The sequence below is a fragment of the Rosa chinensis genome, chromosome 5, assembly GCF_002994745.2.
Source record: "Rosa chinensis cultivar Old Blush chromosome 5, RchiOBHm-V2, whole genome shotgun sequence".
In the NCBI taxonomy this organism is placed as follows: Eukaryota; Viridiplantae; Streptophyta; class Magnoliopsida; order Rosales; family Rosaceae; genus Rosa; species Rosa chinensis.
Genome location: NC_037092.1, coordinates 74,180,250 through 74,252,338, shown reverse-complemented (window position 1 = coordinate 74,252,338; position 72,089 = coordinate 74,180,250). Strand labels below are relative to the sequence as shown.

Genomic DNA, 72,089 nt, shown 5'->3' with positions numbered 1-72,089 from the left:
GCAGCGTCCAAGTTTCTTGTGTGGTTCATAATTAGTGTCACTAGTATGTTTCTCACAAGGAACTGCAGACCTGCACAGCATAATGTTGCTGCAGACTTATTGCTCACAGGTTTGACTACTGCTGTTCTTCATGTAAATGTCACTCAGCTTCCCTGTAGATGGCTAATTAATAAGCCCAAAATAGAATTCCTTGCAACCATTTGTGCTACATATATGGGCAAAATCTTGAAATATTAGTAGGTGTTCGAGAACATTGACCATGAAAATGTTTTCAAACACCAAATTTCATGTGAAGCATTGCTTGCCATATATCGAGACAATGTCTTTATACGATTACTAATTGTATGCATCTATTAATATATGGTCATCTGCAGCAGCCTAGCCTAGAGTCGCCAACATTTTCGATGAAATGTTCACCCTGGGGATCATTGATGAAGAAACTTTTAGGGTACTTCTGATATGAGATTGAGCATAATATTCATCCTCTTCTATCGTGCTAAACCGACCAAAATCAAAGATGCATCTTCTACCAGTTCCTTCTCGAAAAAGATCCAATCACTTGAATTTGAAGCCTGAAAGCACTCTTTTAGAAGCCACCTATGTACATATTAGTCCTTAACTCCTTATTATCCTCTAGAGGATAGCTAGATGCATAGCTTCAAAAATCATCACTAAACATACTATTTGAAGTGATTACGAAACTCGATCAATTTATATAACTATTTTTTCAAATATTTGCAACAGTGACTTAACCTTCTTAACCATTTACAGGAATTTAACCCCCTAAATAACCAACCCTTTTGGCTTCTCTAAGATCAAAAAGAGAAGTTCAGTACTTCTGAGACTCAAGTTTTGGCTTTCTTGGAGCAAAAATAAGATAAATAATTTCTCAGATAAATGGCAGTAGAACAGAATGAGTTACTGTACACATTCAATTGATTCAAATGTTAGATATTGTAATACAAATGTGAAGCGGAAATTTGAACTTGATCTGGTATGGGGCACCAAATTAGCCTACATAGATATAGTTTGGCTTTGGAAGAACCTGATTCGTTTCTTTCATAAAATCTTAGTATTGCATTTCTAACAAAATATCAAATATGACGAGAATGGGACTGAAAAGCGAAAACAACCTACTTAAATATGCCTGCACAAACATCTATTTTCTTCAACCAAACACATCTAAACTAACAACACCTAATAACATTGCAACACTCATCAGTGCACCATCAACATCGTCGGCTAACTCTCCAGGAAATCATACTGGACTTTCCGGTGTCTCAGTTCACCTAGTTACATCAATTTCAGTATAGCATCAGATACATTTACCGTTACAGTCAAAAATTCAGACCAAAACGAGAAAAAACTAGCAGGTAAAGGTAAGAAGACGATTCTTTTATTGATTGTGTAGTTGTAAAGGTTTACTTCCGGTAAAATTGTCTGAAATAATATAATGGGGCTGTTATGATTTAAACTGGATTTGGTAGGGTGCGCCAAACCTTGCTGTAGTGCAACACAAGGATGACACGCGTGAGCCCCAATAGCAAGCTATTGTGGTGGACTCACCCCTTCAAAAAATTAATTTAATATCGTGTGAACCATTGATCCACGTATCAGATATTAAACTGATAAGAACAGATACTACACTTGATCTTAGCCAAAAGGCCGAGAAAGGTATGCTTTGTTTAGTCTAGCTCTTCTCTTTTATATGGCTATACACTTCTGTTCTTCTTGTCAGAAAGGATGTGGTATACTTATTCATCTTTTATAATTGCAAAGGGGCTAAGCATTTTACTGATGAATTTGTGGTTGCTTACACTGACACTAACCCAAGTCCTGGCATTAAACTTCACTTGTACTCTACCCCATATTAGATCGTTATACAAATAAAATCCAGGGCAATCGGCCATCTCTGCCTTCTGCAAAGAACAACGTAAATTGGAGATTTGGGCCAATGAGAGTCCCACTTATATGACAAAAAATTAAGACATGGAGTGCAGCTTTTGTTTCAGGCGTCTCAAGTTAGCAGAACAGTAGTGACTCTCAAGGTACTGAAGATGGCTGGTCTCCGAAAGCCATTGCGCAATTTCATCTAACTTTGGTAGCGATATCTCTGTTGCCAGAGTAGGAATCAGCCAATTAAGGCAGCAACAAAGTTTGAGTTTCAACCATCAAATTAGCATGTACACTCAAATTCACATCTTCACTCCAACATACTGCAACAACTTCCGGTGCATCAAGGACAATCTCAACTCATGGAAATAAACTCTATAGCTTGCAATTATACTTGAAATTATTTAGTACAGGAATCACACTTCTACGAGTTCTTTTTAAAAGATATTCTATAATTTAAGGGATTCCAGCAACTAATTTTTTTCCATCCTTGGTATTTTTCTACGATTGAATATTTGAATATTCTGCATTTAAAACTGTTGCTTGAACTGAGTCCGTAGTTAACTAATTGACTATGAACAACTTTCTATCCACAAACATAGCAGATAAAAAACTGAAATGTTAAATCAGAGTGGATATAATACAACAGTTGATTTGCAACGCTTTAAACAGAGAAAACAGTACAAAATGTGTTCTTCCACTCTTCTTCTGACAACCTCATAGGTTTCTTTAGTTCCACCTTCATCTTCATCGATCTTTATCTGATTGATTTGCAGCTACAGCTGATTCAGATTGGTAGCTTCACAGCCGATCCATTCACAATCATAGACTCATATTGCTTGTCGCGTAGAGGATACAACATTCTGATAGTTGGCTTCAAGTGCTACTGTCTCATTTAAAAAATTTTACTCTCTTAATTAGAAAAATCATAGCAACTACAGTGGGATATTTAAGTTTATAATCTGGTAATCAAATTTGAATCACAATCCTAAGCCACATCCACTTGCAGGTCTAAAAGGCATCACAAGGTAACAATCTTCTGTGGATAATTTTCTTAACAAGAGGCTTGCAGGTAATAATCAGTTGAAACTAAATTTTTAGGGGCACCCACAAAGATGCACCCTTACAAAAATAGGCGTATGCCACTTAAAGAGCCGCGCACACGGTATTCTTTAGTAAAAGGCGAAAGAATAGTTCGCTCTGTGCTCAACGCATGGCTCCGTAAATTGAACATTGCTGAGCTGCTTTATTTTATATCCCTCACTGTAGCCAGCGCTTTCTCTATCCTTCGATGTTGGATGCTTTGCGCCTATTACACATCAAGTCAACTTGCATAAAAAAACCATACGGGGTTTCAGAACATCCATTACAAATCCAAATAGCCTCATAATGATTTAATTTGTTACAAATCCAGTGCACTTCTGCAATTTAATTTAAAAGAGGAAGAGGATTCAAAGAAAAAAAAAACTCACTAAAAGTACTAAAATTCTTCGTAATGCCTTGTTAATTTCATCATTTAGGCCTTGATGCTCAACTCTGGATATGTCCATTGCTCGTATTAGACTATACCAAGATATGAGGTTTCACTTAATCAGTCCAACTTATAGTCCATCGCTATCAATTTTACTAATACAGGCGTATGAAATTTTAGTTTGGATATTGATAGAGTCATAGATCCAAGCTAGCTATTATTAAATAGAAATAACTCCTATCTATCTTCAACTAAGAGATGAGTACACAGACAGACCCCGCGCCATTACAACGAAGCTGCACGTCCGACTTTTGTGCAGTAAGTTACTGCACATTTAGCAACTGATATTCTTCATGAAAAATTGTCACTCATTATCAACTATTAAATTTTAATGGATTTACAAATTCACTGCTACCATTACCTTTGTGCTAGTTCAAGTAACAGAAGGGACAATATTCTGATCTATTATAGATGTCATAAAATCTGAAGCATTTCTTGCCATACATCAAAGACCTTATGTCCCATTGATTTTGTTGTATTCAAACCGGATCCAATTTATGTTTATGTTATGGTACTTGCGAAAGCTAGCCCACTGTGATGAACATCATGATGTTAGACATGCATATGGCCATTATAAGAAACTACATGAAGTTATAGCAGCAGTTTTCTCTTGGCATAGTTTTGCACGTCATACTGAGAAAGCTATATATCAGAACCATGGTCTAGTGTGACAACATGTCAACTATTACACAAAAGAACGTTATAGTGCATAAAACAACGATGAACACCTACTCAGTCATATGCAAACCAGAATCGCAACCTGACCCAAAGGGTGAGACCAAAACTGGTGCCTAAATCAAAGGCATTGTCCAGTGGAAACACAATCATCAATGAACCTAAAGAAAATCAGAAATAATGCTGATGTTGCTGGACAAACTAAAATGGATTCCATCAATTCAAGTTTAACAGCTGGAGAAGGCTAGAGAAGAGTTCTGCTAATAGTCGTAGATTTCGGATTTTCGGTCAAGTTTCTTCATTCACCAAGGAATCACAATATTTTTAACACCAAAATTAAAAAGTATCCTAAAAAATAATAAAATAGCATTCCGAAAGGCAAAAAAGTAGAAATTGGACTAGAATTGGTGGGGGTTGCGCGAACGCAGGCCCCCTTGCAACAAATTATGACGTTGGCTCTCCCACGTATGGGAGACCATAGATGGGCACCCCTCCCAAGTGCAATGGTGGTCACCAATCTAGGCCATGGGCCTTCTTGATCGCCCAGAAACCCCGTCCAGGTAAGTATGTTTCAGCTGCATAGGTCCAGCTATTTTATACCCATTCTTGCCTCCCCACTTTCCTCATGTTTGCTATGTGGTACAGAACTAATACATATCAATTACCAAAGACTACAAAACTGCTTGAAAAACCAAGTGGTACACAGTACACTATGTATCAACTATGTCTTCTATTGTCACAATATTTGTTGGTTTCATGCCTAAATTTCTTTACACGGTCTGGATTTGACAGTTCTATTGTTCCAACACCACCTTCTTAGGGTTAAAAACAGAGACATGAAAACCGAGCCTAATGAATGAGATTACATAGCTAGAGATGCATGAACACATGTAATTGGGTTAATATTGGTGCCTCAGTAAGACCTCATATAGGTCTTGTGTTATCAAGATTGACTTATTTGTACTCCACAACATTAGAAAACGCAGTATGCTTTGTGTTGGAATTAATGCTTTCCTGGCCCAACTAGGATACTCCAACTCAGTTCGCTAAGCTGTGGTTTCGATTATATTTTGTTCAAATACAAAGTAGAAGCTATCAAAGTCCTAACACTTTGTAGTGTGCTCTTTCAAATCAATATTCTACGACATTGTCGATAATTTTAGTACATCAATCTCAGTGAGCTTGTTTCTAAATCGCATGATATAGATTGAATTGTAATGAAAGCGACAACTTAAGGGCCTAAGGCAATGTCCTAGGAAGACATTGAATTATTGATAAACAACTGGACTCTTGATGTAGATTGAAACAATAAACAAAACGAAGAGCTTTGTGCATCTCTTTTGTAAACAGAAGGTGAGCGGCCAACCTCTCTCCAGCAGACTTTGATCGAAGTTGCTAATGTATAGATGTGGAAAGGTCTCGTTCTAATAATAGCTTGTATAATTCAAATGGAATCATACAAATATGTATGTACATCAAAGTTTTTGCATATTGATGCTAAGAGAACATATCTATTAGCTATGAAGTTCATATTTGGTATAGTACCTAGTTCAATTTTCAATTTTGTTGTTCGCAGATTAAACACTAGGTGGCGAGTTAACAGTTACTCAATGTCTTTTCCACTGCTATAGTGCTATGGCACTCAAGAGCTCCTCTATATCTTTGGCGCAGACATGAAGCCTCTCTAGCTTCTATTTTGTTTTCACGCTGCAATACTCATTCAATGGAGATACATATTGAAATTGGACAATTGGTGAATCGTGCTTGTTTGGCTCCAAAACCAGTATGGGGGCAAACTGTCTCTTTTGAGCGTATGAGCAGGCGTGCTAGCACCGTGGGGTGCAGTCGTCGGAGAATCCCTTGACCTGACTTCTTGATCAAACGTTGTGGACGAGAAGAGCACCAACCTCGTCACCAGGTTCTTCTCTATGCCTTTCGGAAAAGGACTTCTTGCCTTACGGATAAGGACTTTGGTTGTGATCTCTTTGAGACACCGAATCGATACTCAACGTTGTGGGTTGAGTAGAGCAATCATTGGGAAGTTTGGAGAAAGCACGGGTTTTGCTAAAGCGTGACTTTAGCTTCGCTGAGTCGCGAGGGTGTTACCCTTGCTTCGATGGGTTGCAGGTAGGTTTGCTCCGGAGAGGCTTTGATAATCTGTATAATTAGTTGATTGAAGAGTTGTCCCTAATTCGTCCTTGAAACATGGTATTTATACCTAGGGCTTCGACAGTTCCTTACCATAGAAGGATTATTGATTGAAGTTTCCTATTCAATCTCCGCTACTTGATTCCAATAAGGGCTCGTTTTCCTTATGGATCACGGAATGGGCGAAGCTATAGCCGAAACCCAAGTAGGCTTATTTTTGGGCAGCAGGTATCGGCCCGTTGTGCTAAATCCCCTAAGGGATCTTGCCAAAAATACTTTTGGGCTCAAACATTGCCCCCCCCTCAGGCCCCAAAATCAGGCCCGCGAGAAGTAACTGGTTGAAGGGGACTTAAACGACACGCCTGACGATCGAAACGAGGCCATTAATGAGGATCGCGTCCATTCGCTTTGTAAAACTTCTTCTCGTCATATCGTTTCCCTCACAAAACCTCTTATTTAAATCCCGCAGCCACTTCAGACCTGTCACATCAGAAACCCTTCCGGTCTCTTGAACCCCGAAAACTCCTTATTCCATACACCTCCCTACAGAAACCAAGAAATGGCTCCCCCAAAGAAGATGATCATCGATCAGGAAGAGGAACTTAACGAGAAAGTCGCCCATACTTGGGGAACTAGCGTAGGTGCCCGCTGTTTCATCCACATCATCCAAAGACCCCTGCTCCTCAGACTTCCAAACCACCATGCCGGACTAGGACCTTCACCGCAAGATTCCATCCCGGACGACGCACTCGCCCTCTACGGCCTGCCCGTCCGACGACCCATTCCGGTCCTCAGAAGAACGACTGGAGATTTCACTAGCTGGGGCGCGCATCAGCACAGAGCCAAAATAGGGTATTGGCCCGCCACCATTACCGCGGCAGAACTCTGAAAGCGAGATCTGGCTCGTTGGGACGCGGCAAGTATTACTCAGACTATTGATCTCTTCTTTAGCCTTCCGCGCGGTGGCAATCGTTCACCACTGGCCGCCTTCCTTTGTTTCTGGACTACCACCACCAACACTTTCGATTTTCGATTCGGCCAAATGGGCATCACTCTGCTGGACATCCTCACGATTACTGGGCTACCCATTGACGACGAGCCCTACGTACATGGCCAATTTGACTCCGTCACCTTCACTCTAACAATGGCACAAACCGGCTGCAGTTCTCATAGCAGCTCCTACCCAAGGTGGCTGTCTCATTACTGTAGAGAACACAACGCGACCGGAGGTATTTCCTTCCTAGAGTACTGGCTGTGCAAGTTCATCATCTGCACCTCTGCCAACAAGCCCACTGGACCTTGGACTTCTCTCGCGACGGCCCTCTACAACGGCCACCGCGTAGGGCTCAAACAACTGGTTTTGGGCGCCCTCTACCGCATTTTATACCAGGCCACTATGCATCCTTTCGAAACCAATATCTCAGGCCCCTTCTGGATTCTTGATTTCTGGATCCAAATTTACTTCCCATTCCTCCGCTGCGATGACATTCCACCGCTACCACCAGCTGACACTCTTCGTGGCCGATGGCTCTGCCGCGAGGCAAGGTACACATCCCCGCCCTACTCTGAGTGTTTAACATAGTGCCATTCCCCCTCTTTGACGCTTGGAACTACAACACCTCCTGGCGCAGAATTGGTCCCCCAACTGGGCCTCCGCCAGCCCAAAGTATGCTTGCATTGGTTGATCTCCCTCAATGGGCCAACAACCTTGCTCCTGTTGATGGGACCTCCGAAGATTACGATCAATGGTGGGAAGAAGTTTCTGTCAACTACTGGAGACAACGGGATGATGAACTCTTCGCAACCATCTTCCAAGATCTGCTGTATCCCTATGACGCTGATACCTAACTACTTGCTCGCTTCCCTGAAGCTGAGGCGCGACCTCCAGTACCCGAGCCGGCTCCGCGACCCACGGGAGCCCCGCGTCCTGCTCAAGCTGGCATTGTTATCCGCGAGCCACCACAAGAGGTAACTTGCCCTTTGAATGTTTTTATTTCTTCTTTCGCCTTAGCTTCACTCTTTTCCCCCTTACTCAAACTTTAATGTAGCAGGGACGTGCTCGGCCCTCTGGCGACCGCACAGTAGATGTTCCTCCAGCCACTGGTCAGGTTGCCAAACAGAAAGTTGTAGCCAGAAAGCCTGAAATTGGAGACTCTTCTTCTGATGATGAAGACCCACAAAGTGTAAGGACTTCCCTCCCAGAGTCTGAGATTGCAACATTTTATCTACAGTCTAACTTAACCCCCTTTTGACCCCGACAGCTTGCTGCTGCTTTGGCCCGCAAACGCAATCGCGCTGATCCCCGGACCGACCAGTGGGAAGAAGGTGAACCACTCTCATTTCGATTGGTACTTCATACTAACGCGAGCACTGAAATTTTCATTCCATCATTATATCTGAGTCCCTAACGTCCCTCTCTTGCAGGTCAGTCGCAGGCCCTTAAGGCTGATGGGTGAAGGGGTCGTCCACTGCTGGCGACGCAGCATCTCCTTCTCAAGCCCAAGTGCGGCCTGATTCAACCAATAATCCACTTCCTGTCAACACCGCGAATGATTCGCAGCTGCCTCAAGTACCGGTGCAGATTTTGGATGACAGCTCACCTGAGGTTGAAGAAAGAGCGCCACCTATAGAAACCTCTCGCGAGCAGCCAACTGCAAACCCCGTCTAGGAGAAAATTACCCCTGACTCGGCCAGTCTTCTCGAGGTTGCCCAAGAACAAATGGCAATCGATGCTTCTCACGAGTCACCTGTTGACGAGGTATTTTTCCTTGTAAATATTTCCACTCTGGTTCCCACCTCAACCTTCTTACATTCTAACAACTCTTGTCAGGCCCCGAATGTCGCTCCTAATGAGGAAATGGCAGTAGCTGTCGAGGAAATTGCTATCGAGAACCCTGCTGAACCAGATGGTGGAAACCCGGCTGACCAGGAACCTGCCCCCATGCCCCCAAGTGCCTGAAGAGGAGGTAGAGATATTTCATGAATCGGTACCGAAGGCAGCTCCTGTCGCGGAACCACTTGAGGCTCCTGTTGCTGTGGATCCCAACCTACCACCTATGCCTCCTTCGAGACTAGAAAGGTTGGCTCGCATACTTGAAGTAGTCTCACCTGAAGTGGTAGATGATGTTAGGGAAGGCCTCCGTCGCCTCCTCGGTCCTGACATCCTGACACCCGGCGCGCCCACGAGAGTCTTGGAGTACTTGAGGGTGCTTTTTCATGAAGGAGCCGTTACTGAAGCTCAATTCATTGAGATTGACCAGTTGCTGCAGGATCTTACCGAATGGCTGAATGAGAAGGCGGCCGCGACCGAGAAAGCTAGGCAGACCCAGGCACATTATCAGGCCCTGACCCACCAGATGGACACCTCCCGCGACTCCTTGGGTGATCGGGCTAATCTCGTCCGGGAGCTAACACTCGCGAGAGACCATCTCCGGACCCAAATTCAAGATCTTCAGGCCCAATTGACTACTGTTATGGCCATGCTTTCCCTTGAGGAACCTCAACTGGAACAACCCCTAGTCGCTTTTGAGGCACTTTCACAGGAAGTGGCCCAAGCCCGTGTGGCAGCCCAACAGGCTGCCCAAGCTGCTGCCGATGAGAGTTTTGGCCTGGACGAGCACTTTCTCCGCCTAACTTATGCAGGCCGAAAACTTTAGGCCTCTAGTATTAGGCCCATTATTTTTGTATGAACAATATTACTATTATTATCAATTATCTTTTAGCCCACTTCGTTGGCCCAAATGTCTGTTTTCTTTTCGTAGATAGCAAAACGATAACTATTTTGCCTTAACTGTTTTAAAACGGTTTTCAAAAGGATAATCTCGAAAAGGGGCAATTACCTCTTTGGAAACTACTCTGTTGTCCACGCGTATTCGGTTTTGTTCATTTCCAAGATCACATCATTGAATTCCCTTGATGACCCCATTGATGGCGTTGAATCTTCTTCAACTGCCAAGACCGAAGGGTTGGGGCCACTAAAGTTGGCCCCCTATAAATACTTGTATCGTAAGAGTGCAAATACACGCAAACATGATTCCTCCAGAAATTGTCTTGCATTCCATACTTCTCTTCCTCCTATTCCTGAAATCATCTCCTCTTCTTGCCTTTAGCCCCTATATCCTAGGCTTTATGGCTTAATCTCATTTCCTGGGTAGGCCTTATGGCCTAATCTCAGGTCCAGCCGCATGTCTTTAGCTCCAAAAAATCTGGACGGGATCCACCGGTTCCAGTTAGGCTGAAGAACACACGGCGCTCCTAACGCGGGGTACCACATTCCAGGGAGTCTCTCTCTCTATGTTCCCTCGAGTGGAGCAAAACAAAGAAGGGTGGAAGGCCACTCTGGGCCCTACGCTCTTCTTCGACGCCCTACCTCAAGGGTTTGAAGGACAGGCTTCTGTTTTTCCCCTTGAGGGAGTTGAGGCGACTGGGCCGCGCTCTGCTCTGATGACCACCTCCATCCCGGAGGATAACTCATTGGAAGGGTTGCGATGGATTATTTCCTTCCCTCCTCTTCCAATACCAATGGTAGCAGCGTCGACTCAGATCAGAGGAGGGTGAAGAGAGAAAGAGGAAGAGCGATCATTTCACTGACCCTTCCGGAGACAAAGACTCAGAAATCCAGAAATTTTTAGAAGATGTGAAACCCTTACGATATTCAGCCACTGTTGGCTTTGTAATTTGCATATATGTTTGTATTGCTTTTGGCCGCAAAGCCACTTTATGAATTCAAGCATATTTCTTTTTCTCTATTTCAATATCCTTCTATATAATATGGCCTCTGGTATAGGCCTTGCTACATACTTCTAACACTTATTGTCAAAAGAAAAATGTAAAAATTAATCAATCCTTGTAAAACATTACAACGAAGAAAGGGAGACATAAGGCCGCTACAACAAGCCCTTGATGTGTAGAGTGTTGCCCCCTAGTCTTAGTAGGTGAAGCGAAGACAGGAGAATGAGGCCACTGAAAAGGCCGAAAAAGAAGGGAGGATGCAAACCATAGAAGACTATGGTTGCCCCTCTTGGCCCCCAGTAATAGGTGGAGTTGATGGATCTTCGAATTCCCAAACACTGGGGTAATATTTGTTCAAGAACCTGTCATTTATGGGGTTGCGGTGGAGTTCGCCATCCAAATCTTTCAGGTGAAACGCCCCGCGCTCCAAAATTCTGTGAATGACAAAAGGTCCTTCCCAAAGCGGAGTCCACTTACCGCGGCCAGTCAGCTTCTCGCCGAAAGGCAAAATTGCTTTCCAAACTAGTTCACCCTCTTTGTAACTGCGGCCACGCGTCCTCTTATCGTAGGCACGAGAGATGCATTGCTTTTCCATCACTAAGCTATCCAACGCCTCTAAACGCTTATCGCTAAGGTCTTCATGCTCTTGCCACATAGCCTGGACATAGTCTTCACCGATCAGGTGATGCTGATCTTGGACACGCAGGGATTGAACATTCACTTCCAAAGGGATAACCGCATCGTGGCCAAACATTAATGCATAAGGGGTGGTGGCAGTAGGGTTCCACTTAGAAGTACGATAAGCCCATAACGTCTCATATAATGTGTCGTGCCACTGGCGAGGATTCTCCAAGAGCAACTTTTTCAATAGAGTAATGATGATCTTGTTGCTGGCCTCCGCTTGACCATTGGATTGAGCATAAGAAGGCGTGCTATGGATAAACTGGATGCCATAATCATTGACAAGCTTCTCGACATCACCACCCATGAATGCTGCCCCCCTGTCAGACACCAAAACCTCTGGGATCACAAACCTGCAAATAATATTGCGAAAGATGAATTGGCGAATGGTGGCACCGGAGGCTTCCTTCAAAGGTTCAGCTTCCACCCACTTAGTGAAGAAATCAGTAGCGACGATGATGAACTTATGCTGGAGTGAAGAATGTGGGTGAATCATGCTAATCAAGTCCAAAGCCCAACCTCGCGCAGGCCAAGGTTTAATGATGGGTTGCATGGGAATATTAGGAATGTGCTGGAATGGTCCATGAGCCTGGCAATCCTGGCAGCCTTTTGCGAACGCGATACAATCCTTCAAAATGTTGGGCCAATAATACCCATGTCTCCTGATGAGCCAGCGCATCTTTGGACCCGCCTGATGAGCGCCACACACGCCTTCATGCACTTCTCGCATTAATCTTTTCACTTCGCGGCCATAGACACACCTGAAATCGATGCCATCCTCGCCACGTCGGCGCAGCTCGTCACCTCTAAGGAAGTAATTTAATGCCAGAAAACGGGTTTTCCTGTCTGCAGTGGGATCTGGCTGCGTGAGGTAAGTGATTAAGGGGATACGCCAATCCACATCAACAGGATCGAGAGCCGCCACTGTGGGCTCGTCTGGTGGGTCAGGTCGTGCAAGCCACGAAGGTAGCATGCGTCGCTCAACCTTGAGAATTCGCTCGAGAACCCCATACTTCAAAGTAACGCCGGTAGCCAACTTGGCGAGTTCATTGGCTGCGAAGTTGCTCTCGCGAGGAATATACTCCAAATCCACATCTTCAAATTGTGCCAGAAGTTCAAGGGCGCGATCCAAATATGGTGCAAGCAAGTAGCTGGAGCATCTGTACTTCGCGCGAAGCTGATTGATCACGAGTAAAGAATCACCGCGTACCTGGATGTCTCTGACTTCCAGTTCGAGTAATATCTCTAGGCTAATAATAAGGGCCTCATATTCTGCCTGGTTGTTGGTGCACCGGAACTCTAGCTGGAAGGAATAAGAGAAACGATCACCAGCCGGATTTTCCAAGACGACCCCTGCTCCGGCCAGTGTCTCCGTTCTCGAGCCATCATAGTGTACTCAGGTAAGCATGCCAGATTCGGGCGAGCTACAGTTTCAGTAGCAACTTCTAAGTCTCTTACCGCAGGAACGTCTAGCATGGGGTGATGCGCCAGAAAGTCCGCTATGGCTTGTCCTTTCACTGCTTTCTGAGGGACATATTGTAGCGAAAATTCTGACAGAGCAAGCACCCATTTGCCGATGCGTCCCCTTAGGATAGGTCGCGACAGCATATATTTTACCAGATCGGTCTGAGCGATGATGCAAGTAGTAAAGGATAACATGTAAAGCCGCAGCTTGCAAGCGGAGAAGTATAGAGTGAGGTACAACTTTTCCATGGGAGTGTACCTAGTTTCGCAGTCTGTGAGGGTCCTACTAAGGTAAAAGATAGCATGTTCGACTCCTGCTTCATCATCCTATGAGGAGGCTGCCAATGGAAGCCTCTTCCATTGAAATATATAATTTTAATGGAAAACCAGCTCTAGGGGGAACTAGCACCGGCGGACTTGCCAGATAGGCCTTGATCTTTTCAAAAGCCTCTTGATGTTGAAGTTCCCATACAAACTCGTTATGTCCCTGCAACTTCAGTATTGGAGAAAAGGGCTAGATTTTACCTACAGAATTAGAGATGAATCGTCGCAGAAAATTGATCTTACCCAACAGTCGCTGTAGCTCCTTCTTCGTTCGCGGGGGGAGAGGCGTTGATGACCGCGTTTGCATTATCTTCTGGAACCTCGATTCCTCTCTGATGGACTATAAACCCCAGAAAGTCACCTGCCTGAACTCCGAAAACGCATTCAGCGGGATTCATCTTGAGCTTGTGTAGCCGCATGCGCTCAAAAACCTTTCTGAGATCCACGATATGGTCCCCTCGCTTCTTAGACTTCACGACCACTTCATCAATATAAACCTCCAAAATCTTCCCCAATATGTCATGGAAGATCAGGTTCATGGCTCTCTGATATGTGGCCCCTGCATTCTTCAGACCAAAAGGTATGACCACATACTCGAAAACTCCTGCGAAGCCTGGGCAGCGAAAGGCGGTCTTATGTCTGTCTTCTTCTGCGACTGGAATATGGTGGTACCCTGCAGTTCCATCCATGAAGGATAACAATTCATGCCCTGCTACTGCGCCTACCAACATATCCGCGACCGGCATGGGATAAACATCTTTAGGTGTAGCCACATTAAGGTCTCTGTAATCCACACAGACTTGCATCTTGCCATTCTTCTTTCGGACAGGTACTATGTTAGATAGCCACTTATTGTACTTGGCCACCCTGATGATGCCTCATTTATGCATCTTCTCGACTTCTTCTTTAACTAAAACATGGGTCTCTGAATTCATTCTTCGCTGCTCTTGCTTCACAGGCCTCTTTTCAGGGAGTGTTGGCAGCTGATGGCATACCAAGTCCGGTGACAGGCCTGGCATGTCTTCGTATTTTTCCACAAAGCAGTCCTTGAATTCCAGCAATAAGTCGATGAGCCTCTCCTTCTCGCTAGGCTCTAAGTATGCATTGATAGCCACTTCCATGGGCTCGTCTTTTGTTCCAAGATTGACCTTCTCAGTAGGGTCCCTGACCTTGGGAGGTGTGTTGTGTCGTCCAACGCCGTCGGGGCGAGCTGAATGTCTTCCTCTTCCTCCTCATGGTCAGAGAGTTCCTCGTTAACCATTTCCAAGGTCTCGATTCGATCATAGGCCTCTTTTTCCACCATATACGAGGATAATCTCTCTTACAAAGAGTGAAAGGCCTCTATCCCTTCCTCTGGAAGGTCGTAATCCATTAATTATTTAAAGGCTTGGGCACAGCGTGGCCAGGCCTTTCCAGGCCTTCCTTCGCGAGCGTAAGCCCCCACTGTGCCAATTCAGAGCCCGTCACCCCTGTGGGGAAGCCTTTGTCATCGTTGCCACTGACCTGTAATGGAGTGATTGGCTCCAAGTAGTACCTGGAATCTACGTAATTCGCAGAAACAGAGAATGGGTGAGGATTAGCCTTAATCACTTCAGCCTTGTTCGTAGCCCTCTTCCACATAATCAATTCCTGGAGAAGAGTTGACGGAACACAATAACTCTTGAGGATCCAGTCTCTGCCTAGAATGGAGCTATATGCTGCGTCGCAGTCTGTAACAAAGAAAGCATATACCCCCTCCGCGGGGCTGACCTTGATACTCAGGAATAATAAGCCCAAAGTCTTTGTTACAGTCCCTGCGAAGTTCTTAAGTGTGAGGAATGTAGACTGAATCCTCTCTTTCTTAATTCCCAGCAAGTGCATAGTCCTTGTAGTAATGACATTAACTGCCGCTCCAGTGTCGACCATGATCTTGCTAACTTTGGTGTCGCCAATTTCTGCTGTGATATATAGAGGTCTCATGTGCTGGACCATAGCAGGTGTTCGTCTTGTAAAGCTCATGAGGGACTCTATGGGATCGGCATCCTTTGTTTTCATGAGCGCAGCCTCTTCCACAGGTATCGCGGCTGCTGAGGTAATCTGCAAAGGCTGTTCGCTGCCTCCTTCAGCTTCCACACACTCCTGCGCGGCAACCGGTAACGCATACCTCGCGGGAAGGACATAAATCATGTTGCAGGAGGTATCTAGCACTTCTGTGTCGTCCAGGTTGAGTTTGGGTTCATCAGCTGGTATGTCAGTGTTGAATTGTTTTACCAACGAGGCAACTAATGACTCATCTACAAGCCCTTTTACCTAGCACTGCTTGTGCTCCTGAGTCGTGGAAATCTGCTTTGGTGAGTCTGACCTGTGTTCCTCCGTTGGGTTCGCCTTTGGGGGCGCGACTACCAGACTTTGAACCTTTTTAGGTCTCCAATGTAAGGCATCAACAGTGTTGTCCTTGCCCCCCAGTCTCCCAAAAACTGAGGGTTTGGCTTCTGGCTCCTCCCGAAACAACCTGCGCCTGACATGGGGCCGCCTAGTAGGCGAGCTTTCCTTCCTGGTTGGCAAAGGTGTTCTTTCTTTTTTGATCCTACAGAAAACACTAGGCTTAGTAACCCCTGACTCCGAGCGTGCATGCTTCTGAAAATGGCTGGGAGCCACCAATGGCTTAGTGGCTAGCGCTTCCATCTCCTTCTGGTATTGCTCAGGTGATTTGACCAGTTGCGAAGGTTTAATCAGGCCTTGATCGAGAGCTTCTAGTGTCCGCTTAGCCTCTCCGAACCTTCGCTGCAGCTTCCTTTTCTTTGAAGGGTTAATCTCCACTGCTTTCCCCTTCTCACTGGTGTACCATTTGCCTTCTTTGATGGAAGACGTTGAAGAAGTTGGAATGTACGGTTTGGTCAAGACATCTTTGTGCTCATTCCTTGCCCTGTCATCTTGCTTCTGTTCTGCTGCAGCTGCTTTCAGTTTCTTGAACAAGTTGGAGTGCCTTGGGGATGACGGTGACTCTATCTTGTCTCTTGCTCTTGGGCTTGACGGTTGATAGTTTCGCAACGGTGAGACCCACTTGATTGGAGGGAAAGAGCCGAACCGAAATGTCCGCTCGACTTCTTCATGCGACACTTGGATGCCACATTCTTCCTTGCATAGCGAGCAAAGAACCACTGGTGAGGTTTCGCTGACCGGTTTAGCTTTCTCCTTTGCAGGGGTCTCGTCCCCTTCTGTCCTCTCTTCTCGGTCCTTTGTTGTCAGATCCAAGGTTGGCTTTCTTTGGTTCTTCCTGGTCTAGATCACATCAACCATGTTGATCTCTGTGTCCGGGAAAGGGTTCAGGTCTACTAGTGCTGCTGCGGTCGTCGGAGCTTCCACCTGTAAACTACCATTATTGAGCCATACCTGAATTTGGTCCTTTAATGCCACACAGTCAGCCGTGTTATGGTTCCACAGATTGTGGAACTTGCAGTACTTCTTTCCTTTTAGCTGATCTGGACGAGGAAAAGGTCCGAAGTCTGTCTTCACCATCTTCGCGGCGATCATTTCATCTAAAATCTCATGTGCCTTATTGGCATCATATGTATACGTCGCGAACTCAGGTTTGGTGAAGGCCACAGACTTAAGTTTGACAGGTTCCTTAGATATCTTCAATTGCTTGAGGGTTGAGCTCTTCCTCCCTGTCAGTTCAAATGCGGAGATCTCATTATCCTCTTCATCTTCTCCTTCCTGGCAAACTTCTTCCCCCTGATGATGGTAGTAAGGATCATAGGAAGTTGGCTGGAAGTGCAAAGCAGCCACTGTACGATGCTTTCCTGGTAGATACGTCCCTTTGGATGCATTTTTCCTAGCATCGGTCTCTCTGATGAGATGCTCAAAGCTACCGACCTCTGTGATAAGCTCTCCCATTGACTGGATCATGCTGCCATGTTGCTTCTTTCGTTGGCGAGGCCCCAATCCTTTGATCACTAATTTAACCAACTCTCTTTCAGGCAATATCATGCTCAGTCTAGCCTTCTAGATCTGGAAGCATTGGAGATAAGAGACAACAGACTCGGTGGGCTGTTAGGCCATCTAGGTGAGAGAGGCCAAGTCAACCTCAGGCTCAATAGCTCCAAAAGTCTCTCGAAAGAGCTTCTCCATGGCTGGCCAATCAATCACTGACCCTGGCCGCAGTTTAGAAAACCATCTAAAAGCCGCGCCAGATAGAGAAGTGCCAAAGATCCGGCACTTGAGGATGTCATCATTCTGGTACTGGCCGCACTGCACCTTAAACCTGGCCAGATGGGTTATCGCGTCCTCATTATCCTCTCCTGAAAAGGTAGAGAATATAATATTTTGTAGCCTCTGGGAAAAGGCGTGTAACGCCCCAAGCTGCACCCCACCAGCTTAAGCACGTCACAGTGCCGCGAGATTCTAAAACATAAACCGAACGCTCGATTTACATTCTAGAGAACCGCTAGGCATTTTGTTTGAAAAGCTTTCGTAGAAACACAGCGGAAGCTACAAATACTTTTGAGGTGAAAAAAATTTCGTTTCAATCAGCTAAAGCTTGAAATTAGTGTTCACACAAAGGGTACGCACTTCAAAGAACAAGAGTGTGACTGGATTTGACACTCAGTTGACTGTTTACAGGTCTCGGAATACGAAGTTCAAGAAATAAAAAGGTAATTTACCGAATTTGTTCTGCACACCCAGCTCCATCCGCTATTGTCCCGTTACCAGTGCACAGTACCTGCATCCAAACTGTTGTAGGGGTGAGCTTTCGTCCTCGCTGCTCTACAGGAACTCTACCACTACTAGGTTTGAAACCAGTAAATATATATTTGGGATCCCAGTATGAAAATAAGCTTAAACCAAACATTTTAAGGAATGACAAACTTAAAAAAAACTCGATGCATGATTAGAAAACTACGTGCGCTTTACCTGATGGCCTGGTTCCATAGAACCAATATCTGACCTTACCAGTCACAGAGCGCCAACTTATCACACTAGCTACACACACGGAACCGGGTCGTCATTGCGACTGCACATCATCCGACCGGTGTAGCTAACCCTCCGGAGGTTTAGGGGTGGCTAATCCCCAAGGAAGTCATCGACCACCTTTCCGCTCTCACCCACCGCCATCAACAATCTTATACGCACGTTAACTTAAAAACATATTAAATTTGAACTAACAACATACTTTCATCATGCATCACGTATATAAACAAATATGGAAAACCACTAGCCAATAGAGAGTCCCGAGTCCCCTACCTGGATTCCGAAGTAGTTTAATTCACGTTGTCCGAGATTCACGAATCTGCCGTTCCTCGGGTAACTGGAGTCCTAGATTCCAATATAATAATCGTTAATAATCCATTAATCAACTATTAAACGATTATCTAATCGTCCGTCCAACTTCTCCTAGTTTGACCAGGATTGACCAAAGTTTGACCGAAATTGACCAATCACATCTAGCTTTATAGTGTTTCAATTACTGGACTTCTTATACCGTTTGCTCGATTTACACATATCTGTACCATTCCGTAAATCTGACAGAACACCAAATTTTCAACTTTTCGTAAACATTTCCAATTCACTTAATAATCACACCTCATAGTAATTCCGCTCGAATTTGCTATGGACACCCATCATTAAATCAAGCCATTTTTTACCATTTTCACATGTCCCATATACTCAATTCAAGATCACAATTGCGTTTCAGCATTATAATTATTCAGCTTGTTCAATCAATATCAACCATAATGAATCATATTTCAATGGAATCAATTATCTGCATATCCAGAATAATCAACCACACAACTTCAAGCTTCCAATCACCATTCACAAAACCAAATTCACAACCAGAATTTGACAGGAGAACGATTCTGTTTCGGAATTCCAAATTTACCTTTGAGAATCAAAGAATCGTTAACAGAGGCCATCTTGAGCATGCCTATACGTGCAGCTACCTAGCTCAGTAAACGTCAGGCAGAGCCCACTCAATTTCTCCCTTCAGTTTGAAGTGCAGTAAGGACCAAAGTATCACCGAACACCAATTCAAGGAGCCAAGCTTCCCCGGACCTCAACTGGTTTTCCAAAACGCTAGAAACGAAACTAGAAGCCTGGAATCGCCGCCATGGACGGCGGTCCGTCAATACCCGAAATCACCCAAAACACAAATTCATCAAAACTTAATCGAATTCGAGAACCACTTATACCAGCACGTAGAGCGTAAGGAGAGGGTTAGTTTTCCTACCTCACACAGCCCCGAAGATCACCGGAAATTGCAGAAGCATCGCCAGAAAGTTCAAACCTTTCAAGCTTCGAATCTTTCTCCACAGTTCGTGCATGGATGATCCGTGGCCAGAGGCACGTCGGCGTCGTCGAGACGAAGCGAACGCCAGTAGTCCGTCGCGAGATATGGTCGAACGGAGGAGTTCCGACCGGGTCTTGTTCTCGGGGTAGTCGGGTCGCGTCGCGGGTCAGAGGGAGCTTGATGCTTCTGGAACAATCTGATGCGTTGGTCTGATGGAAGGTCTATATAGAGTCCCCTTAAAAAATCTTGGACGGTCCAGATTAAGCGGTGGGTAAATGAATGGATCAGATTGAACCAGATAATTCCATTTCCCTTAAATAATTATTTATAATCCCAAAACTTCCAAAATTCGTATAAATTAGCTCGGGTATCCGGAAAATTCCCCGAAAATTTCTACGAGCTCGTCGTGTCGTGTACTTTATTATCCAACTCCTAGATTGAGGATTGCACTTTATGAAAATTTCCTCGAGCATCTTGACATTTATCGGGATCGTTGAATAATTTCTCGTACGATCTCCGCTAGGCTCGACATATTTTTCCGGGGCTCACAAGGCGCCAGCATTATATGCGGCGGGAAAGGTCCCTCATAAACCCCATCTAGGTGGGCCCTAGGATTAGTCAACCTGATCATCTCCTCTACCTCTTCACGTCTCACATAGCCCGGAAGAAAGGGAGGTATCGCCACATTCTGGCGAGTATTCTGCAGAGGTGTAACCTGGCTAGTGGCTACGGTGCCTTCCCCTAGGCGAATTTACCGGGGATTAGTGGATGGCAGCAACGTCATAGCGGGTACGACCACATCTTTTACCAAGGCCGTTATTTTGATCGGAGTGCCAGTCTGGTCAATTCCATAATAATTCCCTGGAAGCTCTTCACTGTCGCATTGCGTAAATGCAGCAGGATCAGGGGGAGTGCTTTCCCCTATCTTCTGAGTCTTACTCTTTCGCGCAGGAGTTGGAGTGGCCTTACTACCCCCAATTACCAAGGCTTTGTCCTTGCTTTTTGTTGTTGAGGCAGAGGCGGCTGCAGCTGGGGTAATGGTATTACAGCTAGTCTTCTCCCGAGCATTAGGAGGTATGTATTTGCCAGTAGCTGAAGGTTGTCCAAGTGAGCCCAGAATGGCATTAGGATCCCCTAACGCTTTGTTCAGCACTTCCTTAGCCTGGTCCAACTCAGCTCTCTGCATGGCGACTTGGGTCGTGAGATTGGATCCTTCGTTGCGAAGCACTGCCAATTCTGACGCAGTATGCTTAGCTTGGTTCGCGATGTCAGTAGAGATACGCTTGCTCTAAGCGGCCTGGCCAGTCATCATATCCACAAGCTCCTTTTGGTTTTCCTGGCTTTTCTTGTACGTATCTTGCCACTATCCCAGTGTCTGTCGCGAACTTGCTTCAAGATTTCACAGTGATATCGAAACCTCGTCGAGCCTTCGGCGCTCTTCCGCGAGGGCCTTCTCCATCCTCTCATTATATGCAGCGTTATTCTGTTGAAAGATGGCGAGCCGCTCCTCAATGCTCGCATTCTCTGGGGCGATAATGGCAATAAAGGAATCAATTGTCCCCTCACTCGTGGCCACTTGAGCAGTGTTGGCCGCGGTGCCAGCCTCATTATGATGGACAGGAGGATTATTGTCGCCCTCAGTAGCGGGCTGCAGAGTTTCACCCTGTCCTGTTGACATGTCTAGTGGTGGTGGGTCGAGTGAGAACTTCTGTGTTACTTGTTCTTCGGAAAGACCATGACAGTCGGCACGAGAGTGCGGTCTGTAACTGGAGGTCTTGTGGTTTGGGCAGTTAACATAAACCTTTTGGTAAGGGTTTGCATTTGATTTCCCAATGGTTGCGGTCACAAAGAAACGATATGCATCCCACTGGGCGTGCCAAAATGTTTGGCTCCAAAACCAGTATGGGTGTAAACTGTCTCTTTTGAGCGTGTGCGCAGGCGTGCCAGCACCATAGGGTGCAGTCGTCGGAGAATCCCTTGACCTGACTTCTTGATCAAACACCGTGGACGAAAAGAGCACCAACCTCGTCACCAGGTTCTTCTCTATGCCTTTCGGAAAAGGACTTCTTGCTCTCTACTCAGTGTTGACAGGCATCTTTTATCTTGGGCGCAGCTTCTACATCAGATGATTACCACTCCTGTGTTATCTGGTTTCTGCCATTATGACAATTACGTACCTTGTAGTTGGTGCTGTTAATCAAGTAGTATTTAATTAGATGTATACCTTTGCACTTTTTTCCCTTGCCTTTCCTCTGCACAATATGGCTCAATTGAGAGCATTGCTGACCTTCTTTGAGATGAAAACTCAGTAAACTGTAACACAACATATTCATAGCAGACTTACTCATCTAAAAAACAGTTTTAAGAAATTATGAGATATAACGTATTTATACTTGTCTTTTAAAGTTCCTAAAAAATTGTCTTTAAAATTGTCCAGTACGTAAGCAACTCTAATATTCATGAATTTCAATTTTTTTTAATTCTTTTTGTTTATTTAGAGGCCAAAAATAAGAATCCAGACAAAAATTGGTTGGGTGGTAATGACTATCAAATAAAAGAGTTTGACTAAAATATTGCAAACCAAAATTACAAAAAGTATGATGTTTGTTACTAAAGGGATAGATGTTTGAGATGTGCAAATTAACCCATTGTAAACCTTGTATGAAAAACGAGATAATTTTGTGTAAAGTAGTCGTGTCATGCACAATGAGAGTGCGACATATCATATTCAAATATCCAAAAAACACTTCTATTGCATGGAGGAATACTAGATGTATCCCTATACATGGCTACATCCATATCTTGCTAAGTACTCACCGGCTTGTGGCATGGTGGCCGCACTAAAAACCTATTTATGAAAAACACATAGAAATCAGAAAAAGAATTAAGTGGGGCAATACTGAGGGTAAATTTTGGAGAGATAAAGTAAAATAGATAAAATATAAATAAAATAAGTGTAATGATTCCTTTACAATTTTCAAAAGCAATACAGTTATATATGGAATTCAAATCTGAATCCAAATAAGAGTATGAAAACTACTAAGGCACATAGAATGAGGACAACTGATTTTCAAAATAATCATTCTAGAATCCTCTAATACGTCTATAAAATAACTCACTCTGTAGACAATTACAAAGCAATACATGTCCGGCCCATTTAAATCAAATCTAAACCAGATAAGATTATCAAAACTATTAACGCACATAGAATGATGACCACTGGTTTTCAAAATAGTCATTCTAGAATCCTCTAATACGTCTATAAAATAACTCACTATGTGGACAATTATAAAGCAATGTATGTCTAGTTTCTTAATAGCTTTTCATTTCCTTAGAGAAATTGTTGAATCATATCGAGTGAAAATAAAATACAAGATGAAGCATGAAGATGGTGATAGTTCTAACAAGCATATATATGAAACATGAAGATGGTGATAGTTCTAACAAGCATATATATGCGTGCGATATCAAAACAACGAATCAATGATTTACCAAAGGTACTTTTCAGAAGCAATATTTTCTCATACAATTTTTATATATTTGTAATTGTGCGTGGACTTAGCGTCGACAGTGGTCTGATTAGTAACCGAAAAAGATCAATAAGGAATGAATTACAAAATTTAAACTTGATTTGTGGGGGCTGCGCGTACGCAAACCCCCCTGCAACAAATTATGACGTAAACTCTACCTCTTGGGGAGATCTTAAGCGAGCACCCCTCCAGAGTGCAATGGAGGTCACTAGCCTAGGCCATGAGCCTTCATGATCACCCATTGACCCCGTCCAGGTAAGTATGTTTTAATGTTGCTCCACCATCCATATTTATTTCTCCGACCCTTGTCTACTTTACTCATTCTCCGATGTGGTTTAACTTGCTAGATTTGATTTTCAACATATGAATTATACCCTAATAACCCTATAATCTTCTCAAGTCCTATTTGTAATAAGCTCCAAAGCTGAGTGCTAACTAAGAAAGGCTTGTGCTTCTAATCCTTTCTAAACCCTCCAAGATGAACTTAATGGGATGGCAGAATTCTACTACAAAAGAACTACTTTGCTCTTCTCTTTCTCGGTCTAATATTTTTTTTTTTTTCAAAGTGGTGAGTTTTTTTTCGTTTAAGAGAATAATGGTGTTTGTACGCCTCAAATAGTTTATTTTACAGTTTGATTAATTCTAGCCACTATTATATGTGACTCATTACCACTTAATGTGGCACATATTACATGAACTTTTAAAAGGATCGAAGTTAAACGATTGAAGCTCAATCAAATGTTCTAACAGTTGAGGGGAAAATATGAGACACTATACATGCCGCCATTTACACCAGCTAGTGTATGAACTCTCTTACTTGCTTCGCATCCTCTGCATACACAGAAGACTAATGTGCATCCTGGTGGACTCAACTACATGTTTTTTTTGTGTGAAGAAAATAAGGGAATAAATATTAGCTCCTTGCAGACAATTACTGTTAACACGAGGGCCACCCTCAATCCTAAAGAAGAATGGTTTACCACTAAGAGTTATGGAAGAGACCGGTCCTCTCATCATACACCATCTAGGAACTACCTCAACGGAACCGGATCAGAAAGATCATGTTATCATGAGAAGCACCATACTTTGCTTAGCTACAAAATTACCTTCAAGAAAAGCATGGGAGACATGCATGTAGTTTTGCGTGTATATAGTTGGGTCATCTGCCCGTGAACGCTACACAGCAAGAGATGAATGACAGACCTCTAGTCAAATTTGAACCTGAATTGGTAGGGTGCGCCAAACCTTGTAATAGTGCAACACAAGGATGACACATGCAAGCCCCAATAGCAAGCTATTGTGATGGACTTGCCCCTTAAAAAAATTAATTTAATATCGTGTGAATCATTGATTCACGTATCAGATATTAAACTGATAAGAACAGATACTACACTTGATCTTAGCCAAAAGGCCGAGAAAGGTATGAGTGTTAGAGTCTAGCGCCTCCTTATTTATACACCTCTTCAGATGCTTTTTTTACCTCATGTTAGGGGTGTGGGACAACAACCGCTTATAATTAGCATAAACTAATGTCCGCCACCTGAGTATATCATATGTTCAAACTTATCTCCATCATCAGTATATAAATTGAGGGACTACCATAATCAATTGGCTACTATCATAACTCAATTGGCTCTATCGTACCTGATTATTGCTTCGTAATATCCATGCATGGCTTGGTATCAGATACTACATGAAGGAATACAACAAGAAAATCATGAATAATGATTTTGCATGATAGATTTTATGGTTATGCTCTTTCGCTTTTCATGATGAATAATCCCACACAATTTTTTTTTTTTAAATTAAGAATAAGGGATTAGGCGATATTAGCTCCTTAGAGACAAACAATGTGAGGAACATGTCCCACCCTCAAGCCCGAAGGTGAAGGGTCTGCACCACTCTGATAACCCACCGCCTATCCCCCTATTCGATTTATTAAAAATAAAGAAAAAGTTACCGAGTAAACAAAACTGCCAAAGGAAGATGAAAGAAAGGAAACTCTCCCTCCTCTTGTACAAGCTCAAAAGAAAACAACAAAATTTCCCATGCAGCTCCATGATGTGGAGCTTGTAGCTTAGACTTGTGCATAGCTTCTAGGAAATAAAAACCTCTTCACAAGGCCTGAGCAATAACAGCATTCCAACAGAATCCTCTTGGCACTCATATAAACTTCCTTCATTCTCATTCCACTTGCAGACGTTTTTCTTTTTGAAACCAGCAATAGCTTAAAAAACCCCTTCATAACAATAAAAAAGGAAAACATGGACATCAACTGGTACGAAGGTGAGTGAAACCTAACCCATCCATATTAAGGTGCCGAGTGATCATAGAGGGCGGATTTTGATACCAAGCCAACAAATTTGAAGCCGAGCCTAAATTGGCCAAGCTATTTGCAACTGAATTTCATTCTCTAAGAATGTGTGAACAGCAAAAATGCATTGCTCGAATACGGCTTAAGCATGTTGGCCAAGCAATCCGAAGAGGCCATGGTGGAATAAAGGAAGGAAAAGTAATGCATGCATGAATAAATCCCACACATGAATTTAGTAATTTACCAATGTTTCTGAGAAGCGCCGATCGAGTTAGCATTTCTTCTTTTCAATGAAATACTAATTTTTGAACACCCTACATGCACTGCTGCACGTACATACAGCACTTTGGAATTTTTCAATGGCAGTAACTAGTAACGAAACCTTAATTATATTTAGCAAACTCGTACGTCGAACACTGGATAACTTCAGCAAGAAATCCTACTTAATCAGCAATTCAGCTTGAGGTTTTCTTGAGATGGTATTGATTCGATCAGAGAAAATGAAGCCGGTACCGATCGAGCTGTTGGGAGGAAGGGCTGCGGCTCCCACAGCTGCAAAGTTAATACCATGCATGTTTGAAGTGGACTTCAATGGCCTTCATATATGTACAGGTCCTGAAACGAAAGCCTCAGTCTTGAGCTGCCAAGTTCTGAAGAGGTGTTTTTAGAGAAAGAGCCAAGACCGCATTCAGTTTTTATTAATTGTATTAAGGGTGCATACAAAGACACATAGAATTCACATACCTGTAGCAAGCTCTGACGGATACAAGTTCCTGCGGAGTTTTCATTTTTCCTCTTAATTCTAAAGTATATGGTCAAAAATAGTGTTAGTTATTCATTACTAACAACAAATTATTTATATTTACAAAGCCACAGTGAGAAAAAATTTCATTTTAGTAATCATAATAACTCTCTCAGACGTATTATGCATTTCATTTTGTTCTACAAAACATGCTCTTTTAGATCGTTCGTTCTGTTTTTAAACAGATTCTGCTCCAAAAATTACTACTTCATTCTAATCATAGAATAAAAGATTCTTACATTAGATAAATGACTTCCTAGATTTGGAAGACAAAGGGAAAAAAGACTTGATTTTGTCCAAACTTCTCTTTGGATCGTGCTAACAAGCTCAAAGTGATCTTTGGATCAGCCTATATCAACAGACGTGGATTTCCTTCCACTTGATGTATAGCTAATATCAACAAATCTCAAACTTCTCTCTGCCTCTGTATATAGTCTCTTTATATAGCTCTACATCAACGTACAGATCTCAAGCTTCTCTTTGATCAGCCTCTATAACCTCTGCCACCGGACCCGTCAGCCTCTATACTGACAAACTCTACATTGAGATCTACATTGTTTGATTTTAAGTTTGATACATCACATATCACATCAACAGAACTTCAGGATCTACGTTGTTTTGTTACAAGTTCGATACATCACAGGACTACCATTATTGCATTGTCATCTTAAGAGAAACATTTAAACATTTGATACTAGAATTGTAGGGCTTTACCCCGAAGGGAGCCCTTCCAGAAATTCTCGAGGGCACAAGGCTGAACCCAGGCCCAGGAGGGGGTTTGGAAATAGTTTTCAACCAGCAATAGACGCGCCTCGGTTAGAACCTCATTAGCTGCGTCATTGCCCCAAGCGCAAAGATGCTTTACTCATTAGGTTAGTTCTCCTTTTATAGTTACATGACCAAATAAGCGCAGCCTCTTCTCAGTGTGGGACTTAGTCAATTGTAATAGATAGTTAGGCTATATCTATGCACTTTGGTATCCTTTCTTTTTGAGTTTTTGGTCTTTATCTGTTGAGTGATACTTGATTTCAAACCGCCAAATGTGAAGTAGCATCAACTAGAAATAAAACTGTATACTAGATTTCTAACATACAATTTCTTTCTTCTTGAAGTCCAGGTAACTTAATAGGTTCATCGGGTTATCTAAATTTCTTTTGAGCTTCAAATAGGCTTTTTTTATTCTTCTTACGCATTTCATCAGCATGCAATGTTTTACTCTTCATGAGGTTCATGAATTTTGAGTATTTTTTTCTTTCTAAACACTACTTTAATTATTTCAAAACTAAATCTTGACTTGAAATGTTTTGCTCTTCATGAGGTTCATGAATTTTTTGTTATTTTGTTTCAAAACAGTACTTTAATTATTTCAAAACTAAATTTTGAGGGGCACCTGCAGAGGTGCACCCTTCCAAAAATAGGCGTATGCCACTTAAAGCGCCGCGCACACGGTATTCTTTAGTAAAAGGCGAAAGAATAGTTCGCTCTGTGCTCAACGCATGGCTCCGTGAGTTACACAATGCTGAGCTGCTTTATTTTATAGCCCCTGACACTAGAACATCTCATTCTCTCATAAGGTATGGGACTCATAGCCTGTCACATATTATAATTCACATCCATATGAGAGATCCAAATGGACTTAATAAAAGAACCAAGTAACAGCACTATAATGATTTCCTTTAGTCCTCCACGCTTCCAGGACTTCCTCTAGCCAACCTAAACTCCTAATTATGTCGAAAAAATGAGAAAATTAAGAGTGCATTTGATGCCCGCCCCTATTAAATTGAAACTGCAGCGTCCAAGTTTCTTGTGTGGTTCATAATTAGTGTCACTAGTATGTTTCTCACAAGGAACTGCAGACCTGCACAGCATAATGTTGCTGCAGACTTATTGCTCACAGGTTTGACTACTGCTGTTCTTCATGTAAATGTCACTCAGCTTCCCTGTAGATGGCTAATTAATAAGCCCAAAATAGAATTCCTTGCAACCATTTGTGCTACATATATGGGCAAAATCTTGAAATATTAGTAGGTGTTCGAGAACATTGACCATGAAAATGTTTTCAAACACCAAATTTCATGTGAAGCATTGCTTGCCATATATCGAGACAATGTCTTTATACGATTACTAATTGTATGCATCTATTAATATATGGTCATCTGCAGCAGCCTAGCCTAGAGTCGCCAACATTTTCGATGAAATGTTCACCCTGGGGATCATTGATGAAGAAACTTTTAGGGTACTTCTGATATGAGATTGAGCATAATATTCATCCTCTTCTATCGTGCTAAACCGACCAAAATCAAAGATGCATCTTCTACCAGTTCCTTCTCGAAAAAGATCCAATCACTTGAATTTGAAGCCTGAAAGCACTCTTTTAGAAGCCACCTATGTACATATTAGTCCTTAACTCCTTATTATCCTCTAGAGGATAGCTAGATGCATAGCTTCAAAAATCATCACTAAACATACTATTTGAAGTGATTACGAAACTCGATCAATTTATATAACTATTTTTTCAAATATTTGCAACAGTGACTTAACCTTCTTAACCATTTACAGGAATTTAACCCCCTAAATAACCAACCCTTTTGGCTTCTCTAAGATCAAAAAGAGAAGTTCAGTACTTCTGAGACTCAAGTTTTGGCTTTCTTGGAGCAAAAATAAGATAAATAATTTCTCAGATAAATGGCAGTAGAACAGAATGAGTTACTGTACACATTCAATTGATTCAAATGTTAGATATTGTAATACAAATGTGAAGCGGAAATTTGAACTTGATCTGGTATGGGGCACCAAATTAGCCTACATAGATATAGTTTGGCTTTGGAAGAACCTGATTCGTTTCTTTCATAAAATCTTAGTATTGCATTTCTAACAAAATATCAAATATGACGAGAATGGGACTGAAAAGCGAAAACAACCTACTTAAATATGCCTGCACAAACATCTATTTTCTTCAACCAAACACATCTAAACTAACAACACCTAATAACATTGCAACACTCATCAGTGCACCATCAACATCGTCGGCTAACTCTCCAGGAAATCATACTGGACTTTCCGGTGTCTCAGTTCACCTAGTTACATCAATTTCAGTATAGCATCAGATACATTTACCGTTACAGTCAAAAATTCAGACCAAAACGAGAAAAAACTAGCAGGTAAAGGTAAGAAGACGATTCTTTTATTGATTGTGTAGTTGTAAAGGTTTACTTCCGGTAAAATTGTCTGAAATAATATAATGGGGCTGTTATGATTTAAACTGGATTTGGTAGGGTGCGCCAAACCTTGCTGTAGTGCAACACAAGGATGACACGCGTGAGCCCCAATAGCAAGCTATTGTGGTGGACTCACCCCTTCAAAAAATTAATTTAATATCGTGTGAACCATTGATCCACGTATCAGATATTAAACTGATAAGAACAGATACTACACTTGATCTTAGCCAAAAGGCCGAGAAAGGTATGCTTTGTTTAGTCTAGCTCTTCTCTTTTTATATGGCTATACACTTCTGTTCTTCTTGTCAGAAAGGATGTGGTATACTTATTCATCTTTTATAATTGCAAAGGGGCTAAGCATTTTACTGATGAATTTGTGGTTGCTTACACTGACACTAACCCAAGTCCTGGCATTAAACTTCACTTGTACTCTACCCCATATTAGATCGTTATACAAATAAAATCCAGGGCAATTGGCCATCTCTGCCTTCTGCAAAGAACAACGTAAATTGGAGATTTGGGCCAATGAGAGTCCCACTTATATGACAAAAAATTAAGACATGGAGTGCAGCTTTTGTTTCAGGCGTCTCAAGTTAGCAGAACAGTAGTGACTCTCAAGGTACTGAAGATGGCTGGTCTCCGAAAGCCATTGCGCAATTTCATCTAACTTTGGTAGCGATATCTCTGTTGCCAGAGTAGGAATCAGCCAATTAAGGCAGCAACAAAGTTTGAGTTTCAACCATCAAATTAGCATGTACACTCAAATTCACATCTTCACTCCAACATACTGCAACAACTTCCGGTGCATCAAGGACAATCTCAACTCATGGAAATAAACTCTATAGCTTGCAATTATACTTGAAATTATTTAGTACAGGAATCACACTTCTACGAGTTCTTTTTAAAAGATATTCTATAATTTAAGGGATTCCAGCAACTAATTTTTTTCCATCCTTGGTATTTTTCTACGATTGAATATTTGAATATTCTGCATTTAAAACTGTTGCTTGAACTGAGTCCGTAGTTAACTAATTGACTATGAACAACTTTCTATCCACAAACATAGCAGATAAAAAACTGAAATGTTAAATCAGAGTGGATATAATACAACAGTTGATTTGCAACGCTTTAAACAGAGAAAACAGTACAAAATGTGTTCTTCCACTCTTCTTCTGACAACCTCATAGGTTTCTTTAGTTCCACCTTCATCTTCATCGATCTTTATCTGATTGATTTGCAGCTACAGCTGATTCAGATTGGTAGCTTCACAGCCGATCCATTCACAATCATAGACTCATATTGCTTGTCGCGTAGAGGATACAACATTCTGATAGTTGGCTTCAAGTGCTACTGTCTCATTTAAAAAATTTTACTCTCTTAATTAGAAAAATCATAGCAACTACAGTGGGATATTTAAGTTTATAATCTGGTAATCAAATTTGAATCACAATCCTAAGCCACATCCACTTGCAGGTCTAAAAGGCATCACAAGGTAACAATCTTCTGTGGATAATTTTCTTAACAAGAGGCTTGCAGGTAATAATCAGTTGAAACTAAATTTTTAGGGGCACCCACAAAGATGCACCCTTACAAAAATAGGCGTATGCCACTTAAAGAGCCGCGCACACGGTATTCTTTAGTAAAAGGCGAAAGAATAGTTCGCTCTGTGCTCAACGCATGGCTCCGTAAATTGAACATTGCTGAGCTGCTTTATTTTATATCCCTCACTGTAGCCAGCGCTTTCTCTATCCTTCGATGTTGGATGCTTTGCGCCTATTACACATCAAGTCAACTTGCATAAAAAAACCATACGGGGTTTCAGAACACCCATTACAAATCCAAATAGCCTCATAATGATTTAATTTGTTACAAATCCAGTGCACTTCTGCAATTTAATTTAAAAGAGGAAGAGGATTCAAAGAAAAAAAAAACTCACTAAAAGTACTAAAATTCTTCGTAATGCCTTGTTAATTTCATCATTTAGGCCTTGATGCTCAACTCTGGATATGTCCATTGCTCGTATTAGACTATACCAAGATATGAGGTTTCACTTAATCAGTCCAACTTATAGTCCATCGCTATCAATTTTACTAATACAGGTGTATGAAATTTTAGTTTGGATATTGATAGAGTCATAGATCCAAGCTAGCTATTATTAAATAGAAATAACTCCTATCTATCTTCAACTAAGAGATGAGTACACAGACAGACCTCGCGCCATTACAACGAAGCTGCACGTCCGACTTTTGTGCAGTAAGTTACTGCACATTTAGCAACTGATATTCTTCATGAAAAATTGTCACTCATTATCAGCTATTAAATTTTAATGGATTTACAAATTCACTGCTACCATTACCTTTGTGCTAGTTCAAGTAACAGAAGGGACAATATTCTGATCTATTATAGATGTCATAAAATCTGAAGCATTTCTTGCCATACATCAAAGACCTTATGTCCCATTGATTTTGTTGTATTCAAACCGGATCCAATTTATGTTTATGTTATGGTACTTGCGAAAGCTAGCCCACTGTGATGAACATCATGATGTTAGACATGCATATGGCCATTATAAGAAACTACATGAAGTTATAGCAGCAGAATTCTCTTGGCATAGTTTTGCACGTCATACTGAGAAAGCTATATATCAGAACCATGGTCTAGTGTGACAACATGTCAACTATTACACAAAAGAACGTTATAGTGCATAAAACAACGATGAACACCTACTCAGTCATATGCAAACCAGAATCGCAACCTGACCCAAAGGGTGAGACCAAAACTGGTGCCTAAATCAAAGGCATTGTCCAGTGGAAACACAATCATCAATGAACCTAAAGAAAATCAGAAATAATGCTGATGTTGCTGGACAAACTAAAATGGATTCCATCAATTCAAGTTTAACAGCTGGAGAAGGCTAGAGAAGAGTTCTGCTAATAGTCGTAGATTTCGGATTTTCGGTCAAGTTTCTTCATTCACCAAGGAATCACAATATTTTTAACACCAAAATTAAAAAGTATCCTAAAAAATAATAAAATAGCATTCTGAAAGGCAAAAAAGTAGAAATTGGACTAGAATTGGTGGGGGTTGCGCGAACGCAGGCCCCCTTGCAACAAATTATGACGTTGGCTCTCCCACGTATGGGAGACCATAGATGGGCACCCCTCCCAAGTGCAATGGTGGTCACCAATCTAGGCCATGGGCCTTCTTGATCGCCCAGAAACCTCGTCCAGGTAAGTATGTTTCAGCTGCATAGGTCCAGCTATTTTATACCCATTCTTGCCTCCCCACTTTCCTCATGTTTGCTATGTGGTACAGAACTAATACATATCAATTACCAAAGACTACAAAACTGCTTGAAAAACCAAGTGGTACACAGTACACTATGTATCAACTATGTCTTCTATTGTCACAATATTTGTTGGTTTCATGCCTAAATTTCTTTACACGGTCTGGATTTGACAGTTCTATTGTTCCAACACCACCTTCTTAAGGTTAAAAACAGAGACATGAAAACCGAGCCTAATGAATGAGATTACATAGCTAGAGATGCATGAACACATGTAATTGGGTTAATATTGGTGCCTCAGTAAGACCTCATATGGGTCTTGTGTTATCAAGATTGACTTATTTGTACTCCACAACATTAGAAAACGCAGTATGCTTTGTGTTGGAATTAATGCTTTCCTGGCCCAACTAGGATACTCCAACTCAGTTCGCTAAACTGTGGTTTCGATTATATTTTGTTCAAATACAAAGTATATCAAAGTCCTAACACTTTGTAGTGTGCTCTTTCAAATCAATATTCTACGACATTGTCAATAATTTTAGTACATCAATATCAGTGAGCTTGTTTCTAAATCGCATGATATAGGTTGAATTGTAATGAAACCGACAACTTAAGCCTGTCCTAGGAAGACATTGAATTATTGATAAATAATTGGACTCTTGATGTAGATTGAAACAATGAACAAAACGAAGATGTTTGTGCATCTCTTTTGTAAACAGAAGGTGAGCGGCCAACCTCTCTCTAGCAGACTTTGATCGAAGTTGCTAATGTATAGATGTGGAAAGGTCTCGTTCTAATAATAGCTTGTATAATTCAAATGGAATCATCCAAATATGTATGTACATCAAAGTTTTTGCATATTGATGCTAGGAGCATCAGTAATGGGCACTCAAATTTGGGTCCAAAACCTAAATTTGAGTCCAAAAGTAATGAATTAGAGTTGCAATGGGTCGGAATAATTTGGACCTATATTTGCCGAAGACCCAAATAAAAGAGCAAATATGATCCTTTTTTTAACCCAAAAAAAATTAGACCCAAATCTAGCGGGACCTGCCACGTTGCGTTGCTGATGCATGCAAGGACATGCAAGTGGGCTATGGGATCAAAAAACACTGGGACCCACAATTTTTAAGAACCAAACGGCTCTTTCTGTTTTGAACTAAGGGCCAAGATTGAATGTTTAATTCAATCTAACGGCCAGAAATAGATTTCATCAATTATATAAAAATTTATTTTACAGCTTTTTTTTTTTTTTGAGAAACTTAAAAGTGTGAATTTTCTGATAAAATAGTGTTAGTTGTGTTATGTTTCTTTAAATAAAATAGGCGCAAGGATGGCCTCCTAGCTTGAGCGGGTTTCGGTCCTCGTTTTTTTTATATTGTAATGAATAAATTTAATGAATGTTATGTTTAATGTTTGATGATTAACTTTTATTTATACTAATTTGTTAGGCATTTTATTATCTTAATTTAAGTTATATATGTGTGTATGTGTGTGTGTATTAAAACAAACATAAAGTTTGAGTGTGTGTGTATATTAAAACAAACATAAAGTAGAAGATGTTGTAGGAGAATTGTAAATTGTGTTTATTGTTGATAATAGGAGCCCTTTATATAGGGAGTTACAAGGTACACAATAGGTAATAGAATCCGAATACAATTGAATACCTAGAACACTTTCCTATTACAACTCTAAACCCTAGTTTGTAGAGACACACAATATGTCGACATCGTTCAACACTCCCCCTTGTGCCGCTCAAACTTGGTGATGACGCTTTGATTGTTGCCTCGTTAAAAACCTTGCCAGGTAACAAAAACCTTGTGAGACAAAAATAACCCTGGTCGAAGGACAAAAAGAGCATAACACGTCTTTCACTCTTCGAGATCGAACATGTAGACATCATACCTCCCCCTGATGTCAATATCTCCCCCTGATTGCTACAATCATGGGAGTTCGGATAACTTTCTTAATCTGATGCTCTTCACATGTTTCTCGAATGTGGATTTAGGTAACGACTTAGTAAATAAATCCGCTACATTATTCTCTGATCGGATTTGGTTTACTTCAATATTTAGAAGTGCTTGTTGTTGCTGATTGTAAAAGAACTTAGGCGATATATGTTTGGTGTTGTCGCCCTTGATGAAACCTAATTTCATTTGCTCAATACAAGCTGCATTATCTTCATAAATGCATGTAGGTTCATCTGTGGTAGACTTCAAACCACAAGTTCCTCGAATGTGTCTAACTACAGACCTTAGCCATATGCATTCTCGCACGGCTTCATGTAGAGCAATAATCTCTGCATGATTTGAGGAAGTAGCAACAAGGGTCTGCTTTGTAGACCTCCAAGATATCGCAGTGCTTCCCATGTAAAGACATAACTCGTTTGGGAGCGACCTTTGTGAGGGTCAGAGAGATACCCTGCATCAGCAAAACCCATCAAGACATCGTTGTCATTTTGATGGAGGGGAGGAGGAGCATGGAAGGTGGCGTTTTGCCTTGTGGAGTCTGATCCCACACTTCCATTATTTCTCTTCTCTCTGTAGGGATAAAACAAGTCTATCAATCGTACCTCTCAGGTATCGAAAGATTGTCTTTACACCAATCCAATAGCGGCTTGTTGGCGCATAACTATGTCGAGCTAACAAGTTCACTGCGAATGAGATGTCTGGTCTTGTGCATTGAGCTAAGTACAATAATGCGCCTATTGCACTTAGATAGGGCACTTCAGCCTCTAATAAGTCTTCGTCCTCATCCCTTGGACAAAAAGGATCTTTTTCAGGCTCAAAACTACGACCGATCATGGGAGTACTCACAGGCTTTGCTTTATCTGCATGAAAGCGCCTTAATAATTTTTGAGTATATGCTGACTGATGGATCAAAATCCCATCACTACGGTGCTCGATTTCTAGTCCGAGACAAAACCGTGTTTTCCCAATATCTTTAATCTCAAATTCGGATTTCAAGTATTTAGCAGTTTCCTTTAACTCATCTAGAGTTCTAATTAGGTTCATGTCATCGACATAAACTGCTACAATTGCAAATCCAGAACTTGTCCTCTTTATAAACACGCATGGGCATATTTCATTATTGACATATCCCTTTCCAATCAAGTAGTCACTTAGACGATTATACCACATCCATCCGGATTGTTTCAATCCATATAGTGAGCATCTCAATCTTATTGAAAACGCACTCCGTGGTTTAGACCCACTTGATTTGGGTAATTGAAGTCCATCTTGAACTTTCATGTATATCTCTGAATCTAGATCCCCATAGAGATATGATGTAACCACATCCATAAGCTGCATGTCATGTTTTTCGGAAACTACCAAACTGACAAGGTAGCGGAACGTTATAACGTCCATTACGGGAGAGTATGTCTCCTCGTAATCGATTCCAGGGCGTTGTGAGAAACCTTGCGCCACAAGGCGGGCTTTGTATCTAACAACCTCATTTTTCTCATTACGCTTTCTAACAAAGACCCATTTATGGCCAACAGGCTTTATACTTGGGGGTGTCAGCATTATAGGCCCAAATACCTGTCTCTTTGTTAGCAAATCCAATCCAACCTGGATCGCATTTTTCCATTTAGGCCAGTCCGCTCTTCGTTGACATTCTTCAACGGAGCGAGGTTCCATATCATCATGTTCTATAATTCCTTGAACGATAGAATATGCAAACACGTCATCAAGGATAATAGAGTCTCGACTCAACGTCTCATGTACACTAGTGTAATTCATGGAGATCTCTCTATTCTCTAGAATTGGTTCTGACATTGGAGCGTCCCCCAATGATGTCTCTTGGACATAACCATAATCCGGAATATCTTCATGAGACGGGTTATTTATGTCGATGATCAATGGATCTCTTTGTGCCAAACTCGCTTTCTTTCTCGAGCGAGAATCTATCGAACCTTTGGGCCTCCCACGCTTCCTTGCTGGGAGCCCGGCCTGAGCCACATTGCCATCACCATTAGTGGTGGCAGCGCCATGCTCAATACCCCTAGGGGTGGCGCCATGTCCACTATTTTTAGGGACATCAATCCTTGCAGGCACGTTTGCAACATGTATATGTGATCTTGTCATTTTAGCGATATCAGAAAACGCGTCAGGCATAGAGTCTGCCACGTTCTGAAGATCGAGAATTCTCCGCACTTCAATTTCGGACTGTGCAGTTCGGGGATCAAGATGAGACAAAGTGGGGACAGACCACGACAATTCATGTCGTTCCTGTTGAACGTTATTGTTCTTATCTCCCCCTAACGACGGGAAGACTGTCTCATCAAAGTAACAATCCCAAATCTTGCTGTAAATTGATCGCCTGTCAAGGGTTCCAAATAGCGGATAATGGTTGGGGAGTCATATCCAACGTAAATGTCTAATCGTCTTTGAGGACCCATTTTGGTGCGTTGTGGCGGCGTAATTGGCACATAAACTGCACACCCAAATATGCGTAAGTGTGAGATGTCAGGCTCATATCCAGTAACCAATTGGGACGCAGAAAAGGGTTGAGTGGCAATAGGCCTGAGACGAATGAGCACTGCTGCATACAATATTGCATAGCCCCAAGCAGAAACAGGGAGATTGGTGCGCATAACCAATGCTCTAGCAACCATTTGAAGTCCTTTAATGGTGGCTTCTGCGAGACCATTTTGGGTGTGAACGTGAGGAACAGGGTGTTCAACCTCAATCCCAATGGACATGCAATAGTCATCAAAAGTTTTTTGATGTAAACTCTCCAGCATTGTCAAGACGAATTGAATTAATGGGATGATCAGGGTGGTGAGCCCTTAACTTAATAATTTGTGCTAGGAGTTTAGCAAATGCAGCATTTCTGGTGGACAAAAGCATGACATGTGACCAACATGTCGATGCATCAACCAACACCATAAAATATCTAAATAGTCCGCAAGTTGGTTGGATAGGTCCACAAATATCACCTTGGATTCATTGCAAGAATGGAATATTGTGTTTAGTTTTCTTTGCATAGGATGGTCTCGATTCTAATTTTGCTAAAGAGCAGGCTTTGCAAAACGAAAGATGGGCTTTAGAAGCAACCATGGAAGAATCTGGTTGAGCCACGAAGTCACAATTGACTTTAGAAGTAGAGAAAGGATCCAAGGAGGCATTAGTGGTGTCAATACCACTGTTGGGCCGCAGGGGGTAGGCGGCTCTGGTCCTACCTTGGACCGAATTTTTGTTCTGACTTCTTTTCGTTTTGAAAAATGGATGTCTGTGTGAAGTCTTTAGTATACGGATCATCATATCACAACCTGGGTGTCCCAGACAATCGTGCCAAAGTTGATATGTGTCAGAATCCCATAAGTCATCTCTCATGACATGGTTGGATTCAATGACTCGAATGGTGGTTGCATACAACCCACTAGAGCGACACATAGGTTTCTCTAATACTCGTTTATGTCTGTAGTGATTAGAGGTGATGCAAAGGAACTCTTGTCCATTCTCACAATGTGTTTCCACATGAAAACCATTGGCTCTTATATCTTTAAAACTCAATAGGGTTCTTCCAACCCTAGGAGCATATAAAGCTTCGGTGACATTAATACTTGTGCCATTTGGCAACATAAATTGAGCTGGTCCTCGACCATGAATCAATTGTGATGGTCCAGCCATCGTAGTCACAGAAGATCAACTAGGCGTCATGCATAGAAATAGTTGCCTATGTCTCAATATAGTATGTGTGGTGCCACTATCAACAAGGCATTCCAACTCTCCAGGAAATATACTGAAAAATAATAAAGTTCGAAATTAAAAACATGTCCATGACATTGAATAATACGATACTTTATTAATAATTGTAGCCAATGATTACATCAAATGGTCCAAAAAGGTCTAATCCAAAATAAAGAAAATCAAACTGAGACACATTGTAGTCACTTTATCCGTTTGGCAACTCCAATCAAATATGATCAGAAAAGTAGAGAGAGATGTTGGTGGAGCGAGGCTCGCTTAAGTACCAATTATCTCAATGACTTTCCTAGACATCATATTTTATAGGGTACGCCACATAAGAAAGAGTTAATACAATTGTCATTTATTGACTATTACATGATTCTTGAAAAATAAAGAGGACTATTTCTAATCAAAGTCTGCAGCATCCTTGTGCAATTCATCTTCAGCTTTGAAGTCCTCCATGGTGAGATTAACATCTCCACCATATTCTTCTTCTGCAAGGTACACTTCTTGCTCCCTCAGGTCCCTGTATGCCCTGTATCTTGAAGCTAGTTGCTCGCTTGCCTTGCATTGCTTGAACCAATGCTCACTAGATCCACATCGATGACACATATCATTGTGGTTGCCTCCCTTCAATTGAGGTGCACGTTGTGGGCGTTCCCTAGGAGGATTGGCGTCTCCACCACGACCCATGGCGCAACCACGGCTAGGGTTGCCACGACCCCCTCTCCCACGTGGGGCATTGCCACCACGTGTATCCGCTCCAAACTTGTGGTTTCCTTCCTGATTAGGGCGGTTATATGGACCCATACGTCCCTCATGTCCCTTATTCCTAGGGTTTCGCTCCTTACGCCCTCCTTTGGGTGCATTATAATTCGCCTCATGAACGCTCTTAGTTCCAATGGGTCTTGAATTATAATTCCTCACGAGTATGTTATCATGTTTCTCAGCTACAGATATGATATTGATAAGCTGATGAAACCTCGTGATCCATCCAACATTGACTTCAGTACTATATTGCTTTGATACCACAATGGCTGAAACGGGGAAGGTGGAGAGAGTCTTCTCAATTAGCTCTTGCTCTGTGACAGGTTGTCCACAGAATCTCAACATGGATTGTAAGCAAAGAGCCTCTGAATTATATTCAGCAACAGACTTGAAGTCAGCAAAGCGCAGATTGTTCCATTGAACCTTCAAGTCAGGGAGGAGGGAATCCTGGACATTTCCAAAGCGCTTTTCTAGCGCTACCCATAGCTCTCTTGCATCCTTGATCGACATGTACTCCAATCTGAGTGCCTTGTCCATATGGCGTCTCATCAAGATAACTGCTTGAGCATGCTTTGTAGATGTTCGGATGAACACAAGATCCGGGTTAGGTGCCTGGATTATAGGTAATATTCCCTTTGAAGTGAGATGGTTCTCAACATCGCTTACCCAACTGTGGTAATCCGAGCCTGTAGAGTCAAGCATGGGAAAGTCGAGCCTTAGTTCATTCGACATCCTGAAAATAAGAAGAGAAGATATATTAGTTTCGGAGCTAAACTTCCACGAAAACTAAAATAATAAGATTTCCGAGCCAAGCTACCAAGAAATCAATTTCCAAGAATCTCTTTTGGATTAGACCAAACAACAATGTTGTAATATGGTCATATTTGATGCTAACGGACGCTCTTAGTCCAAGCATTGTGAACACTCTTAGTTCACACGAACGCTCTTAGTTCGTTTAATTATGAACACTTTTAGTTCATACAAACACTCTTAGTTCGTGAAGCGTGAATCCCCACAATTCCGCTTTGTTAAATACTCAAAACCATTTGGCAACATATATTCCAATATTTGCAGAAAATAAAAGAATTTAAAATACATGAAAACAACAACTTTAATTCACAAAAACTTACGTGATGGTTCTTAGCTTGAGGACACGCGCGTGTTGGAGCAGGCGTGTTTTTTCTCTGGGCCGTCTGTTCTTTGGTCTTTCCTCTTTTTTTCTTTTTTTTCTTTTTCTGGGCCGAGTCCCTTCTCCTTTTTTTTTTTTTTTTTTTTCGCGTCTTCTTCTTCTTTCTTTCCTCTGGGATGGACGCGCAGGGAGCAGGCAGCGGTCTTGAGAGGGGTAGGGGAGCTGGGCAGGGCTGGATCGCAGGAAGGCTGGCTGGCAGAATGGGCTGGCAGGTGCGTTGCAGACTCGGCAGGAGGCTGTAGGCTGCAGGATTGCTACTAGGGCTGCAGGTTCTTGCGTTGCGACAGGTGCGGTAGGGAGGTTGCAGGTTGCAGGCGAAGGTGTGCAGGTTGCAGCGTGCTGGTGAAGAGGCTGGGTGCGTGCGGCAGGGTGCAGCAGCAGTGTGTGGTGGTGCGCAGGGAGGCTAGGACGTGCGGCAAGGAGGCTGCGGCAGATTTAGGGTTTTTTCTTTTTTTCTTTAGGCTAGGGTTAAAGCGTCGTGCTGATAACGTGTTGTAGGAGAATTGTAAATTGTGTTTATTATTGATAATAGGAGCCCTTTATATAGGGAGTTACAAGGTACACAATAGATAATAGAATCCGAATATAATTGAATACCTAGAACACTTTCCTATTACAACTCTAAACCCTAGTTTGTAGAGACACACATTATGTCGACATCCTTCAACAGAAGACTCAAATAAGATTATGTTCCACAATGACAAGATTTGTGTTTTGGACCCAAATTTGAGTCTAAAAAAATGAGTCCAAAATATGGGTCCTAAAATAAGTCCTGCACCACCCAATAAAAATAAATCATTTTGTAAGAGAACATATCTATTAGCTATGAAGTCCCTAATCCCTTCCAGAAATTCTCAAGGGCACAATTTGTAAGAGAACATATCTATTAGCTATGAAGTCCCTAATCCCTTCCAGAAATTCTCAAGGGCACAAGGCTGAACCCAGGCCCAGGAGGGGGTTTGGAAATAGTTTTCAACCAGCAATAGACGCGCCTCGGTTAGAACCTCATTAGCTGCGTCATTGCCCCAAGCGCAAAGATAGTTCTCATCCAGCCCTTGGCTCTCATTTTATATGTTTTTCCGTTGGATATCCTCCAGCTTCCTCAATGTGGGATCAAAAACAGACATTCTTACTCGGTCGAGGGCCAGGTCTCAGTGCACCATGCACATCTGGCCACATTCACACCTCTAAAACAAGAAGCAACACAGGAATTGAAGGCAGAGAGACGACAACGTACAATCTGATTGAGAAACAGTCGCAGGCAGCTTGTACAATGGAGTAGAACCGGGAAATATGGAAAGCTAGTCTCGACCAAGGAAAACTTGGCAAGAATATGAGCTGCGTTATTGCATTCTCTAGGCTGAAAATTGATCATGTTGCCACCAATTTGAGTAAATGTCTTCCACCAAACCACCTACTGCAACCTAACAGGGACAACAATCATTTAACAACCTTGTTGGTTCCATCGAGTTAAGTTCAATCCGGATTGGCAGAAAGTGCCCATCGATGACAGAATTGATGCCTTTTAGGATTGCCATCAAATTCAGACGAGTAAGAACTAATCAAAATAACAAGACGACTCTCATTTAGCCATTTGCACAGAATGATATCCAGAGTTGCAGCCAAAGAGAAGCCCCAATGGTTACTACAGCTGAAGCAACGCAGGGATTGAGAAATTCTTCGCTTGAAGAGCCGATGTGCACAGGGCAGAATCTCTGAGCAGGCCATCCAATCTGACTTGGTTACAAAGCTTTACATCAGTTTCCAGATACGCCTAACAACTATTTGCCATTCTATTCAAAACACTTGAGTTTAAAGCGAGAAAAGGAAACAATGGACGTTAAGCGAGTTATCGCATCAGTGGCTCCATGTTAGGGGGTTTGTTTAAAGGGACGTGAAGACTGTCGCAACTGAAATGGGACATGATGTAAAACATTGTGGCAAGAACGGTTTGTCTACTGCCTATTCAACACAGGATCCCACTTTTATCTCAAATCGTTTTCACTAACCTTCTGCCAGTTCCATATTGTACCGATGAGATTTAAAAAATTTTAAATTAAAAAAAAAAGTTCAGATTTGACGAGTAACAGCAATATTCAAATAACTGGAGTGCCAGAAAAAGTGAACACAGGAAATAACATAAATAGCAATAAAATTTATCAGTACAATCACAACGTGATGATAGTCATGATACACAGGAATAAATTTTCACTATTTTACACAGACCAATACTTCCTTCACTGATAACAAAATGCGACATTATTTAATACCAGCATCCTAAGAGGATACACAATCCATACTAGATCAAATACTGGGACCATGAAATCACAATCCCTACAAAGCTAGAGATATACTTAATAACAGACTTCATGTTGAGGATGAGGTAGATCTAGGACTATCAGATCTTGACATAAATCTAGAACTTGCACTCACACTCGGGCTTCGACTCCTAGAGCAGCTCCTGGAATATTTTCGCGAAGCTGAACGCTTATGGGACCTTGAGCTCCTGTATCTAGGAGACACACTCCGAGGGTAACTCCTCCTTGAGCTCCTCCTCCTTGGTTCAGGAGAAACACTAGGTGTGTAACTTCTCCGCGAAACCCTCCTAGGCCTTGGAGAGACACTGCGCGAGTAGCTCCTCCTTGAGGTCCACCTACGCCTAGGTGAGATAGGGGAGCCAGTCCTCCTTGAGATCCTCCAGGACCTGGGCGAAACACTCCGAGAGACAGAGCGATAGCGTCGCCTCCTTCCATAGTAAGAGTCATCTGGTGAGAGAGAGCGATAGCGTCGTCTCCTTCCAGAGTAAGAGTCATCTGGTGAGTACTCCCTGCCATAAGGGGAATAGGAGCGCTCACGGTATCTCACTGGTGACCTGCTGTAAGGAGAGTGTAAGCGAGAATAAGACCTGCGCCGCCGATCGTCAGGAGAGTAAGATCTCTGCCTTCTGTAGGGTGGAGAGTACGATCTGCTCCTACTTCGGTCAGATGAGTAACTCGGCGACCGACTGTAGCTCCTTCTGTAAGGAGAGTAGGAAGGAGACCTGCGAGGAGGCGAGTAGCTAGGGGTTCGCCTGCGCCCTACAAAAATAAAATAAAAAAACTTATTAGAAGAGACACCAGAGAAGTCTTTCAAAGTGTTACATGAGGTGATATAAAAAGCTTACCACGAATTGTTCGCAGCCCGAGATATCTTCCTGGAGTGGGGGTTCTCCCTCTCCGCCTTCTAGCCTGAAATACATGGAAAGAAAGAATGAGATCATTGAATACCAACCAACTAACAAGAAAATAGAAGCTACTCAAAATCATTAGATGTCAATGCAATGGAAATAGTACATATATAGCAGGAATATGTTAACTTCTATGAAAGAGAGAAATGCAGGGCATACAACCCTAGTGATCTGATACTTGTTGATGAGTTTGATTGGTTTGTTAAGTTGTGGTTTGGAATTTGGTGAAGAGCTGCTGCTACACACAGCAAACCTGCTGCCAGAAACACTTCAAGTGGAAAGAAGCAAAAAACTTTCAAACTCAAGGAACCAATAGCAATCAATTAAAACTCCCACTACAATGCAGAATATAGTACGATATACTAAATAATAAATTGAACCAAATGAATGATCCAGCAATAAACACATTTTAAAGGGAACAAACATTACCTTCTCCACCGTAATGACACGACCTTCAAGTACAGAGCGATCTAAATATTTGATACAGCGGTCAGCAACATCAACATTTTCCATGGTAACAAACCCAAATCCACGAGATTCTCTTGTCCATGGATCGACCACAAGATGAACATCAATCACCTAAAACACTCAAACCACCAAAATTAAGATCATTGAGCAAATATCAAACTAAACTGAGCATTGAACCACAATCATTACAATATGAAGAAGATACAAATGAAGATAGAAAAGGGCACTCCAAACACATACTTTTCCCTCTGATGCAAAGTGCTTCTCAAGCTCTCTCCTTGTAATCCGAGGTGACAATCCAGTCACATACAAATTGTTGCCAGGATTCTCCACAGATGGACTCCTGCAAATCAAATCAGAACGCATAAGCAACCAAATCAATCCACATAATCACTGTAAAAACACATATGATGTAAAAGATTCCACAAAATGAGCCAAATGAAAAACAGCTGGGATAAAGGCACAAACCTCGACCTGGACCTTGACCTCGAAACAGACCTGGAAAGGGACCTGTATCTGTATCGCCTTGGAGAAGGAGATGGTGACCTGTATCGCTTCGGGGAAGGAGAGGGGGAGTACCTTGACCTTCTGGAGTACGACATCTGCAGCAGAAAAAAAAAAATTATACTCCAAATTTATTATTATCTCCACGTTAATACATAATAAAGAACGCATAATTGCGCCTCTGCAGATCAAAAAAAATTATGTTCTTCCACCGAAATTATGGTTTTCCAGTAGCAAATTAATCACATATCACAACTAGGAAGAAATTAACCGCTAATCTTTAGCAAAAAGATGATAATACACAGCATCCGGAGAACTTAATCACCAATCCGTCATTACTCTTAGGAAGAGAGAGCAAACAAAAAAAAATCATCTTCTAAGATAAATCGCCTATTCCAACAGCAATAACAGTCATAATTCAAGGTACGATTGGGCTGCGCGGTGCGTTTCTTATGATTCCTAATTTCATATCCAACGATTGAAATATATCGGGAAGAATATGTACACACACACTAGGCCAGAATAGATTCAACAATGATGAAGAAGGCGAAGAAGAACTAACCGTGTGAAATGATGGCAGAGACGATACTTCCGTACTGAAAATGAATCGCTGATCTCTCACCCTCTCTGGTTTTCTCTTCTTACTGGATCTCTCGGAGAATGGTTGGTTTAGGAATTAGAACACGAAACTGCATATGGAGAAAGCTTTTATATAGAGGGGAAGTCGGGAGAAGTTTCTGGAGATAGTCGGACGCGACACCACATTTAAATCCCGTTTAATATTTCGTGGTCCGTGGCTTACGACATTCGAGCTCTCTCTCTCTCTGTAGCGGTCCGAGTTCTCCACTAACTTTTAGACACGTGGTAAACCAAAGGGAACAATTATTCGATTTTAACTCTTTTTCTTCTCGAAGCTTTCCGGTAAATATTAAATATTGTCTAGCCTTTGTTCTCGTCGTTTTATTTGAGGGAGTGAAATTTGCACTCTCTAAGTTATAATCTACACTCCTACTATCTAAATTTAACATATTTTATACTTCTTACAACTGCACTTCCTGTTTTGCCCCTTTTTTCTCTTCTTTATTTTATGTTTTTTGCAAAGAAAGACACATTTCCCCTGCACCATTTTCTTGAATAGAGCCGAATTGAGAGAATACACAAACCATCACCACCTTAACTAAAGTGGGATTGGTTCAAGACTAAGAGTCAGCTGAGAGAGTCAAATATAACGAGATTGAGAGAATGAATTTTCCGATATGTTACTCATCTCACAGTAGAGGTATATAAAAATGATTACAAGGATATAATTGACTTACATTTCTATTCTCTACCACACATAGAATAGGTAAGTATAAACTACGATATAATTTCAATATATTACATTCCTAATGCTATGTCATGACTCACGCTAACACTCCCTCTCAAGTTGGAGCAAATACATCAACCATGCCCAACTTGCTTAGTGAGTCATAAAATACCATTCTGGAAACTCATTTGGTAAGTATATCTACAACTGCAAGTTGCTCTTCAGTAGGAACAAAAGGAAAGCTAACAAGTTTGGCATCTAGCTTTTCCTTTATAAAGTGACAATCAACCTCCACATACTTAGTACGATCATGTTGTTCTGGATTCTGTGATATATCAATAGCTGCCTTGTTGTCACAATACAACTGCATAGTACTTTTGAGCTTGAAACCCATATCACGTAACAGATTTCTCAGCCACAACAATTCACATACTCCATGAGCCATACCTCTATACCCGACCTCAGCACTAGATCGTGCCACAACTCTCTGTTTCTTTCTCTTCCATGTAATTAAATTACCTCCCAGAAAAGTAAAGTAACCTGATGTCAGCCTCTTGTCTGTAATATTTCTAACCCAATCTGCATATGTGAAGCCACAAACCTCAAGAATGTTATTGTGTTTAGAAAACAACACTCCCCTTCCTGGAGCCGACTTCAAGTACTTCAAAATTCGCACAATAGTATCCATGTGACTCTCATTCAGGTTATGCATGAATTGACTCACCACACTTACTACATATGCAACATCTGGTCTAGTATGAGCTAAATAAATCAAGTGCCCAACCAACCTTTGATAGTAAGCTCGATCAATAGGTACCTGATCTGGATACTCAGCTAAACAATGGTTCTACTCAATAGGAGTATCAATAGGTTTGCAATTCAATATACCAGTCTCTGTCAGCAAGTCAAGAACGTATTTCCTCTGGCACAAGTAGATCCCTTCTCTCCCCCTAGCTACCTAAATTCCTAAGAAGTACTTAAGTTCACCTAAGTCCTTCATCTCAAACTTAGAGGCTAGCTGTCTCTGCAATCTGTCCATCTCAACAGTATCATTGCTAGTGATTACCATATCATCTACATAAATAATTAGAGCTGTTACCTTCCCTTGTTGATGCTTGAGAAATAAGGTGTGGTCTGAATTGCTCTGTTTATAACCAACCTTTCGTATGAACTGTGAAAATATTCCAAACCAAGCATGAGGTGACTGTTTAAGATCGTACAGAGATTTTCACTACAATCCTTATCCCCATTTTTCAATTATCTTAAATTCCTCCCCTACTAAGAAGTGCGTTGGGTATCATAAGCCAAGGCTAATCGGTGGTTTGGGGAGGTCGGAGTTGATTCATGGTGGTGTTGGGACTACGCTGTTATCTAGACAGCGTAGATTGGAAGTCCTGCTGATGGGCCTGGCAAGAGAGCCAGCAGGCGACGTTTCTTATGGCGGCGGGTTTGTTAACGCTTGAGGTGCTAGTGTGGCCATGGTTGGTGGCGGTCACCCGTCCGTGGGTGCTTACCTTATGGGTGGCCATATGGGCCGTTGTTGGGCCCAAAGTAGAACCCAACTGGGCTTGATTTCTCCAAGGTATGGATTTTGGACCTTGAAGGTGTTTTACTTGATATTTTGCTCAATTTTACAGTTGTTACTCTTTAGGGCATGTTGTTTTACTTTTGAGTATATCGATCCATTCTACATTCTGTAAAGAGTCCAAGTGTAACCACATTGTGAGTACCACAATTGCGTGTCTTAGTGAGCAATGTGTTGTATGCTGGGAAGAGTCGAGAGTTGATTGGTCGGTCGATTTCTTGCATATTTTGTTGCTTTAATGACTTTGTTCTACAAATCTCAAGATTTGTGATAATAGTTCTATTGTTGGTAATTATCTTAAGGAGGCTAAAGATTTACCTTCAATTTTTTCTAGTTTCTTTGTAATTGTTCTAGAATAGTGTTTTATTGTACAAGGACAACTTGTCGGTATATTACATCTTCTTGTTCTATTTTAGCTCTAAGATTTGTCACCGCTCCCAAGTTTATGAGAGTTGTCACTCGAGATGATTGTAATCGTTAATTGATTTACTGAACTTTCTTTTTATTTTATTTAAAAAAAAAAAAACATTTCAGGTGGTTTCACATGTTGTATCGAAATCTATTCCAGTATAAATGCTTCAAAAAAAAAAGGGCGAGCAGACGATGGCAAGGTGGTTATCATCTAGTTCTTGGATTGGGTGGGTTGGCAGTTTTGGTGTTTGACGCGCTCTACGGGTGTGACGGGGACGATGGAGTGTTGGTTACTGTTGTTCAACAGCAGTCGTGGTGCAACAAGGGTAGGGGTGCATTAGTGGCGGCTTGGATGGGCCTATGTAGGACTATTAGGTCGAAGCTCCTTTATCTCCTGGGGTAGTGCTTGGGTTTGGGCTTTATTGGGCCCTGCCTTGGCTGATGTTTTCTTTTATATCTTTGTTTATTTTTGTTGCACTTTACGAGGGTAATAAGGTACTACATCATAAATGTAGGGCTAGTTAGGCTATATACTTGTGTGTGCAATCAAAGTGTCTTGTTTGCTCTGAGTAGGCAGTGAGTTCTGTGCTTCGTCAAATGGTCTTTACTATCATTGCAAGTTCCCATTAAAACTATCATTGAATATAGAATATCATATCCAAAAAAATAACTCAGTAATCACCAGTGAAATTATTCAAACAGATGCATGACTATAAATGATACACACAAGCTAGAAGATTATCCACTTAAGCTTATAATGAGATTAAAAGAAATTTAGATAGTGATTGAGCATTAGTAACTCTGGAATTACCAGTTGCATGTGAAATGATAGACGAGTGTAAGCAAAAAGGAAGTCTGAAATGGCAAAGTATAGTATTTGTCAAAATATTGTAAGTATATAAATTAATGTGGTAGAGTAATGTGGCAAACGATGAAACTGCACATTTATTGTTTACTTCATTCCTCCAGCGACAAACTGCAGGGACTATTGGGATCAGTACCCGCAATGAATTGCAGGGATTACTGGTATGAGGTTGTCTAACTTTTTTTTTTATTGGGATCAATACCAGTGACGAACTGCAAGGATTTTCGGTTTGAGGTTGTCAGTGAGTCTACTAATAGATGATGCGGAAAAATTTTATTGTCAGTATTTTATTAGTTTACTCCCCCGAGCTTCACTCAATAAGTTGAGTGATATTGCGTTTAATGGTGTCTCTTTCTGATGGCCCATAAGGGCGGGTCACTATGTAATATTGTTTTTTATTATTAAATAAAATAGCTGATCTCCTTGTATTTTAAAAATACAAAATAAAAATTAATATCATAGAACCATCAAATTCAATGAGCAGGTGGACCCTTCTAGCTAAAGCTAAATACACACGCATGTACCTTTTATTAACCTACCTTTGATTATGTTTGTGGCCATCATTCCATAAAAATTATGTCCGATCCAAATGGCAACTGGCGTGATGGTAAAATGATTACTATTACATAATCTATAATTCGCATAAGTTCATCCCAAAAAAAAAAAAAAAAACGAAATATTGCTTCAAGCATTATTGAACAAAAGTTGATATGATTAGCCAAAAGTAAATTACGACGACATAATATATAGGGAAAATCTCACAAACAGTACTTGATTTATCGACCACTAATAACTTTCGTACCTTAAGTTAAAAAATATAAGATTGGTACCTGGACTTCTGACCCCGATCCAATATCAGTACCTGGAAACAGTAAAATCATTAATGGGGCTAATTTTTGAAGGGGAAAATCGTCCGTACAGTACCTGACATTTTCCCCATTCTAAACTTCAGTACCTCACGTTCAGAAAATATCAGAATGGTATCTGAGGTTTTGACCCCGACCGAAGATTGGTACCTGGTGCCGTTAGCTCCGTTACAAAAATTGACAGCTGACATATTTTGATCATTAAATGACCAATTTACCCTTTAATTTTTGTTTTCTTTATTTTTTTTTCATATAATAAATTTTTTTTATTAGTTTTGAAAAATTATTTAAATTTTTGGTTTGTCAAATTTTATCTTTCGAGCCCGTAGGATTAAACTAGGTGTCGTTTCAAGATTGTAGAATTTTCGGAGGATTTTTTCGTACACTCGAACTTTTTTTAATAATTTTTGGAAGTTAGTAATATCCAAAAATATAATTAGAAATAGAAACTAGAGGCAGTTTAATTTGGAGCGTCCATTTTAATCACCGTTTGATCTCAGCCGTTGGTTTTGAGTATATATAAGTTGAACCAGCTTGAGGAGCACCAGATTAACAGCCCAGACTGATGGTGTCTCCGCTTTCCGGCCAGCACCCGATGTCAGACAGGCCTCGTTAGACTCCTCTCGGCGTTGTAAACCAGAGATCGGTAGTCCCTGATCCGAACGACCGGCGACCGAGGCAGGAAGAAGCCTGAAAATTTCTCAGGTTCGCCGGCGGGTTTTCCGATTCCGGCTTGGTCATAGCTTCTCACTGGTGTTAGAAGCTTCCTTTCGACCTCGCCGACCTATCCATAGTGTTGGTTTGTCCAAATGATAAGACATGAGAGAGAATCGAAGGGGAGAATAATTTTGAGATTTCCGGCAAGTTTCCAAGCTTTTGGCCGACCAATCTGTTTTAGTTTGCTTGCAATTATTGTCTTTTGAAGATTATGCTTTCTAGGTTTTGATTGTTTCAGTGTATAATTACTAGATTTGGGTACTGTGATTTGTTGGTCCACTATGTTCTTGAATCAGAATATGCTTTGGATTTTGATTTTTGTGTGAAATAAATATATAAGAGAGATAGCTGATACAGATTCATTGATTGAGGGAAGAGAGATAGAGTAAACTGATAGCGGAGTGGTTAGTCCAAAGACTCCAAACTTGAATAGACCAGAGGCGACGAGAGAGAGAGAGAGTTCTGGGTTTGAATGGGGACACGAGAGAGGAACAGTAAGGAGAGAGAAAGGGGACGAGAGAGAGGAACAGTAGGGAGAGAGAAAAAAAAATAGAAACAAAATGTTTAGATAAAAGAATAATGGATTAAGACATGAAAAGACAAAATATCCTTCAGTTGTCAATTTTTGTAACCAAGCTAACGGCACCAGGTACCAATCTTCAGTCGGGGTCAAAACCTCAGGTACCGTTTTGATATTTTCTGAACGTGAGGTAAAGTTTAGAATGGGGAAAATGTCAGGTACTGTACGGACGATTTTCCCTTTTTGAAGGGTAAATCTATCATTTCACTGTTCATCATCTCCAAAACTCTCCCCTCTGTCTACAATAGATTTCTTCTTCTTCTTCTTCTTCATACCTCATCACCACTATCAACCAACCTTTCACTTCTTCAATAGCTACAGTCCCATCCACCACCAACTCCTCTCACCTCTCCTTTGGTCGATTTGGGTTTGTGCGTGTGAGGTATGAAGAAGATAATGAAAAATCTGGGTTTGCAGAGAGAGGGGGAGATTTTTGGAGATGATGAACAGTGAAATGACAGATTTATCCTTCAAAAATTAACTCCGTTTTACTGTTCCCAGATACTAATATTGGGTCGGAGTCAGAAGTTCAGGTACCAATCTGATATTTTTTGAACTTGAGGTATGAAAGTTATTAGTTGCTTGAAGTTCAGGTACTGTTATTGATTACTATTAATAAATTGTCATCTAAGTACAAACACCACGCCCAATATTTCTCAGATTTTTGGCATCTGTACATTAATAAAATAATATGGGGTTCACATCCAAAATAAATTGAGAATGGATGAAGTAGCCAAAACCCTCTATGTCCATAAATAATGTTATATTTTTTCAATGTGAGAGCTATATCTTTACACATTCTCAACACACCCCCGCACGTTGGTGATTTCTCAAGCCATACGCAGACATGCACAATTTATATTAGGTGATAGTGAGCACGCGCGGCCATTGCTGAAACCATATATGTAGGTAACCTGCTCTATATGTAGGTAACCCGCTCTGATACCATGATAAAGTAATTTGTGTTTCACATCCAAAATAAATTTTTGGTAATGGATTGAGTGACCCAAAAACCCTTATAAGCCCATAAGTATTGCTGAAACCATATATGTGGGTAACCCGCTCTGATACCATGATAAAGTAATCTAGGTTTCACATCCAAAGTAAATTTTTGGCAAGGGATGGAGTGACCCAAACCCTTATAAGCTCATAAACAATGTTATATTTTTTCAATGTGGGAGTTATATTTTTACACATTCTCAACACGTTCGTGCACATGTGGCGATTGCTGAAGCCACACATAGACAAGTTATATTGGGTGAGGGTGAGCACATGTGGCCATTGCTGAAACCATATATTGGGTAACCCGCTCTGATACCATGATAAAGTAATATGGAGTTCACATCCAAAACTAATTGACAATAGATGGAGTAACCCAAACTTTTATAACCCCGTAAACAAGGTTATATTTTACCAATGTGGGAGCCTTATATTTTTACATGTTTTCAACATACATAAGGTTTAACAAAAAAAAAAAAAACTATTTCAATAGTCAAAATCTATGATTGGGTGGTCAATTGAGCATAGGAAACGTGCATTAATTTTCGGATATATTAACGTGGAATCTTGTCCATTACAGATAAATCAATATATAGATCCCAGAAAGGTGAGTATTGCTCATATAATAAGGCTCTGTATGTGTGTGTGTGTCAAATTAAATGAACGAGTATACGTACTTTGAGTGTTTTATGAATGGCTGGCAGGACAAGGTAATGGTGTGTGTCCGTGCAACAAAGCTTGGAAGTAACAAAAAGCTCATCCCCGGATTTCACGAGGCCAAGTGAAAGAGCTTCGGCAATGGCTTCACCAAGAACTTGCTCCATCTGGTAAACCGCAGTGGTATCAAAATGTCTGTAGCCGACTTGGATTGAAGTGAGAATGGCTTCTTTTAAAAGGATATACAGCCGTTCCGAAACCTAGCACCGGAATACAGCTTTTTTCACTTGCAATACTATTTGGGACGGTGGTTAGCTTACAACTTTCTGTAAAACCATATACATGCTCACAACATATGCACAACAATCACAAAAGGGATCAAGGCTTACCTTCAGCAATCACTGGCATGGATTCCATCTTATGCAGCTGCAAACTCAATCACTGAATATGGCCTTCTGTTACTTACCAACTTGCTTCTCAATGGACAGAATAATATGCAATTACATCGGTGGTAATAGGGACCAATTCATCCATATATATAGGTGACTTAACCCTCAAGGAGCTTCCCATTAAAGCATTCTTTATCGGATTAGGTTTCCTAGTTAGATTCTTAATGTATCACATCTTGTAGTCTTTCTTGTAGACTAAGCAATGGATTACTATCCTTAATGAATTGATACACTGCTTCATTAAGTTACTAGTATTGATTTACAGTTTGTATCCATGTTAAACTAGGTTTGACATTTAGTTAATCATCAATTACTTTATGATAAGTCCATATTTGATCTAACAATATCCCCTTTGGACTCACACATATCATGCTCGATGATTTGCACCAGAGAACATCAAAACCTACTTAACTTACTGAAGTGCGCGCCAGATGACAAACTCAAATCGAAAATCCATTCCAACATGGTCAGATCACAGTTACTTATGCAGAGCAAAAAACAGTATACATTTTAACAAAAATGCAGAGTTTCAAAACCACAAACACGAGCTCCTGCAATCTACATATGTCAAACCAGAAGTGATACAATATATGTTAATGTGTATCAACAAGTAAACATATATTAGGTCCTACTTTTTGTTTCTAAAACTAGAAACTAAAGCAAATTTTTCTGAACACTGATGGCTTAAAATTATTGCTTGAACCTTAACATCATGCTATACATGATTTAAGCCATCTGATAGCAAATATAACTTTAAGTACAAAATCGACAATTTTCAGAACATTCAATAAAAGCTGCAGCAATAACCAAAATCTGAAAATACCTCAAAATTTATGAATAATAAAATCTGTCATTACAAACAAGTTGTGATAAACAAGACTAAAAGATCACAACTAAAAATACAAGAACTCAAAAACCTTAGAAATTTAAATTGCTCCAACTGGACTAACTCTCTACTGAATCTAAGCATCTAAATTAGCTAAAATTCCAATGCTTGTTGTATGCTTCTGGAATGCAACCACTGACAATGCCTTGGTGAAAGGATCTGCTAGCTGTGAATTTGTGTCAATACTCAAAACAGCTATTTCACCATGTTTTACTCTTTCTCTAACACTGTAATACTTTAGATCAATATGCTTGGAATTATTTGACCTTTTACTGTTTTTGCTAAGGAAAACAGCTGCTTCATTATCACAATAAATCACAAGTGTGTCTGCCACCTTTGGTCTGCATGAGAAAATTCCTAATCCAAAGTCCTTCACACACAGTTTCATATACTGCAATAAATTCAGCTTGCATAGTAGAAGTTGAAACAAGAGTTTGCTTCATGGTTTTCCAAGAAACTGCACCTCCTGCAAGCATGAACACATATCCACAAGTCGACTTCTTGGAGTCTGGATAATTTCCTGCAAAATCAGAATCTGAAAATCCAATGAGTTTCAGATCCTCCACTTGCCTATAAACTAGCATGTGGCTTTTAGTTCTCTGCAGGTATCTCAACACTTTCTTCCTAGCTACCCAATGCTCATGGACTGATTAGACTGCAATCTTGACAAAATCCCTACTGCAAAAGACAAGTCTGGCCTAGTGCAGACTTGTGCATACATGAGACTCCTTACAAGTCTAGCATAAGGCTTTGACTCCATATTCTCCTTCTCAACATCACTATTGGGACATTGCTTCTTGGTTAACTTATCTCCTTTGGACATGGGAACTTCTCCAGCTGCAGACTTCTCCATACTAAATCTCTTTAAAATTTTGGTAACATAATTCTGTTGAGACAATCCAAGTAGTCTCTGTGCCCTATCTCTTTTAATCTCAATACCTAGTACATAGGATGCTTCTTCTAAGTCTTTCATGTCAAAATTCTTTGACAGAAAATTCTTAGTGTCTTTGAGCAGTTTTAGGTTACTGCTAGCCAAGAATATATCATTCACATAGAGAACTAGGAAAATAAAACTGTTCCCAATTGTCTTCAAATAAACACACTCATCAACAAGGTTTTCTGTAAATCCAAAAGTAGAAATCACAGAATCAAATTTCTTGTACCACTGTCTAGAAGCTTGTTTAAGGCCATAAATTGATTTTCTTAACTTACACACAATGTAGTCACTCTCTTCCCCCCCCCCCCCCCCCCCCATAAGTTAGTTTTCTTGCTCTCTGTGATCTTCTAGGCTGAGGATGTTCAGGGTTAGATTGAGCTACAGGTACTTGATCAGTTACAGGTACTTGATCAGTTACTTGGTCAGTTACAGGTACTTGATCAATTACTCGACCAGTGACTTGATCAGTCACATCTTGTTCTAAAGGCAATACTACACTTATATTCTCATCTGACACAATTTCCTCAAAATCTGAGGTTAAATCCTCAAGGTTTGTATTGTGAGCTTTTTCACTTAGAAACTTTACCTGATGTGTTTCAAAAATTATAGGTGAATGATGAGCAAAATATAATTTATAGCCTTTAGATTTATCTGGATAACCTATAAAATAGCAACTAACAGTTTTGGGGTCAATTTTATTCAAGCTTGGATTATAAATCCTAACTTCTGCATGACATCCCCAAACATGGCAGTGATGAAGACTAGGTTTCCTGCCACACCAAAGCTCAAAAGCAGTCTTTTCTATAGCTTTGCTAGGTGTCCTGTTGCAAATATAATTTGCAGTTTTTAAAGCCTCACCCCACATAAATTTAGGCAAACCAGTTGTACACATCATGCATCTAACCATGTTCAAAAGAGTCCTATTCTTTCTCTCTGCAACACCATTTTGTTGTGGATTATAGAGTGTTGTATATTAAGCTTTAATTCTATTGTCTTGCAAAAACAAGGCAAATGGACCATTTTGTTGGCCGGATTCAGTGTACTTGCCATAGAACTCACCACCTCTATCTGATCTCACTGTTTTGATTTTCTTTTCTAGTTGATTTTCTACCTCAGACTTAAAGATTTGAAAAGCTTTCAATGCTTGTGCTTTTTCTAAAAGTAGATAAATATAACTGTATCTAGAAAAGTCATCAATGAATGTGATAAAATACACATTCCCACAGATAGTTTGATGCCTAAATGGTCCACATATATCAGTGTGTATGAGTTCTAATAAATTTTGGCTTCTATATGCAGTCTTCTTTTTAGTATTAGTTATTTTTCCCTTAAAGCATTCCACACAATCTGTTAGATCAGAAAAATCAAGTTCATTTAGGATGTTGTTTTTCACCAAAATTTTTAGTCTCTCTTTTGAAACATGGTCGAGTCTTCTATGCCATACAAATGCAGACTTTTCATTTAGTTTGGTTCTTTTAACACCTGTTAAAGTGCTAGTACTGTTTGTGTTATTTTCAACAAGTAAAATTTCTTGTTGAGCCATTGAACAATTTAACTGTAAATAATCATTCATAATAACACCAGAACCAATTTGAATAGAATTTTTAGAAATAAGAATTCCATTACTATCCATAACAAGTCTACAACCAGATTTTACTAAAAGAGAAACTGAAACCAAATTCCTTCTCATGGAAGGTACATAAAAAACATTGTCCAAAACTAACAATTTCCTAATCCTAAATCGAGTTTTAAGGTTCCAATAGCCTTGACTGCCACTCTCATGCCATTGCCTACACACAGGTTCACTTCATCACTTTTTGGGATTCTCCTCCTTATAAATCCCTGCAAAGAATTAGTAATATGAATAAGTGAGCCTGAATCTATCCACCAAGACTGTGGTTCAACATTTATAAGATTAATTTCTAAAGAAAAAACTGTATTAGAAAAAATCTTACCCTTTTTGGCTAACCAATTTTTATAGTCAGTGCAGTCCTTTTTCATGTGTCCTACTTTTTTGTAAAAGTAGCACTTGAATCTAAATGGCCTGTTTTCCTTGACCACTGCAACTGTTGAACTCTTAGTTATGGCTTTGATAGGCTTCAACTTGTTATGGGGCTTTTTCTTTTTAGGCTTTTCTATGAGGTTTATGGCTGTAGCAGATTCTTTTTCTTCCTTGATCCTAGCTTCCTCATCCACACAGATGGATATAAGTTTATCTAGAGTCCAATTTCCCTTTTGAGAGTTGTAACTGGTCCTAAGATGACTAAAACTATTAGGTAGCGAATGTAGTGCATAATGCATTACCTGCTCATCCCTAACCCCCATCAAGAGCTCCCTGAGTCTGCCATTTATATTGATCATCTTCATAATATGCTCTCTAACTCCCCCTGAACCCATGTACTTCAAATCATGAAACTCCTTAGTTAGTCTAGCTGCTTCTGCCTTTTCACTTTCTTTAAACTTAGCACCTATGAGTTGCAAAAAATCCAATGCTAGCTCAGGCTCTTCTATACTTCCCCTGACAGTGTTAGACATAGATGTACGAATGAGGTTCTTAGCCATTCTATTAGATCTATGCCACTTCTTGTAAAGGTCAGTATCTTTCTTGGTGCTCTTTTCATTCAACTCTTCAGGCTTATTCTCAGTAAGGCAATAGTCTCTCATGCATTCCCATATAATTTTCCACATAGTCTAGACAAGCTCTATAGTTGGTTCCAGTTAACATCAAGACACTGTTCAAGTTCATGTAAGAGTTACCTAAGGAGCAAAACAAAATTCATGTGAGTTCTCAATTTGTAAAGAAAATAACTTTAAGTTTTTTGTGTTTTATTATACTTTTAGCAACCAAAACAAGAAACATACAGAAAACCTAAACAAACCATACTTGCATGCATGTCAGTCCATAACAAAAACAATGTTAAGCAACACTTTTGAGCAGAAGCATAACATCTTGGAGTTCTTTATCAATATACCATGTTCAACGAAAACAAGTTATCCAAAGAAATTTATCCACATCTTTAGACAGAAGAAAATTTTCTAAGTATCCATATTTATTTTCATCAAGCATGCATACTGCTGTTTTGTATTCTAAAACCATACTTGACAACTTCTTTGGAAGATAAAACTGAAGCATAGTTTTAAAACACAAAACACAATTTCAGTTTTGTTACACTATGCCAAAAACTGCATCACACTACACTTTTTAGACAACAAAAAAAAATTTCCGTTCTGTGATCACTGAAAGTGCTTCACACAACAGGTTTAATGAGATTGGCGTTGTATAAGGAGGTCGTACATCAATTTTTTTGGGTCCAAGATTATTGTACAACAGTTTTAAGGATTTGTCTGTTGTCTGAATGTAAAAAAAATTTCCCCCTCACCTTGCTCAAATTTGGGTCGAAATTTTGACTCACCTTGCACAACAGTATTGTTGTATATGTTGTATGAGAGTAAGTTGCAAAATAACATACAACGCATTTTTTTGTTTCCGTTGTGCAAGTTTGGAAGAAAATTACATATACCCCAAAATGTGAGTGAGTAGCCCCAAAAAGGCCAATATTTGAATAAAATGCTGGTACACTATTTTAAGCTCTTACAACGGAATGACTTATTTTTGTTGTGTGAATGTGAGATGGTAATCCTAGGCGGGAGAAATGAGTTTGTGATTTGTACTAGGCGGGAGATTTGCTTGTTGAGTCCCTAAGCTGAAGTTTCAAGTGTAGACTATCAGACAACCAAAGTTCATTTATGTGTTGTCTGAATTGATTATACAGGTAAAAACTAAACTCAACGCGCCTTTGTCTACCTTTGTGAAATTTTTTTTGCACATTGTCTCTCACTTACACTTAGCTAGTCTTCGAGAGAAACACCAAAACCCATCTTCTTCTTCTCAAAGAGAACCAGTCTTCTTCTCTTAAAAGAGTCGAACCCATCTTCTTCTCGAAACCCATCTTCTTCTCGAAACCCATCTTCTCAAAACACCATCTTCTGAAAACACTCGATTAAGGTTCGATCTACTCAATTAGGGTTTTCAATTTGGGGATTTGAAGGAGGAGGAAAAGGAAGAGGAGGGGGGGTGCGTGTTTCTCGGGTACATTAATCGATAAATCTACTGAGTCAAATTCTGATACTCTTATGCGAATCGATGAATCTTCCCCTTTCCACAAAACATCCGATGGAGATCTGCGCACTATATATGTCTAAGGTCTCGAGCCAAGCTGACATTCAAGCTCCGTCTCATGCCCATCTAACTAATTTCTTAAGGTTCATAACTTGAGATCTCTCCTCTCTGTTTATTATTTAGATATGGGTTATCATGTCCCTGTGGGTTTGAGAAATGAATTGTCTTTCCTTGAATTCAATTCTAGATTTTTAAATTGCAGTTATTTTTAGATTTTATATGGTCTGGGACTCTGGGTTTTTACTCTTTGAATGGTTTGTAATGTTCACATTTGAGAAACAGACAGGCAACGGGTTTTTACTTTTTGCGTTTGAAGTTATTGGATGGTTTGTAATGTTCACATTTGATAAATTACTGTTAATTTGGTAAATAGACCGATTTAATGCACAGTTTAATTGAGGAATGGATGTTCAATTGATCAGACAACATAATAAATATAATGACGACTCAATGTTGTCTGAATGGCCAAAAATGGGTCAGCCACACACTGCTTCATTCATATCACACAACGGCCTATAACAAATCAGTGTCTTCTAATTTATATTCGGACAACGAAAGTAACCGAACTCCGTTGTCTCAAAAGTAAATCATACAACAGATATAGTCCAAGAACTGAAGTTTGAAGATCAATCAGACAATGCACAAAATAAAAGTATGTTGTCTGATATGCTTAACATACAACAGCTTGAAACCAAGCACTGTTGTCTGAAGGCAGCACTTCAACTGCTGCGCATGGCATCTGCTGAGCCATCACACAACAGTTATAACACATACCCGTTGCCTGTCTGTTTCTCAGACAACTGTGTTCCACCGTTGTCTGAATTTTCAACAGACAACGGCTCGCTCTACAACGGTGGCACTCCAAATCACACAACAGTTTTTGTCTGTCGTCTGATAAGTTTTTTGGCATAGTGTTACTCGATCAGGTACAGTTACTTGGTCAGTTACTTGACTAGTTACCAGATCAGTTACTTGGTCAGGTACCTGATTAGTGTTCTCTGCCAACATCAATGAAGAATGCTTTGTGCATCATAATCACTTATGCCAACAGAAAACTACAAAACTCATGAGCTTTTAACTTTATATTCTACCCAAATGATTGTCTTTATAAGAAAATTAAGCTCTTGCATCTGTCAATTTCTACAATGTGTAAAGTTTCTGGGAGATTCTTATTCTTCATACATTGTCACACAATCACAGATACAGTACCATATAAGCAATCAATTCATCATGCATATTCAAGCACAAACAATTGTTTCGATTCCAAGAAACCATAGAATAATCAAGAAATTGTAAATTTCATCCGGTCACCATCTACTCTAGCCCAACGCATGCCGGGAATGCTACTAGAGTTCTTGAGCACAATCAAAAACTTAATAATTATGCTATGAATCGAAAACAATTTTCACAGAAAAACCTGTTTTTGCTTTTTCCCCAATTTGCTGCAAAAAATCTCAGCGGAAGCGTGAATTTGATAACCAGATGCAACAAAACAATTCTCTTGGTATCTTGATTCACAGCAATCGGGGTTTGAATCCCTTCTGAGATGAAAACACCTCAAACACTTCCGAATCCAGTCCCATACCCTCTTCTTGATTGAAACTGACAGTTGTAGAACAATGGTCCTTTGTTCTTAAGGCTTCGGGTCGGGTTTTGGGCCTGGCTCTTATGTTTGCTGAGACTGGTTTAAGAGTTAAGTAACTTACTTTGATCAGGTACCTGACCAGTTACTTGGTCAGTTACCTGGTCAGTTACTTACTTGGCCAGGTACCTGATCAGTTACTTGACCAGTTACTTCGTCAGTTACCTGATCAATTACTTGACCCGTAATGCAAAAACCCTCCTTTTTTTTGTGTGTTTGTTTTGCAAAACCCTAAAACTATTTTGATGCCAAGCAAAGACTTAATTCATATTTGTGAGCCTATGCTCTTATACCAATTGTAAAACCATATACATGCGCACAACATATGCACAACAATCACAAAAGGGATCAAGGCTTACCTTCAACAATCACTAGCATGGAATATGGCCTTCTGTTACTTACCAACTTGCTTCTCAATGGACAGAACAATATGCAGTTACGTCGGTGGTAACAGGGACCAATTCATCCATATATATATATATATATATATATATATAGGTGACTTAACCCCCAAGGAGCTTCCCATTAAAGCATTCCTTATCGGATTAGGTTTCCTAGTTAGATTCTTAATGTATCACATCTTGTAGTCTTTCTTGTAGACTAAGTAATGGAGTACTATCCTTAATGAATTGATACACTGCTTCATTAAGTTACTAGTATTGATTTACAGTTTGTATCAATGTTAAACTAGGTTTGACATTTAGCTAATCATCAATTACTTTATGATGATATGTGCTAAGTCCATATTTGATCTAACACTTTCTACATGGTACACATAGAATTGAGTGGTTGGAAGTCTTATCTATCGCCCATATTCTTGATCATTTGACTGATCACCATCATATAAAAGGGGTTATTCTTCAAACACTCTTTAATTCGTTTTTCTTTCTTTCTTTGGTACAAAAATTTAATTCTATTTTAAACTCAATCAGCAAGCAGTTAGCCATCCTCTACAAAGAATGGAAGTGTGGATGAATCGACATCAGATAGAGGAATTTGGTACCACAAGCAAGGTACCGAAGGTGAGAACTATAATCAAAGGGTAACTGAAACTAATCTATTCAAACTTTTTCTAATAGTAGGGGCCCGTCGTCTTTTATTAGTTCTTTCTCCCTGTTCGAGAAGTAACCTCCTTCTGTTAGTGCGTTAACGATAATTGAGCAAGAAATACGTCAGGTTAATAGGCAATTTTGTTATAAAAAAACAAATAAAAAAACTTATTTTTATCTTCACTAAATTAGTACAAGAGAAGGAAAAAAAAGAAAAAAAGAATTCATAGGTGTTAAAGAGAATTGAGATTCCAACCAAGGGAATTAGTGGTGCACTCTAGTCTATACTCAATTTTGAAATGGAAGGGAACTAAGCTTTAGAATATTAATGTAAGAATTGAATGTAACAAAAACTTTATTGTATGAAATGACTTGGAAAGACAGTATAGATTGGTCGCCAACTCTATGTTTTGGCTATCTGAATTCTCTCCCACCCATTGGTTTTTCACAAGATCACACCCACTTTTTGTATACCATGTCTACTATTTGTTCAATACCCACACAACAAAGAAATGTGCCAAATTAACCAAAACGTGGCTAAAGCCCACTTTTGTTACGTACGTACGTGCATACCTCTGCCCTTGCTTCTGGCTAGGATTAATACATTATATGTATTCTCATGACTATCGTGTTTGGGTTGATGCATGACATCTCATATATATATATATAGTGATCGATATGATATTTGGTGTACATAACCTTAAAAAAAAAATACATGGTATCTTATTTCAGAAAGGATGCAGATAACTAAATTCCCAGTTAGAGCCATGGTGGGATTATTAATTGCTTGCACATGAAAGTGCATTAAGAGTCGTATCGTATATAATTATACTCATGCATGCATGTAGTGTGAATTGTGATTGTTAAATCTCTCCATCCCACAGTTCCTCAAGAGTCTTGTAAGGGCCATGATCCGCAACGAAGTCGAATGCAGGAAATCCTCTTTTCTGTGGAATTTGATTGATCTTCTCCACCTCCTCTGGACAAAGCTCCCAGTCAAATATATCACCATTTTCACTAATCCTCTCCTTACTGAAGCTTTTCACCACGAAACTTACCTCTTGCTCGTATGCCCACCTCAGACAAACCTACATGCATGCAAAATTGCAAATCGATCAATTCAACTAAATATAGTCATCAAACTTTCATATCACAACTTATATGCGCTCAAAGTTCACATTGAATGTTTAACAAAAACAATTTCGTTACTCTAGATTAGCTAACGTACCTGGGCAAGGGTTTTCCCTTTCGCATCTGCAATCTGCGTGAGCGTCTCAGATTCCATGACTCCATTTGATCCCCAAGGTGTTCCTTTTGCTCTCCTAGCTTTCTCCGCTGCCAAAGCGGGTTCATCTCCACCTAAAGTTGCAAATTGATGTATAACCAATTAGAGCATTCACCGCTACATAGAAATATATAGGAAATAGAATGATTTTTTTATTTTTGGACTGAAGGAAATAATGAAATGAACTTGTTTCTAAGACCCTCTACATACAAGAATTATTTTGCAAAATAAAGCCAAAAATAAAGAGCTACGTATATTAGAAAAATTAAATACACCTCCGCCAGATCCAGCATATATATATATGGATATATATATATATATATATGTAGATATATAGAGTGACTGCAGGAGGGGTCAATATTGTGAATTGTTACTATGAACAGTTCTATAATGTGAATCTAAACTATTTTTTCATATCATGTAGAGATGTAACGGATCAATAGTTACTTGGTTGACTGCAGGAGGGATTTTAGCAGTGGCTAGCAAGTTCTGGATCTTTTTGCATGAGAAGTTGCTAACTCCTATAGATTTAGTGAGGCCTAGCTTCTGGCATTCCTCCATGACTTCCCACACACCCTTGAAGTCGATTGGAAGAAGGTACTCTTTGTCAAACTGAAAGTCATAGTTTCCCAGCTTCACACTGACCGGCCAGTGAATGAGATATAGATCAAGGTACTCCAGTCCTAGGTTCCTGCATGAACATATATATGCATATGGATATGTGCATGTTAACTTATCAATCAATTCCACAAATTAATGCTGATTAACTCAACTATGGTACTAGTTATTTTACTTGAGCGTAGTGCGAATGGCAGGTAAGACACGGTACGTGGGGGTGAGCATCACTGCACCACAGCTTGGAAGTGATGAAGAGCTAGGTCTTGCCGGGATTCGATGAGGCCAAGAGAAAGAGCTTCCGAAATGGCTTCACCGAGACTCTGCTCCGTCTGGTAAAGAGTGGCTGTGTCAAAATGTCTGTAGCCAACTCTGATCACATCGAGAATGGCTTCTTTTATGATTTCTGAGCCAACAAAAGGGTATCTAGCAGTTACGAAACCTAGAACAGGAATGTTGCTTGTTTTTCCAGTTGATGATGATGTAAGCAAATTAACATTGCTTATGGAACAAGACATTATTTGGAGTTTGTATTCTGCATATATGCTTCATATATGTAATTAATCTAAGTGTAGACTATAGTATAAGCTTATGATATACATCATATTAAGACAAACTTATCTATTATTTGAATTCAAAATCGGGTTGCAGTTAGACAAGTAGTTAAAGCTGATAGGCAGTTAAGGTATTGCAGCAGTTTCTTTATGGATGGAACTGCTTTGCAAGGTTGCTGTATATATATGTCAGATTAGTCCCTTCTAATGCACGAGTTGTTCTCGTTTTAGTCTCATATACTAAGAGAACATAAGGGTGAAATTAGGAGAAGGCTATCATGGACAGTAGGAGTGCATCGAGTAAGTTTTATGGGTTCATGTTCTTATGTTTAGTTTTCTGCAGATTCAGGATTAATATGCAGTCTTCAATCCCTAGTTCATTCTTACATCCAGTTAATTTGCAGTAATTCTATTAACATGATTTGATCTAGTATAGTTCTAGATTATGTGTTTGTGATTGCTTAAGCATACTGTTTATAACAATTGGTATCAGAGCAGCCATACATAGATCATTTACATGTTGAAGCAATTAACTGCATTGAAATTTTGAATTCTGGGAATTTCAATTACCTTAATCTGCATCAAGTAATTCATATAACTTTATTTTTATATTCATGATCATGATAATACTGATTTAGAAACTTACATTATTTTCATTTTATATGTTCTTATACATTGATTCGACAAAATATGCATGTGGATCATATGTTCATGACAGAAAAATGTCAAATATTTGTAGATCCATATTCAAGTTCATATCAGATTCATATCATGGGTATATGTATATTTATTCATGTATCATTAAGATTATGTGATAATTGGTGTATGAATATGTTGATCTGATGACTGATATATATGAAGATAAATGCATCAAGTGCTGCCAAAGTGGCCTAAGAATGTATTAAATAGACTTATTTACATCGTTATGTTGATCTTTAAGAACATATAAGCTGACAAAGTGGCTTTATGTCAAAAGAGAAAAAGGATGTCAATGTTCTATTGTTAAAGTTGCAGGTTTTGAAACTTAAAATTATTTGTACTTGCTTCTAAAGAAACACAGTTACATACATTTGGTTTTAAATCTGTTAAATATATATTAAGTGAATGAACATTCATATATCAACAGAGATTAGTACACCACAAAGGTTGTCAAAGTCTTGAAATTGATAAAGCTTCATATTGCTGCATATATCATATTGTTGCATATATATACTACATTATATATTTTGGGACATTCAGTTCATTTTGGTATTAAGTTACACTAGATTAATCTGTTTGATCATTTCACATGCGGCTATGCACTTTCCAATGAGCATCAATCAGATTGAGCTACTGAATGGCTCAAACTTTAAGAAATGGGAAGGTGACATAGAACTGAATCTGGGGATTTTGGATTATGACCATGTATTGAAGGAAAATCCACCAGTAGCATTAACTGAGAGTTCTAGCAAAGAGGCAAGGGAGAAACATGACAAATGGTACAAGCATAACAAGATGGCATTGATCATGATCAAGAAAAGCATGCATGAGAATGTAAAGGGCTGTATACCTGATTCAGAATTGGCCAAGGAGTTCTTTAATTCTATTGCAGAAAAGTTTAAAATTTCTGATAAGGCTGAAGTGCAGAATTTGGTGAGGTCTCTTGCAAGGATGAAATACAATGGCAAGACTAGTGTGAGGGAGTACATTATGAGAGGTTCTGATATTGCTGCAAGGCTAAGAGCATTGAATATGGCAATTGATGATTCATTCCTTGTGTATATGATTCTGGACTCACTCCCAAATGAATATTCTCAACTCAAGACTCTATACAAGACTCAGAAGGAAAAATGGAGCATCAATGAGTTGATCTCACTGTGTGTGGAGGTTGAAGATGAAATGCAGAATCAAGAAGGACAAGAAGTGGCTGTAAATCTCATGTCCAAAATCAAGTACAAGAAGAAATTTGGCAAAAGCAAGAACTTCAAACCTGGAACCACTGTAAGCACCTCTAAATCCATTGTGAAATCTGATCATGATAAAATGAAAAACAAACCTGCAGGTGGCATTAAGTGTTTCTTTTGCAAGAAACTTGGTCACTTTAAGAAAGATTGTGAAGGTTTCAAAGCTTGGCTGAAAAAGAAAGGTAGTTTTCTTTCAAAATATGTTTTTAATTTTGAGTCAAATGCTTTTGTAAATGACAACTCTTGGTGGTTTGACACTGGTTCCCCTATTCATATTGTCAATTCATTACAGGGATTGTCAGAGATTTCAATCCCAAGAAGGAATGAGACAAGGGTGTGTACTGGAAGTGGCCAAAGAGTGGCTGTGAAGGCTGTAGGAATTGTCAAACTCAAGTTTAGGAATAATTATGTATTAGTGTTGAACAATGTGTACTATATTCCAAGTATTAGTAGGAACTTAATTTCTGGATCTCAATTTGTAGCAAACAATGGTTTTAGCTTTTCAAGTAATGATAAAGTTATGAATTTCTATCATGGTTCAAATTGTTTTGGAGATGCTGATTTGGTAAATGGTTATTGGTGTGCAAATTGTGAAAATATTTTGGCTGAAACTAATGACAGCAAGAAAAATTTTCTTTTAAGAAAATCAGGTTCAAAAAGAAAGTTTTGTGATGCATCATCTTTTCTGTGGCATAAGAGATTAGGTCATATCTGAAAACAAAGATTACAAGAACTTGTGAAACAAGGTATTTTACCTGTTTTGGACTTTACAAATTTCGAAACATGTGTTGATTGCTTGAAAGGCAAGATGACAAATGCTAGGAAAACAGATTCAAAGAGAAGTGACAAAATGCTTGATTTAATTCACACAGATATCTGTGGTCCTTTTCCAGTTAGTACAATATGTGGGAATTGTTATTTCATCGCTTTCATTGATGATTTTTCAAGATTTTGTTACATTTACTTAATTTCAGAAAAGTCACAAGCTTTGGAATTTTTCAAAATTTATAAGGCTGAGGTTGAAAAACAAACTGGAAAATTGATTAAGTGTATCAGATCAGATAGGGGAGGTGAATACTTTGGCAGGTACACAGAACAAGGACAACACAAAGGTCCTTTTGCATTTTACTTGCAGGAATGTGGAATAGTGGCTCAATATACTACTCCATATAACCCACAACAGAATGGAGTATCAAAAAGGAGGAATAGAACATTGATTAGCATGGTAAGAAGCATGATTGTAAGGTCTGCACTACCAAAATTTCTGTGGGGAGAAGCTTTGAAAACAGCAAATTATATTTGTAATAGAACTCCAAGCAAGGCTGTACTCAAAACTCCTTTTGAATTATGGTGTGGTTACAAACCTAGTTTAAATCATTTCCATGTGTGGGGTTGTAATGCAGAAGTGAGAGTTCATAATGTGGCAGATGGAAAGGTTAATTCTCAATCTGTAAGTGGTTATTTCATTGGCTATTGTGAAAAATCAAAAGGCTTCAAATTTTATTGCCCGAACAGAAGCACAAGGATTGTGGAGTCACATAGAGCCACATTTTATGATGAATTGTTTGATAACAATGCAAGAAAAGATGCAGAAAAAGAAATAGTAGCAATGCAGAATAGCAACGCAGAATAGCAACAAAGCCTTTGAAGAATGGTTTGTGTACCAGGATTGCAGTGCCTCACCAATCCCAAACCAGGACTGCAACAACAATTCAGTTCTAGAAAATGAAGCACTTTTGAATCCTATTCCAGAAAATCAAGAGTTTGATATTGCAGCACACCAAATTGAAGATATAGTGCTGAATGATATTGAGAATGCTAATGCAGTCACAATTGCTCAAAATGAACAAAGTATGAATAATGAAGTGCAAGTGCAGCAAGTTGATCAACAAGATGAGATAAATGTAGCACCAAATGTAGAAGTGTCTCAACCTGTGGCCTTGAGAAAGTCTACGAGAACCAGAAAACGTGCCATATCAGATGATTACAAGCTATACCTGACTATTGAAGAGACTGAACTAGGAGATGAAGATGATCCCATATCAGTTGCAGAAGCTATGCAATCTGTAAATAATGCAAAATGGAGGTTGGCCATGGAGGATGAGCTTCACAGCATGGCACAAAATGGTGTATGGACTTTGGTTGATAAACCATGCAATGCTAAGCCTATAGGATGTAAATGGGTGTTTAAGACAAAAAGGGATGCATGTGGCAGAGTAGAGAGATATAAAGCCAGGTTGGTGGCGAAGGGCTACAATCAAAAGGAATGAATTGATTATAATGAGACTTTCTCTCCAGTCTCAACCAAAGATGCATTCAGAGTTGTCATGACCCTAGTAGCACACTTTGATCTTGAGTTGCACCAGATGGATGTCAAGATTGCATTTTTGAATGGAGATTTGCATGAGGAAATTTATATGTTGCAGCCAGATGGTTTTGTAGAAGATGAAAGCAAGATCTGCAAACTCAAGAAATCCATATATGGTCTTAAGCAAGCTTCCAGGCAATGGTACCTCAAGTTTGATAAGGTAATCACTCAATTTGGATTTTTGGAAAATAAATTAGATGAGTGTATTTATCTTAAGACCAGTGGGAGCAATTTTATTTTGCTCATTCTATATGTTGATGACATTTTACTTGCAAGCAGTAATATTTGCTTGTTGAAAGAAACAAAGGCTTTTCTGTTAAGTCAGTTTGACATGAAAGACATGGGAGAAGCACATTATGTACTAGGTATTGATATAACCAGAAATAGAAAGCAATGTGCTTTAGGTTTATCTCAGAAAAATTATGTGGACAAGATATTGCAGAGATTTGGAATGCAAGGCTGCAAATCAGGTGATGCACCAATATCTAAAGGAGATAGACTGCATAAGGGACAATGTCCTAAAAAATACATTAGAAGCAGAAAGCATGAAAAATGTGCCTTATGCAAGATTGGTGGGGAGCTTGATGTACGCTCAAATTTGTACAAGGCCTGATATATCATTTGCAGTAAATATGCTTTCAAGGTTTCAATCAAATGTAGGCCATGATCATTGGATAGCAAGAAAGAAGGTATTGAGGTATTTGAAGAAAACAAGGAATCATATGCTAGTTTACAGAAGATTAGATGAGCAAGAACTGGAAGTGGAGGCCTATACAGATGCATCTTACAAATCAGATATGGATAACTTGAAATCAACATCTGGATACATATTTCTTCTAGCTAGCAGGTGGAGCCATTTCATGGAAAACTGCAAAGCAAACCTTGACAGCAACATCAACTTTTCAGGCTGAGTATATTGCCATTTATGAGGCAACAGGTCATGCATTGTGGTTGAGAAATTTTATTTCTCATTTGAAACTAATAAATTCTGTGGAAAGGCCTATGGTAATTTACTGTGATAATGCATCAACAGTCTTCTTCTCCAAGAATAACAAGAGATCATCAGGTTCAAGGAACATAGATGTCAAGTACTTTGCAATAAGAGAAAGTGTTAGGGATGAAGAGATTGAAGTTGCAAAAATTGGGACAAAAGATCAGTTAGCAGATCCATTGACAAAAGCTTTGCCAGTAGCTGATTTTGTCAAGCATGCTGCACATATGGGAATTAAAGACATCATCTAGAGCTGAATTACATGTCAGAATCATTACCAGTTAGTATGTATTTTGACTTTATTGTTGTTAGTTCTGATATGATCAATAATGTGCAATTATATTATTAGGTTTTATCCTAGTAGGCATCTGCTAAAATCAAGAAGTACATGTACATATTGCAATTCATATGTGACAATACATATATGCAGATTGTGATAAAGTTTCAAAATGAGATATAATTTGCTTTATTTCTATTTATTTAGAAATTTTGGTAGGACTTTAAACATACGAGTGTGTGGTTAAATGCATAAATAGCACATGTGTGTTTATACTGTTGTTGTAACTGAGGTTCATGTGATTTTAGTCTACTGCAATGTGATCTTGGAACATAAGTGTTTATTTTCATTCACTGTAATGTTCTTAGGTTCCTTGTAGTTAGACATTATTGACAGAATCAAGATTATAAAATTTAAATAGCCTAAGTGTCTAAACTTGCAGTGCACACTTAAGTAGATCAGTTCATATGTGAGTGTGTGTGTGTGTGTGTGTGTGTGTGTGTGTGTGTGTGTGTGTGTGTGTGTGTGTGTGCATTCATCAACAATTTCAAATCAATGCCAGGTTCAGTGGGAGATAAGCAAATTAACATTGCTTATGGAAGAAGACATTGTTTGGAGTTTGTATTCTGCATATATGCTTCATATATGTAATTAATCTTAGACTATAGTATAAGCTTATGATATACATCATATTAAGACAAGCTTATCTGTTATTTGAATTCAAAATCGGGTTGCAGTTAGACAAGCAGTTAAAGCTGATAGGCAGTTAAGGTATTGCAGCAGTTTCTTTATGGATGGAACTGCTTTGCAAGGTTGCTGTATATATATGTCAGATTAGTCCCTTCTAATGCACGAGTTGTTCTTGTTTTAGTCCCATATACTAAGAGAACATGAGGGTGAAATTAGGAGAAGGCTATCATGGACAGTAGGAGTGCATCAAGTAAGTTTTCTAGGTTCATGTTCTTATGTTTAGTTTTCTGCAGATTCAGGATTAATATGCAGTCTTCAATCCCTAATTCATTCTTACATCCAGTTAATTTGCAGTAATTCTATTAACATGATTTGATTTAGTATAGGTTCTAGATTATGTGTTTGTGATTGCTTAAGCATACTGTTTATAACAGATGAGACCAGTGGCAACACGTACTGGAATGTTGATGGAACGTGATAAGACATTTTCGGCTACTGGCAAGCTTCCCATTTTTCTCAACACTACCACTCTTAGCTTCAAATTAGAGCATGGCAATTGATCGATACGAGGACTTCAATATATAATATATAGCAAAGTTAATACCCTCGGATTCCTTTGTGATTTCCAAATAAACACCTCACACCTGCACTGACCTTGAACTTTGGACTAATCTACTATTTAAAAATATTCTTAACTCGACCTTTGGGTTAAGTCTAAGATAAAAACCTGTTGATTCCCGTGTGCTCCAGCTATACCTGCATTATAAATTGACCATAATCCTCATTGAAATTCATATTAAGCATTATAATCTTGACCTCTAAAGATGGGAGGAGATCTGTCAGATGGGGGTGACAGCCTGAAAGGTGATCTCTAAGATTTAGTAACGTGGGGGAATTGAGGGTGGGTGTTTAATTAATTAGCACATTCAAATTCTTTCATTTCTAACTTAGTTCCAGAGGCAAAAGTTTTTCTACCTCCCACTCTCCCATGCTCAAATGTAAGCCCAATAATTTATTATTTGGCAAAACGTTAAACGCCCAACATAACCGCTCACAAATGCCCAATAAGTTGCATAGTTTAGCTCTCTATTATCAAAGACTTGATGATAATTTATTCAACTTTTTATGTTGGGTGCGGATCCTCTCCTGATCTTTTATTTGCCTAATCTACCTAAGCTTTGAAGAAGATCAAGACACGTGTCGATATTGAATCTAATGGCCTACAACTAGTTCATGCCTTGTTTTTTCCTTTCATTCCCCATCTCTCTTGTCTTTCTCTCTCCTTCAATTTAACTTCATGGAAAACCATCAGTGATTAACCCAAGAAAAGCAAGAATAGATCCAAAATTCGAGAGATGAAGAACAAGTTCAGTAAAGAGGATATAATCAACCAAAATAATTGAAGGAGCTCGAATCTTGGACTGGAAATTGCCCAAAACCCATCCAAGAAGCCATCATGCATCAGCGTGAGCCATGGAGACTCTAATACCATCAAACCCAGAAGAAACACAATTGATTGAT

At 40.0% G+C, this 72,089-nt stretch overlaps 1 protein-coding gene, 11 non-coding genes and 1 pseudogene across 16 annotated transcripts; all 13 read right to left on the bottom strand.

Annotated features, from left to right (window-relative positions):
- Window positions 1–1,483: 1,483 nt before the first annotated feature.
- LOC112168583 lies at window positions 1,484–1,678 on the bottom strand. The gene has a single exon (XR_002924343.1). It is a non-coding gene; the product is annotated as a U2 spliceosomal RNA (small nuclear RNA).
- A 1,317-nt stretch (window positions 1,679–2,995) lies between these two features.
- LOC112168595 lies at window positions 2,996–3,112 on the bottom strand. The gene has a single exon (XR_002924354.1). It is a non-coding gene; the product is annotated as a U5 spliceosomal RNA (small nuclear RNA).
- Window positions 3,113–4,506: 1,394 nt separating this feature from the next.
- Window positions 4,507–4,667, bottom strand: LOC112168512. Its single transcript, XR_002924274.1, has one exon. It is a non-coding gene; the product is annotated as a U1 spliceosomal RNA (small nuclear RNA).
- An 18,681-nt stretch (window positions 4,668–23,348) lies between these two features.
- On the bottom strand, window positions 23,349–23,508 carry LOC112168500. Its single transcript, XR_002924267.1, has one exon. It is a non-coding gene; the product is annotated as a U1 spliceosomal RNA (small nuclear RNA).
- Window positions 23,509–24,474: 966 nt separating this feature from the next.
- LOC112168545 lies at window positions 24,475–24,669 on the bottom strand. The gene has a single exon (XR_002924306.1). It is a non-coding gene; the product is annotated as a U2 spliceosomal RNA (small nuclear RNA).
- Window positions 24,670–27,067: 2,398 nt separating this feature from the next.
- Window positions 27,068–27,219, bottom strand: LOC112168586. The gene has a single exon (XR_002924346.1). It is a non-coding gene; the product is annotated as a U4 spliceosomal RNA (small nuclear RNA).
- Window positions 27,220–27,746: 527 nt separating this feature from the next.
- LOC112168590 lies at window positions 27,747–27,863 on the bottom strand. Its single transcript, XR_002924350.1, has one exon. It is a non-coding gene; the product is annotated as a U5 spliceosomal RNA (small nuclear RNA).
- Window positions 27,864–29,632: 1,769 nt separating this feature from the next.
- Window positions 29,633–29,827, bottom strand: LOC112168581. Its single transcript, XR_002924342.1, has one exon. It is a non-coding gene; the product is annotated as a U2 spliceosomal RNA (small nuclear RNA).
- A 1,318-nt stretch (window positions 29,828–31,145) lies between these two features.
- LOC112168594 lies at window positions 31,146–31,262 on the bottom strand. Its single transcript, XR_002924353.1, has one exon. It is a non-coding gene; the product is annotated as a U5 spliceosomal RNA (small nuclear RNA).
- Window positions 31,263–32,656: 1,394 nt separating this feature from the next.
- LOC112168523 lies at window positions 32,657–32,817 on the bottom strand. The gene has a single exon (XR_002924284.1). It is a non-coding gene; the product is annotated as a U1 spliceosomal RNA (small nuclear RNA).
- An 8,597-nt stretch (window positions 32,818–41,414) lies between these two features.
- Window positions 41,415–41,557, bottom strand: LOC112168588. The gene has a single exon (XR_002924348.1). It is a non-coding gene; the product is annotated as a U4 spliceosomal RNA (small nuclear RNA).
- A 1,080-nt stretch (window positions 41,558–42,637) lies between these two features.
- Window positions 42,638–45,437, bottom strand: LOC112165640 (serine/arginine-rich splicing factor SR45a). 5 transcript variants are annotated; one of them, XR_005799864.1, is made up of 7 exons: window positions 45,279–45,437; window positions 44,681–44,814; window positions 44,453–44,555; window positions 44,174–44,323; window positions 43,907–44,012; window positions 43,682–43,745; window positions 43,518–43,595 (listed from the first exon to the last, which is right to left on the bottom strand). XR_005799864.1 is itself a non-coding variant. In XM_024302233.2 (6 exons), the coding sequence occupies exons 2-6, from the start codon at window positions 44,812–44,814 to the stop codon at window positions 42,886–42,888; spliced, it is 1,161 nt and encodes a 386-aa protein (XP_024158001.1). In that variant the 5' UTR covers window positions 45,279–45,437; the 3' UTR covers window positions 42,638–42,885. The 5 variants fall into 5 exon arrangements, 3 of the variants coding, with proteins under 3 accessions (XP_024158001.1, XP_040362350.1, XP_024158005.1); XM_024302233.2 differs by lacking the exon at window positions 43,907–44,012 and having other exon boundaries at window positions 42,638–43,595; XM_040506416.1 differs by lacking the exon at window positions 43,907–44,012 and having other exon boundaries at window positions 42,638–43,595; window positions 43,685–43,745.
- A 17,271-nt stretch (window positions 45,438–62,708) lies between these two features.
- LOC112201587 lies at window positions 62,709–64,263 on the bottom strand (annotated as a pseudogene).
- Window positions 64,264–72,089: the final 7,826 nt, after the last annotated feature.

Coding starts and splice junctions, on each gene's coding strand:
- LOC112165640 (XM_024302233.2), bottom strand. CDS start 44,814: ATGTCGTACTCCAGAAGGTCAAGGTACTCCCCCTCTCCTTCCCCGAAG. Junction 44,324..44,452: donor ACTTTGCATCAGAGGGAAAA/GTATGTGTTTGG, acceptor TGAGTGTTTTAG/GTGATTGATGTTCATCTTGT. Junction 43,746..44,173: donor GTGTCATTACGGTGGAGAAG/GTAATGTTTGTT, acceptor CATGTATTTCAG/GCTAGAAGGCGGAGAGGGAG.